General features: G+C 45.4%; 1 protein-coding gene and 1 pseudogene across 2 annotated transcripts; both read right to left on the bottom strand.

Annotated features, from left to right (window-relative positions):
- Nucleotides 1-8402: 8402 nt before the first annotated feature.
- On the bottom strand, nt 8403-17615 carry LOC135389911 (allergen Arg r 1-like; annotated as a pseudogene).
- Nucleotides 17616-20919: 3304 nt separating this feature from the next.
- LOC135378797 (uncharacterized) lies at nt 20920-31952 on the bottom strand. Of its 2 annotated transcripts, none has more exons than XR_010418577.1 (14): nt 31835-31952; nt 31703-31773; nt 31339-31538; nt 28742-28928; nt 28519-28686; nt 28414-28458; nt 28309-28353; nt 27877-27924; nt 27729-27812; nt 27537-27611; nt 27160-27362; nt 26073-26245; nt 22940-23062; nt 20920-21961 (listed from the first exon to the last, which is right to left on the bottom strand). XR_010418577.1 is itself a non-coding variant. In XM_064611893.1 (14 exons), the coding sequence occupies exons 4-13, from the start codon at nt 28926-28928 to the stop codon at nt 22947-22949; spliced, it is 1131 nt and encodes a 376-aa protein (XP_064467963.1). In that variant the 5' UTR covers nt 31339-31538; nt 31703-31773; nt 31835-31952; the 3' UTR covers nt 20920-21961; nt 22940-22946. The 2 variants fall into 2 exon arrangements, 1 of the variants encoding a protein (XP_064467963.1); XM_064611893.1 differs by having other exon boundaries at nt 26086-26245.
- Between the last annotated feature and the right edge of the window lie 21917 nt (nt 31953-53869).

Below are 53869 nucleotides of genomic sequence, written 5' to 3'. Positions count from 1 at the left end.
GATTTTCACGCGAAATGGCGTCTCCGAATTAAGGGTTTATCGAAGGGGTGGTTGGTCTATTTTTTTTAATCCTTGCTAAGTCTCGCTTTAACAATAGGAAACAGGGACAGGATAATTCACGCTGGATGCACAAGCGAATCAGCCACAAGATTGAACACCAGGCTCTCGCGTATTCTCTACAGCGTCAACCAACTAGCGCCACCGCAAAAAGCAGAGGTCACCCACACAAAGGTCGGTTTACAATGAAAAAACAACTAAAATAAGGAGATGCCAGTTGGATACCAGTCAAAGAGTATTCATAAGGCCAGGAGCCTGGAGAAAGCGGTGGAGGGCAGCGGTGACCACCCGCTGGGTACGCCGAGGGACGGTACCGAATAGGGTCGACAATGAGAGGGTGTTGTACCCAAATCAGGGTAACATACGACGGCAGAGGGCGTCACGGTTGAGAAGGTCTTGCCGGCAGTGTAGGGCGCAGTGGGGACTATCATCCACCAAGCCACAGGCAGTGCACACTCCTAGAAGAAACAAAGGTGTACTGCGAACACCTTTGGGGGTGTCTAGGCCCGTCACACATATAACTCCCTTAAGGGTGAAGAAGGTAGTATCCTGTTGAAGGTGCTCTCCCAGCACCTTCCACAGACGCGTTCCCTGGCACCTTTCACAGAGGCGTTCCCTCGTCACCCTTCACAGAGGTGTTGCCTTTGCACCATGCACAGAAGTGTTCTCTCGACACTCGTCCCAGAGGCGCTCCCTTTACAGCCTGCCACAGAGGTGTTCCCTCGCCACCCACCACAGGGCTGTTCCCTTTGCACCCCCCACAGAGGAGCTCTCTCGACACCTTCACAGTGGAATTCCACTCCTCAAACCCGCGAACGTGTTTCCGTGGTACCCCCATATCCGTATTCCCTGCAATATACTGTCTCAGTAAATTTCGCGGTTCTCTGCACTATGGTATCGGCTTGTATAGCCGTAAAACTGTTATCGACAAAACATTTAGGGTTATTCCAAGGCACAATTGAAAAACAGTTATGTTCGTATCACAGTGTAGCAGGTTCCCATGTCAAGCGAATGCATGTCCTAAATGATTAGGGCTGGTGGACACATGATTTAAATTAGTGAAATTAACTGTTTATTGCTCCTTTTCCGTTGTCATTACAGAGAGAGAAACAGGGGTCACGTTGTTGAATTTGAGTTTGAGTTTGATTATAGACAAAGAAAATAATAACGTCCGTTGTTCTTTTGCCCTGAAGGCAGCAATTCCCTGCGAATACAGCACACCATTCTGAGGGCTGGCTATTCCGACAAATCTCCAGCAATCAGAGCGTTCTCTTTGTTTGTGGGGTGTACTTCATGTTAAATATCCAGTATATGCTGAAGAGTATTGCTAGAACGTTTGTCACATCTGCCACATCAATCCTCAGGGACTCGATGTAGACGTGCACACAGTCACTAATGAAGATATCGGCTCCAGTGAAAGCGACTTGGGGGTTACTGTACTTGTGCAGCGTTCTGTAAATGAAACAAGCATAGAGATGCGGAATTAGGAGTACCGACAGAGATTAGCAAAAGTAATACCAGAGACCTATAATATCTATGCCATTGTGAAAATGCTGTGACGTGAATCCGGAGGTCACCCCATTGCTTCGTATGCCCAAACATTTCAGCTCTGATAAATGCAACTCGTCTGCTAAACCATATAAAGAAAATGAATTACATACCACTTCTGTGAACAGAACCCGAGCTCTTTACCTTACCAGCAGAGGCAAAAAGTACAGAACTCCCACGACCGTTACACCTGCCCAGAGGATGATGCAGTATGTCTTGCACTTCCTGATTCTGAACTACATTAAATTGCAATGTATCCTGTGTATAAAGGTGCCCACTCTCTTTACGTTACGTGTCACAACCTCACAAGCAAGCACAAACCGGTGCCGTAAAGAACGGAATATGTCTGACATTTCTTTGTTTTCTCCTTCTCGGCGGCCAACATCCTCCAGAAACCAGCAACAGGTCGCTTTCCACTACTGTTCTGTGCAGCCAATGTTACCACTTTTTCCCCGTACTGATCAATGAACCCAAGTAGACCCGTGTCAGCGTTGGTTCCTCTGTGTCTGAAAAACTCTTGCAGGACCTGCACAAATTTATCGCGCATGCATAATCAAAAACAAAAGCAGAGTGTCTTTGGCTGTGTGTAGCACACAAGTATATGGATGAAGTGTGGCACTACTATCCCTGAACAGCAGCTTCAGCCTTGTTGGGGAGGGTGTGGACAACTTCGTTAAAAAAATGGCGGAAAGGTTAGTCAGGCATAGGCCAACTATCAATAAGTAGGAAGCAACACTCGAAGGCAGTATGTAGTAAGTATAAAAACGTAAATCAAATCCAATCGGAATAACACCCTCAACAACTGAATGCCCCTGGAATCTAGAAGCAGAAGGTATTTGACTTTGTACATCACGCCTAAACCTACCAGAATGTCGAACCGGACCGGAAACCAAATGAAACCCGCCCTCCACCCCCAAAAAATAAAAAAACTCAGTTTTTGGAGGAACCTCAACGGAACAGAATTTTCAACAGAATTTTCGCCGACATCTTAGAGCTGAACCGGATATGAACCGCAAACAAAGTATGCACTTCCCGGTTCAAATAACAGTTCAGAGGTACACCGAACATGCAATTACGTAGATAGATAGAGATCCAGCGAACCGGTAGGGAAGTATGAAGAGGATTGACTCAGGACGAGAGCCGCCGATATTTCGAACAGAGACTATTCTTCTTCTGGGTACCGTCCTCATCATTGGCATGGTATTTAAAGGGTTAGGTATAACGTGTAAAGATTCATGCGAATTTTGGGTCAACAGCCGGGGGGGGGGGGGGGGGAGGCTGGACCGTTTCTTCCCCCCGGGCTGTTGGCCCACATATCGCATGAAGCTTTACCACGTCATACCTAACCCTAAGAAGAACAGTCTCTGTTCGAAATATCGGTGCCTCTCGTCATGAGGCAATTCCCTTCATGCAATTATGTAGGCTGCTGAATGCTGTTTGGAACTGCTGAGAAAGTGACCGATCTGTTTGAGGAATATTTAAGGAAACGATTAGACAGGGTATTAAGACCTGGGGAGGGATATGTTCATTAAGAAAATAGAAAGGAAAGGTTGCCAGGCAAAGGGCCGGGATCTTTTTTTTTTTAAAGTCGAACTTCAAAAGTCCTTTTATTCAAGAGTACGTATAAGGAAACGAGTAATAAACGGGACTGTGAGGGCAAGCCTTGTTATACAGTCCCCTACAATACACATTACACACACTATAAATAAACTGCAATATGAAATATACACAATACAGAGACTATCAAAACACACATAAACAAATACAATAATTGCCTGTGGGTCGCATGTCTAAAACAAGTAACATAGGAAATTGAGCACATTGGAAGTTAGGTACATAATACACATTACCGATCTAGAAAGATATATATGCACTTGCTGTTTGAACTGGGAACGGCTTAGTTAGTAATCTTACGTATAGTGGCAAATAATTCCACATTTTTTAGAAGAATTCCAGAATAAGACATTGAATGAATACCAAAGTTCGTTCTGGAAAGAGGCGGTTGTAACATCGCAGTTTGACAAAGTAGGGAGTAAGGTGTTTCAAAATGATTGATTGAGATCAAATTACCTGAGACTGTACCGTGATATTAAGTCTGAGGTACGTTGTCTCTAGAGCTCACTTCTTTGACCGCGTGAGATGAAGACTGGCCAGTGACTCTATACATCAAACTGGAAAAAATATGAAATAGAATAAATACAATTCTTTTTAAAAAGGTTATTCATAACTGCAGGATATCTTTTGATTTGGTATTCGCTCTGAACATTATTTTCCACACTGTGGTACACATCCTACTGTTTCCGGAACCGGATCAGCTGCAATCAAGTATCAATGCAGTATCAACCAGCAACGCAATGTATGTATGCTTTTTTTTCTGTTCAGTGCACAGGCGTTTGCCACAAACACGTTCCAGTCCATTAGCTCTAAGAGAACGTAGGCTATCACCTTGCCTATAAAGCATCTCGAGTTCATGACTTTATCAGTATAATAAAGCCTCAGGTGGGATCATGCCAATGGCATCAACAGAGGCTTCTCTTCAGAGGCATCCCTATTGTTGACAAAAATTTTGGACCTTTTCTGTGCACATCCATCTTTGCAACACTTTCTCAATTTGTTATTATAAATTTCCCATGTTTTCGCTCATATCAGTCCAATTGCAGCCATTCGTGCGGGATCAGGCCTTTTGCAGACCACTACTATTTCACTGTAGCTCACATCTTTGCAAGTTGTTGGTGTTTCACTCAGGAGGTGATCTACATCCTCTGCGAAGATAAGATTTGGTCTTAGCTAAATGTCTTCCCTATGCTCTTTATATCGAAACACGGTCCCTCATGGCTGTCATGGATGTTGAAAGCGTGCCAGGTCAAACATAGACGCATTATCTCGAAGCTTGTATTGTGTTTCCTGAATGACAGCTCATTTGTACACGTAAGGTCATACTTCTGCACATGCTAAGCAGAAGCCCTACACAGCAAGGACTTGACAGCAGCTTCAAGCTTTTCCTTAACCCTCTGTTACAAGATCCTCTTCTGGACTACATGGCGACTAAGCATTCCCGAGCATGGCACTTGCATATTGCAATTGTACAAGCTTGTTCTTTTTACCTTTTACTACATGTACCTTTTACGTCGTTGTTGCAGATAGAATTATTGTAACAGAAAATTCAACTATGCAAAGCCTCTGTGCCTTGTTTTGTAACAAGAATTTGGGTTTCCTCCTCCCACTACCTTCTTTGTTCCCTTTCTCTAATGTACATCAGTATAAATATATGTAACATGTGTGTCTGTATCATGCCTAATGAAGGACGGACTCTATTCGAAAGCTTGTGTTTCAGTAAGACTATATGAATGTTTCTGTCTCTTATGGCCGTGAGTTCTGATAATCCCACCTGTGTCGCGAAAGGGAGCCTGTGACCTTTCTGTTAGGTGTTCTAGGTGAGGTCTGTTGAGGTGACTTTAATGTTAGACAGCTGGTGTAACCAGGGAACCTGGTTAACAGCAAATACTACAAGGTGTCATTTGAATCTGTGAAAACACAAGGCACTGTGAATTCATACCTTGGCTGCACTGGTCCAATTGAAAAGGATTGTGCCAGACAACAGGATGTTCCCCGCAAACATCTTGTTCACCTCTGGCCGACGTTTCCAAGATAAATTGTGTTCACTTGGGCACTCTGCTTTTGTGGTGAGAAGTGTAATGCGAACATCTCTGGCCACTTTGTGATGATGCACATTTGATGTAGTTCTTCTGGTCTGGTGAAGCAGAGGGCACAACACTGCAAAGTAGAAGAGCTTTTAGTGTCTGCAAACTTGTGTCAGCAGGCCATTCAAAACTGTTGTCTTCAGATTTCCAGAATGATGCAACAGCTGGTTCCACCAGTGGTGCAGATATTGTCGTATCATGCACCTGTAAAGAACGCAGAAGTTAAAATGTTAAACAAAACAAGAGCTTGATCCACCTGTGAGCATGAGGGTGTATGGACAATAGGTGTTGAATTCATCACTGGATAAAAGGTGAGAGGTGTTGACGGTAAATCACCCGTTTGCACGCTTTTACTTCCGAGTTTCACATTCTTGTCAGCGACGATGGATGCCTTTGTCGCTGATATGAATGAAGAATACGGTCAGTATCTATAGCACATAATTTACTTGGCACTTATATTCTCCTGCGAGAGCTCAGGGCTTCCTAGGGGAAGGGGGATATTGCGTTTGGTACATTACGCAGCATAAGCATAACAAAAATCAGTTTGAGTTTGAAGTGAACCACATATATGTATTATTGCTGTGTATCGGTAAATACATACCTCGTGTGCACTGGTGTTCGCATCGTCAGACGTCACAATGTGAAACGCTGGTGTCGGGACTTGGGTCCGTGTGAGAAGTTTCCGACAATCCGCTGTTACCATTTCGTACGACTCGTCAGAGAAATGGTTTGAGCAAATACGGCGTGGCTCACGAATGTCTTGACCAAGCGCTTGCAACAACTTTCGTTTCCGTGCATTCTCCGTTGGAATCTTGTGGTATACATCGTCCCTTGTCGAAAGAGCACACTTGGTGTATCCCCGAACATTACTGTAGATACCTGGCATCGCTGTCAGGTGAAGCTTTGTTCAATTTCGGCAGGAAATGAACTTTTTTGCGTGCACAAACCTCGCAAGGCCGCAATAAACGCCGTCGCCGTGCGATATTGTTGCGAGGAGAACAAACAGAGGGCGCTAACCGCGCTGACAGTATTTTGGGATACTGTTTCTTCGATATTTTGAAGAATTGTCCCAGTAATTCTTGTGATTCTAAAAGTAGTGTTTATTGGAGATTAGTAGTCGGTCCTATGTTCATTGTGTATTACTTAGGTATCACGTGACGGGACTACTCCTATCATGACTTCTGTAGCTGTTGCAGGGCGCAACCTACCGTCCGATTTAATTTTTCTAATTTATGCTGTGTAATAATTAACGCGCTTTGAGTGCTTAGGCTCTATGTGAGGCATCACACAGGCAAACACTACCCGGTCGCACATAGAAACAGGGGCGTCAAATTTCACTTTACAGTTCCTTTAAGAAATGACATTATCTCCCTTTAGACATACGTTCTAAAGTCGGGCCTCTTCCTCAAAAACACGCTATGTACAACATGTAGAAACTTTTTTTTCTGGACAGATTCAATCTGTGACGAGTCAGTGTAGGAAAGAGTGTTCCACACTGGAGACTCGTATTCCGGTCGATTCACGCGAAGAAGTACAGAGGGTGTGGAAAAGATTTTGCATGTATTCGTGAGCAAGCCAGGAATTTCAACAATAATAATAATTATTATTTATTATATATATATATATATATATATATAATGTCTTATTTGTGTCCAGAGAACGGCCTCAGAGGCCGTAAGACTGGCCTGATGATGTGACCTGTAATCAGAAAGATGTGCCTACGAGTTCTCCAACCGACGCTTGCTGGCTTCTCGCCAAGTGTCGTCCTGAAACCATTGATCCCCGCATTGATCATTGATCATTGGCATCCCCGCGCTTGCCTCGGCTTGTCCGTCATTATGTAAACACGCGTGTGAACGAAAAAAAAAAACAAAAAAAAACAAGGAGAATGTGCCAGAGGGAATGTTTATCACTATATTTACGAGCGAGGCTTTGTTGTGTTGATGAGAGCGCGATGTCGACATAGCGTAATTAGTAGGACACCTTACCTGCAAAGTGAGTGGTGTGGGTTCGAGACCCACCACAAGTACTGGCTGACTGCCGTGTTTCAGCTCTTTGAAAAGGGGCGTTGGCGTCTCGTCAGAATGCAAAATTTCTAGAAGGGAAACTGCATTTCTTTTAATTTTCTTGAAGCATATTTTTTATTTACGTGTAGGTATCCGTGCTGCATTGCAAGGACGTCAGTTTTCAATGCACAAGTCACAAACTATTAGGCTTCTGTAGGGCGTCATTCGCCTAGAGTAGGCCGCGCGCTGAGCAGTGTAGACGGAAATAGACATGCCACGCTTCTGTGGCTTCCGTGTCGAAACGACGAATGCGCTAAGTGGCGCGCATCAGTGTCACAGCTGTGTATCCTGTTTGCTCGTACCATACTCTAATTACACATGCAGTGTTGTGCCTATGTTTCGAAATCTATCATTTCGCCGAATCAGATCAGGACTGCGAAGGTTTGCACATAGAGTAATGGGCACATAAAGGCGTATGTCCTCGTCTCAAATCAGGAGTGAAAAGGGGTACCGTTCTGCGCACTGCTCTGAGTCGAATCCGTTATGGGGTCGATTCGTTTTTTGTTTTGATTTGGGAGTGCGTAATACGTTCTTTTTTTTTTTTTTTTGTTCTAAGCTAGTCCAATAAAACGAAGATAAATAACTCTCGCATATAGCGCCTTCCTAGCAAGCCATCTTTGCAAATGATGATAATCTCACTTCTGTGGTCACGACTTTGTGTGACACTTCACAAGGTATTGTTCTCAGCAATGGCAGGACGAGACACCGGGGCCTTCACTGCCATCTTATTTGCCCGTCTTATATGCTCGCGAACGAATGTGTGTCCTCGGCCTGCTTGATAGAGAAATGTTCTGGCATTTGCCTTCCGCCAAAGCGTCTTGGGAATAGTTATATACGGCGTATAGGTAAAAGGACGTACGTCCTTGTCTCCCTCGAAGCAGGAGTAATACCATGCTGAGCAGCGGTTCCCTTGGGGATATCGTTCGGTGAAGTTAAGTTTTGAGATTGTAGACTAAACAAGGCATTCATACAGAGGCGTATTCAGAAATATTTATTTGGACTGTCGCTGCGGGGCGTTCTTACTTCAATCCTATGCAGGGTATCGGCAATTCTGGTTGACTCGCTTAACATCTGCTTCTGATTTGCCCTGTTTTTGGAGTTCCTTTTTGAAGTATTTGTTGCAGCACTGAACACCCTCGCTGCCCTTTTCTGTATCGCTGTGCCTCCAGAGTTCTACATCTGCAAAACATTCATATGATATATAATGGATAATTGTGGTGCGTGTAACCATGATGAGCCCAAAAAAAAAGCACAGCGCAGAGGCCTCCAGCGTCAGTGCTTCACTCGAGCGTCCGTTCGACGCTTTGTATCTCGCGAAGTACGACACGCAGAAGAGTAATTATTTTTCCTCGGTATACTGGAGTGCAGTGCAATGCGTGCATGATGTAATGAATTACATCTCTCAAAATGTCACAACACCTTTAGAACGGGTTCCAGGCATGCTGTGACCTTTGACTGACTGGTGGTGTTCATGTTATGGCGTACAATCATGGATTAAGAGGAGGCAGCCACATATTGAGTTCCTTGTTTTTTCATGTGTGTTAGTAAAAGAAAGGGAAGAAAATAGGGCAGGAGACAACTTCCCAACTAAGGGAGGTCTTGCAGTGATGTGTAGCGTATAACGTCCATATGTATAGAGTGTGGTCGAGCTTGGGACACCGGCTCCCGTGGCATAGTGGTGACCGCTTTCCACGCCGAGACTGGGAGGTGATACGGGTTCGAATCCTGTCACCGGCTGTGCTGTCTGAGGTTTTCCCTTGGTTTTCCGAAGACTTTCCAGACGAATGTCGGCACAGTTGCCCATGAAACCGGCCCAGGACGCAAAGTAACCCCCCTGTTCCCCACTCCTTCCTGCTGTCCTCTCTCCATCTGTCCACGTCTGTACGCCACTCATGCCGCGGCGCTAACACGGAATTAAAAAAAAGCTTGAAACAAAGGTTTGCGGAACACGGCACTGACATATTGTTCATCTGAATGTTCCCTTCTAGATATCAGTAAGAGATCGAATAAGAAACGGGTGACCGGCTATACTATCCATCCATAATATATCCATCCAGTATGTTTGCCTGCCCTTGTTTGCTGCTACGGTGCCGGTGCAATGGAGAAATGCGACACCCTCGTGTTCCGCAAACTTTTGTCGCCCAGACTACATCTTGATCTCCTCTATTTACACAAAGTTGAACAGCATAGACGCGATGCTAAGATATTGGTGCTAGTCACTCGCAACGTGATATTAAGCTTCCATGTTTAAGAAGGTCAATTCAGATGCAAATTTCGCTTTGAGCGTTATTGATACAAGCGTGAGCAAATAATGTCGTGAGGTGCAACGCTTTTTTCCCAGACTTACATTAGCCTTCTTAAACTTGTTGTTTTAGGAGCCATAAAGCCCTCTTCGACAACAGGACTTCATCATGTCAAGCCATCCCGAGGAAGTTTTTTTTTTCCTGATCCACTAATCGGTATAATATTGGATCGGAGAAACACGAAACATTTTGTCATCAAAACATTAATGATAATAATAATTCAGGGCTTTACGTCGCGAGACAACTCCGAACAGGAGCGACGCCACACTGGTCGGGTATGTGGTTTAATTTTGCCCACCGGATGGTTCTTCAGCGTGCGCTGAAATATCGACGGTGTCGATATTTCGAGACTTGTACAGCGTCGAGACTCGTACAGTGTCGAGATTTGTACACGTTATTAAAAAAAGTAATTGATTACCGTTATCGTTACCCTGTACGAAAAAGTATTTTGTACCGTAACAAATTACTCGCCGGAAAAAGTAATGAAGTATTGTCTAACACGTTCCTTTGCAAATTACTTTCGATGTCTGAGGGGAAAGGTACAAACAGAAGTGCCTGAACGCCGTTGTGCATTACCGCGAGCACTACAAGCTGCAAGGCACCGAGAGATTGTATGAGTTAATGCTCGAGGCTAACAGAAATTTTGCTTGAGGAAGGCACAGCAGGCATTTTAGCTTTTTTTTCTGACCTTTTTCTGCACCGCTCTGAACATGCCAGATGGCTAGGCCACGGCGACAAGTCATTGCAAATATATATATATATATCGTATATATATCGATATCGTTGTGACATTGGCAGTATCCTGCACAACACTGACAGGGGCTCTTCGTGAATGTACAAGAGCCGCAATACGTTATCGGGATCCAGAGTTCTGTGTTCTCTGTGCATCTCGCACAGTGAGAGAAGACATAAGAGTTCCAACTGTGACTCCCACAAATCCACATCAGGTTTAAGGTACAACCTGCAGTCCAACCCATTGTACGCAAGCCGGATTACGGAAAGGTAGTCCTCATCAATGGGGAGATGACAGTGTACTCAAAAATACCCAACAGGAGCGAAACACTGTGGCAATTGACTTCGGGTGACAAATTCTTGCAGAAAAAATCCTAGATGAAAGACGGCTGTCTTGGAATTTGCAGAACGCAGCTGGTATTGTTTTCCCGAACAATGTGGATCATTTTGTCTCAAAGTAACCGATTACCAATTACTGCAAAAATTGCTTGGCAAGAAAAGTAATCGGTTACGTTACAAATTACTCAAAAATGTAATTGATTACTAGTAACGCAATTACCCGTTCTGTCTGTTCGACACACGGAGCACAACATTTAACGCCCCTCGCGGAAGACGACGTGTCGGTGTAACTTGTACCCTTCCACCAAGATGCCACCATCCTCGGTCGGGTTTGAACCCGCGATTTTGGGATCAACAAGCGGACACGCTACCGACTGAGCCACCGAGGCCGGCTGTACAATTGAATTATACATTGTTTCTGTGTACAATGTGTCAGTTGAGTAAATCTGCATATGATTTCCAAGTGGTGCGCAATTTGAAAGTATCACAGCAATTTTTAATCGTTCCATCAATGTAGGACTGACTGAGAAGGTTACCAGAGTAAGGTGTCTTAAAAGTCGGTCAAGCTAGGGATTAGATGATTCTTTTGTGATTCGTGATGACTAATTTATTTTTAGTAACACCGACACGGTTTAGTCCACACCATACATACAATCCACAATCATGGATGATGTTACAAATCAATAATTTTTGGCAATTTGGCATTGTTGGGGGATTTTCGCTTTTCACAAAACCTATCACAACCATTTCTTGCGTACATCCCTTTTACAACCTCTTTCCTACGTATCTGAACGTCATGATCACGAAAATAAGGTTTCCGTTCATAAGTATAATACCCTTTACTGCTCCCAGTCGTTTATTCCCCGTTTGTCAAGACTCTGGAATGACCTTCCCCGCCATGTAGCACTTTTTACTGATCATCCCCGGTTTCAGGCGGCCATCACCAATAGACAATTTCAGAAATTGCATGGATGGCCCGCCAGAGAGCGCCGTGTTGCCAATGCCCCACTGCACCTTGGGATTTAGTTTTCATGAGTCAGACAGAAGAAGAAGAGCGCAAACGGTTTCGGTTTTCCCTCCTTCCTTCGAGCAACAGGCAGGCAAGCACGAATGCAAACAATTTCGCAGGACGCATTGCTCGATGCGCGTGACTTGGGCAACGGCGGGCCCCCGTGCGGAGCACAAAAGCAATCTGAAATCGCCTATTTGTTATCTCTCCCCTCACTCTCCTTTACGTTCTTTTTGTTTTTCAGCACTGTTGTTCACGGCATCTACGTATGCGTGAACATGCTTGCTGGTTTTTGCTTTATGTCTTGATGACTTTAGTGTTGTATTTCCTTTTTTAGTATATTTGACGTTTTTCTTGTTGTTTTCCCGAACATGTTAATTACTTTTTCATTTTCTATTGTCGCCCAACTTCTCCGTCATGTTGTACCCGTTTTGGGTCTTTTACTTATTATACATAAATAAATAAATAATAAAGCGACGAGAACACGAGAACTTATTGTTTTCCCCTTAAAAGTAATGTTCAAGAAAATCACTCATCTCGTGGAACATCATCCCAGGTGCCGCCAGGTAATTATCGGTCATATTTTGCTGGAGCATCATATTCTTATTTCATAGTTGCCAGGCGTGTTCACTTCACTAAAGAACATATACTGACCACATCTCTGTCGTCTAATCGTCGGCCGGCAAAGGAAGATGCGGATTTTAATCGGCTCAAAGACGAAAGAGGAAGATAAGTACTTACGTGGTCCCCCGACCTTGTCTCCATGGAAAAGTGTAACATCGCACTCCTTGTAGTCAGAGTAAACCAGTGTGGTGTTAGTCTTGCCAAATTCTGTTAATATATATGAACCATAAGACAACCTATGGGGCCGGTTGGCACCTGTGTAAGGATGGGATAGCGACGGGAAACAAAAGCGACTGTGTAGCGGCTGTTAGCGACTGTGACTGTGAAGAAAAATGAACCCGTGACAAGGAAGGAGGACAAACACGACACGTTTTGAGAAGAAGAAAGTGTGTCGTGTTAGTCCTTCTCCCTTGTGTATGGTTCCTTTTGCTTCACCATGTACGAGGCCTCTTGCGCCCTTGCTCTTCTACCGTTGACTGTCACATCGTGCGGCTTTTTGTTTCCCGTCGCTATTGTATGTTGATATAAGCAGACAAAACACAGTTCATAGTACAAAATGGTAACAGTACAACGTTAAAAAAGTCTCCTCGACAGTTATGACACCAGGAATCCGACGAGATTACGTAAGCGAACTGTTCTAGAGCGCCATTCGTGTCGCAACTCATCCGATTAAATTACGGTAGAGTTTACAACAACAGGTGTCGATATTTTCGACATCCATACTCCGACCATTACAGTCGTTAGCCCACGGAGGCTCGTGTGGGAGACTGATATTCTCACAGAGCGGCGAAATGAGTTTTTGGGTAAGCTGGTGGACGTAAAGTATATTTCCACACACAGATACACTCTTCGGATAAAACTTCACCGTACAACACGCTCCCACACAACCCCGAATGAATGAGTATCGTTGTTGAAAACGAGAGGCGTACACCTTTTTGTGATACTTATGGTGCTATAATAACCGTTACAAAAAGACCTGTGCCACGTGCTTTCAACCAATCAGGAGTGATAACAGTTCATTGTGAGGAATGGTTGGCCTGTGGTGAACTTCCGCTTTAAGAGAGCAGTTGAGTACTTATGTTTTACACTGAACAGGGGTGCTTCTTCAAAGCTGGGTAAAATTTTCTTAAATCCATGGTATATTCTTCATCGGAAAATTGTGCCGCATGCACTAATTTGCGATAAAATCTGCTTAGACGAAAGAACTGTTTGAAGAGCCAATGCCAGTTCTAATAAGCTTGTAAAGTGTATTTCCTTCACGAATAACAATGGGTTTGTGGGTTAAGTTGAAATGCTGTACGATGGTACACGGAGGACCGTAATTCGGACCATAATGCATACCGCAGCGAGCTTCCGTGTCGCAGTATGGAAGGGGCAAAATTGAAAAAAAAAAATCGCTCGTGTTTGGCGGAGACCAGGTTTAGACGTGGTGTCCAACTCGCTTATATGGCGAAGTTAGGTTAGGTCGATTGCCTGCCCCTGTTGTAGCTGTGTCATACGTATTTCCCTCCTCAATTGAATGACATCTGCCCTCGGTGGTTGCAAAGGGCGCCTTGCACAGTGCAGGGCGCTACAGTCCCATAAACGTTTCTTGGAATGAATTGACCACGCTTCGTATAAATAGCGACGTAGTCACTACATGATTCCTTGGAATCAAGACCTACTACATGTCGTAGCACTGGTTTATTAGTGCAGCAAAAATTTCGGCGTTACTACAGGACCAACCAAACAAAATATCTGACATCACGGCGCTAGTTAGTCGCGCACACACCTGTTCCCAAGCCCTCTTCCCGTTCAGTTCTTTTTGCCCCATGAGATTTGCCGCTGTACTGAAAAAGTGATGCCCCTTAGATCGAATGTTCTGCCTGTCTTCGTCCAAACGATGAAACCCTAAGTGTCTGACCCCGTCCTGCCAATGGAACAATTTTTGCACCTTCCCGGGGAGAAAATTGTTGAAGGGGCTCCGCCAACGGAATTCGCCGCAAGACTATTGCCTGTCTCTGGGCCGGCGTCTAATTTGCACCTCCTCCGTCATATTCCATTCTTTATTTTTTCTCTCTCTCCCTCTCTTCTGACGCAATCTTCTAGGGAAAATTATCCCCGAATTCAGGGAAAATTCATCCCGCTACTCGAGAGACACGCCGTCTGTTGCGTACAGCGTGTTTTTGCCTATCGTGTAAAAATGTTTTAAAATTGTTCTTGTCCGAAAATTTTGGGGTCAGCGGTATTTACCTTCAACGAACAATTGGCAGTACTTGTGAACACTTCCATCGATTTTCTAACGCAACCATTGAGTTTTGAATTTCGAATTCTCCAACTGAGCGACACCTTTTGTTATTTGTTGTGAGAAGCAGAAAACACATGTCAGATTTATTTATATTTAGGTAGATGAAAAATTGCGAAAACCGCAGTTTCAAGATGCAGATTTGCGGCCGTCGTCAGTTCAATACTGACGTTTTTTTTTTTTGTAACTCTTAACAAGATCCGCTGAATATAAATAGACTTTCTAATTTAGGGACACATAGAATAAAATTACATACATTACCTTTTCATACATCTTTAGCGGAAGACGACAGATTTAAAAATAAACGAGCCCGGACAGCAGCAGTGGACAAGACTAAGAAACACATTAGCGTTTATAAGAGCTTATATTTAGTTTATTAAGGGCCAAGATAGTTCAGGTAAAATCTAAACATCCACAGAATGCACTGTTTCTGCAGAGGCTAGACTTCCTTACGGACAAGCCTTCAATGGTTCAGAACTGCCTGACATTCTGTTGCCGTTATGCCATAATGAATAGTGGCTTCGCGGCACGGATTCATTTTGTTGCCCTTTCATTCAGTCAACATCGATGACAAGTACAACGGCAAACGCATTTTATCTAGAAATACTGTTCACTCACCAACCAACGGCCACTGTACCAGTGGTGAACGGAATATATGGTTGTTTTGGAAATTGGCGGACTCGAAACGTCAGGCGACGACAAGCAACGCCGCGTGACTGACGTAACGCGACGACACGGCACGTGACTATATCGGGGTCTACCCTGCCATATCGAGTTGTATTCATTGGCTCAACGACCTCCGAACATGAAGTCCTCTCGGGAGATGTACAACGTCTTACGTTTCTAGTCCCACGTGACATTAACACTTTGTTGGAACGGAAGCAACAAAGTACTGCTCGAGACACGGATGTCTGAAATCAGCACCACGTGGTTTATCCCTGCTCGAATCTCCTGGTGTTTCAAGACGATTTCTTTCGAGTAATAAACACGTGCAGTATATGGTCCACCTTCAAATATAACATTGGCAGACCACTTTCAAGCGCGACAAAAGTAATCTAGGCTGCGGAACTGCTGGTAGGCGATTTCAGACAACCGTGTCGCGAGCAGTGCATCGCAGAGTTCCAACAGATAATTTCTGATGCCCTGATTTGTGACTTCCGCTGTGAGCAATATCGCTTGGATATCTCTTTGCAAGATAAGTCAGTATCACACGTGTTACGCATCTTTCAGTTTTACGTTTCCATTCCATAGATATTTTTCGCCCACTGCGGTACTGAAGCCTCCGCCTTAGCTGCACAAGGTCACGTGCTCTCGCTAGATGGTCTTTGAATGACTTACCCTCATCTTTGTCAATTATGTTTGGTCCTTCACCATTAGCCGTCCCCACTTTTTGAACCCTGCAAAGCAAAAGCCGAAAAATCAGCAACATCCACAGTAGGAGCCTGAAACACAAACCGAGTCACAGGTCACGTCAATCTTAGACCACACCTTGGAAGGCAGCACAGAAAAGAAATGACCATTGAAATGGCCATGAAATACCATTCACATACCATCAAATGAAAAATACACAAAATACGAGAGCGACTAGTTCTACTTTTGGAGCTCGTGGCAGAAGCATACATGATTGATTGAGTGAACTAAGGATGAGAAGGATAACGTGGTCGAGTTGAAGAACCAGTCCCGCTACTGCTACAGAATAATAACGCGATGACACGGTTATCCCAGCATCTTTTCCGGTATTACGGATAGATGGTCCTGACAAAAAAGAAAAACTTCCCGGACACACCAGCTTGTGCAAGACGCCAAACCACAGTCTGTGAAACATCGCGTTGTGTTCTGCATTGCATGTATCAATAATTCGTACTTGTAAAGCTCGTATGTCTGTGGTACTCACTATTGCTTGCCTTCCTTGTACCCGAACGTATAGGATACAGGAAATGTTGAACCTTTAGGAGGAGGAACCACAAACAGGATTTTTCATCTTTGTACGTCGATTTCTGCAGATAGTACTTTCCGCCGCCGGGTCCAAGAATGCTCTGAAGTAATGAGTGAGGACAGAATTCAGGGAATGCGCCTGAAACACATTCCTTTACCAGGCTCAATTAACACAGTCGTAAAGAGTACTAGAGTAAGCAAACGGGTAGAACGACAACACGTCCACGTTGTTTTTAAACCAGGAAACAACGCGAACTGAAGAATGCTAACTTTCCAAGCGCTTAGGAATCACACTAACCGGTACAGTGTGACATGCACGGACGAGGATCGCGAGGGCCTCTTACCCGAACTAAATGCGCACTTCATTTCGCATGCCACTTAAGGCAGGCCGGATGACTCGGATTTGTATGCGGTGCATGGAATGCAATCGCAGAAAAACTCAGCTTTTTGTTGCCCAGATATTAACGCATTTGAGTCGGGCAGATGTTCAGCCGCTTCTGAATGAGAGCTTTCTCTGGTTTCGATCAAGCTTTCAAGATTTACTGGAGTATCTTCGAATAATTGACTGTATATGCGGGCGCCAAATATATTTTTGTGTGTGCGTGATTTATTTACAAAGTATACGCGAAGTTCTGAGGAACTACCGACAATCACTATCGTCCCTAAAGAACAGTCTTTGTTCACAATATGGGTTCCGGGACTGAGGCTTTTGCCCACTGTTACGCTCCGGTAGAAGAGCAATTTTCCACGACACAGATGGCTCTTCCAGAAATGGCAAGTCTGCATTGGCCTTTGTAATACCACCGGAAGGCGTAGTGCAAGGACGTCGCCTTTTGTATCCAACCTAATCAACGGCTACAGAACTATATACCATTCTATTCTTTCTGCGGCTTATAGTTCATTTTAGCATATGAGAGCGGACAGAGTTCACCGAAGCAAAATCTGCTGTGCAAGCTATTGACAATACATGCATACGAGGCTCGACCGCGCCTCTATTGACGGATGTGTTAATGTCATGCCAGCAAGTTTACGAAGGAGGACACAGGCTGACTCTCCAGTGGGTTCTAGCCCATTGTAGTGTCGTGGGGAATGAACAGCATGACAGCGCCGCAGAAGCAGCTATCTCATCTAGGAGACAGATGAGTATCTCCCCTCACTCTTAAAAAAAGGGTGTACTTTAACTCCTTTTTTGCCACATATATAACACCCTTTTGGAGAGTACAATTACGCTCAAAAGGGTGTCTCCTCACTCCCTCAAGGGGGTAGCACAACACCTTTCTCCCTACTGGAGAGTGTCACAGTGCGCCAAGTATGCTTGAGCATTATTTGTATTACGTATGTTTGAATTCATTTTTGAGTTTCATATCTGTGTTCAATGCCGAGATAATTTTTTGTGAAGACGCATCACCTGCGGGTTTTTGCGCGCAGACGAGAAGTCTGGACTAAACAAAGCGGCAAGGACGCCTGGCTTTCGACTTGGGCTAGTCGCGGAGACCACTTTTAAGATTAGCAATCACCGCCACCGCTCCCCAGTGTGTGAGGCGGCGGTTGGGAGTCCCAGGGGTAAAAGGGTAAGAGCTTTCGGGAGAGGTGCCGGCGCCAGAAGTCAACAGGTGTGACATATTAAGATCCATGTAGCAAGGGGGGATCGGAACATCAAACACATGCCAAAGTACGGAGAGCCAGGTGCCTTCAATTAAGATGTTTTTTCAAGGGTCGGCCTCGTTTGAGGTAAAGAGGTGATTTAAGGGAACCGCCGTGTTTTTGGCGGCAGTGTTGGTCGGGCTCGGAGCGAAGAAGGACACTCGGGCAACGTAGGGGGTTTGACGGCACACGGCCGTCGGGGAAAGTCGTACGGACGAGGGGACACCGGGACAGCTCTATTTGTGTGTTCGACGGTGTTGTGATGTTAGTGAGGTGCAGTGCCATAAATCCAACCACCGAGGACAACGAAGACAAGGAACCCCGGACACCAGCCCCAACTCGGAAGACTTCCCGCCTCAACAGATAAGACTCTCGATTAGTTTTTGAAATTTTGATTCTGGTTATGATCGGCTAGAGCGGCCAGTTGTGCGTTAGTTCAAGCGTTCAAGCCTGTATGTAGTAATCGAAGTCTCGTTTGTAGCCGTATAGGTAATTGGGGCACTGTAATGATATGAGTTGAATTTTGTGTGATCCTGGTTTTGTGCTACAGTAAATTTTGTTTTGTTGAGTAAACATGGCTCCTGTTTCGTGTCACTTGCACGTCTAGCTGTTATTACCCAACGCTTCGACTGTGTCGAAAATAACCTGGTCGCAGATGCACCCGATCTCCGGACTCTGTGACAATTATTGGCGTCCGCGACAGGACACAGTGTTGCCGTGGGGGAAAGCGGTGTGACGGGTAGGTGATCACGAGAGGAATACCGTGTGATTTGGAAGCTATGGAGCTACAAGAACTGTTGCTGGTCGGGAAAGAACTTTGCCTAGAAAGCACAGCCTTGAGGGAATGGATCGAGAAAGAGCAGGCTAGAGAAAGAGAGAAAAGGGCAGAAGAACGAGAGATAATGAAAGAACAACTACGGGTAAAAGAGGAGTCAGCTAGGCTAAGGACAGAAGAAGAAAAACGGAGTTTAGAACTAAAGATAAAGCTACAAGAACTTCAGAATGCGAGTTCGGGCCATGCCGCGACTCCAACGGGTCCTAGGGAGGCGCCCAGTACGTTGCCTATCACCCCGCATCGTTGGCTCGCACCGTTCGATGAGAAGAGAGACGATCTCGATGCCTACCTCCTTCGATTCGAACGGTTGGCTACGGGACAGCGTTGGCCGAAGGAACAGTGGGCAACCGCTCTGAGCGTATGCCTTGTTGGAGAATCATTGGCCGTGTTTGCGAGACTCACCCCCGAAGATTCTGCGGATTACGATCAAGTTAAACGGGCACTTCTGCAAAGGTTCAGGCTCACTGCTGAGGGGTTCCGGGAGAAGTTTAGGAGCGGAAGGACCGAAGATGGGGAGACAGGGACCCAGTTTGCCGCAAGATTAAGCAACCTGTTTGATCGATGGATCGATCTTTCTGAAACCAAGAAAGACTTCGACAGCGTGCGGCAGTTCACCGAGCAGTTCATCAAGGGATGCCCTACGAAGCTGGCCACCTTCCTGAAGGAACGGAAAGTGGGAAATCTGACAGAAATGGCCACAATGGCTGACCGATTCTTGGAAGCACAGAGCCACGCAAGTCGGAGTAGAGGAGAAGAGCCGAAATCATTAGAAGAGCCAAGACGTGCGGCAAGTGGGAAGAATGGTCGTGAAAAAGAGGACGTGCGGAAGCAGAAGAGATGCTTCTTGTGCAACAGGGCAGGACACGTAGCTTCGGAATGCAGAGCCAGGGTTGGAGCCTCACCGAGGAGCGTCACCTGCTACTCATGCGGAAGGGCGGGGCAAACAGCAAATATTTGCCAAGAGAGAGTTTCCAGGGCCCCACAAGCATCGTGTGTTGTCACCCCAAGACAGGAAGAAGGGAAGAGACGCGAATGGCCAGAAGATGGCTACGTTGAGTTGAAGAACGGAGAAAAGCTCCCAGTTGTAAATGCATTCATTGCCCGCGACACGAAATTTTTGGTCGACGGATTGCCAGTAGTGGCAGGAAAGATTGGGTCACGCGAGGTAACTGTTCTCCGTGACACCGGAAGTAACACTGCAATTGTGCGGAAGTCGCTGGTAGGACCCCAGTAAACCAAATACGTCCCAAGGATATCCTGGGGAAGAACTGAATCTGACATTTGGATATCCCAGGGAGGTCTCAGAACGTCCCGTTTACATCCATGGGACGTCCATGGGAATAGACTTTCTTCCTCATTTTGCAGTCCAGGGAACGTCCCAGGAACATCTATTCTGGACAACTGGACGTCAATGGGACGTTTACTGTTTCCCATAAAATTGGCTTGCATATGTAGTCATTATGCAATATTATTAAGTTTTTATGTTAACTGTTCACGCTTTCGCTAAAATAACAGTTGGCCGATTTAGTACAGAGCTGAGCATTGACGCAGCCACATAAAAGCTGACGAGTGGCGCACACTCTGGTCTGATACTGGCTATCAATAAATCTCAGCATACACTGAAATGATATATTGCGAACTGCACAGCTACACCACTGCCGTCGGAAAAGAACAGCCCTGCAAGTACACCCATGCAATATGTTTCACCATGCAGATAAATGTTACAGTTTTTGATGGGAGTGGTGTTGCTATGCTGTGGGATTACTACCAAATACAGGACTGCTCTGACAAGGCCTGCAGGCATGTCATATGCTCTCGTAAGAATCAGCATGGAAGAACTGCTAAAATGAACAGACAGCTTTATTATAGATAATGCAAAAATGAGTATCATATCATGACTAGGTAGGATAAAAAGCAGCGACAAAGCCACCAAATTAGATCATATTCGTGACCATATAACAGTTATACAATAAAATCTTATAAAATCCAAGGAATTAGTTATTGCAGTGCAAGAATTCACAGGAATGCAAACATGAGGTACACACGTCTAGAGTCACCAACACAATACAACCTAAAAAATTAAACTAAAGTTATGTATGTAACGTAGGGATTGACAGGAATGCAAACATGAGATACACAGGTCTAAAGTTGCCACCACAACATGACACATCTTTAAAAAATTACAAAGGCAGCGTGTCTTCTATATGAACTGTTCTTGTGACACCAAAATTAGCAGCTAAAAATGTTCCGCACATCAAAAAACATGGTAATGGTCTAAAGGATAAAGATCGGGGGCATGACATCTAATAACCCTGTTAAACAGCCAGCCTTCGATGGTCATCAATGCCAATGTCCAATGACTGTCCAATCTCCACTGCCCCCATGCGTGTAAAGGGGATGCTACACCAGCATTCAATGGACACTGGTTTTGGTGATCATCGAAGACTGACTATACCACAGGGGTATCACTCGAGGAAGCCGCACGAAAACACTTAACTTTCAACATATCATTCCTTGACACGCAAGGCAGCATGGCTTCATGAACGCACAGCTTAGGACCGCAATAGCTACTACAACTAGAACATAGAAAGGCACGTATGGTGTAAATGTTGCAGACTTGTGCCAAAGGATAACTTGCAAACTTCACACAGCATCTTCCAAAAAGTTTGTGACGAGTTTCAAACACCCGGTGCTAAGGAAAATGTTTGACGGTGCTCTACTTCTTTAAGCAGCTCGCTTAGTAAGAAAAACAGGTACACGTAGCAGTAAAAGTTCTCACAATGTAGAATACTTGACTAGGTAGACTCGACTAGGCTCTGGCAAGTCACCTTGTAACTCCAACAATGTAGCCTTTATAGGAGCCTTGGTTGGTCAGTCTGGGTGGCTGCAAAAGAAACAAGAACTGTATCGATCATACGGAACAGATTTTGGTCTGGGTTTGTTTGTAGAGGAGCTGAAGTGTGTAACAAAATGTGCTGTTCAACAGTGCTGGATAACAGTTTACGAAGCATGCTCTCCGCCTTGTTTCCTCACAGTGCCACGCTAGCAGCGAATGATACCGTATGGACTTGCAAACAGGTGACTTGGTTACCAACGCACATGTCTAAGTTTGTATGGTCCCATTCGCTGCTAGCCTGCCACTTTGAAAAGGGAATGTGCAATAAGATGGGTTATGCTTTGGGGGAATGGGCTATAATTTTCAGCAACAACAGGAGGCAAATGTCAGGTTAAAGTGAACCCTCAATTTGTGAACGGCTACCGTTCCCCAACAAAGGGACCTTTTTCACACACACGTCATATCCTGGTGACACACCAGCGAACCATGCTCGGCCCGTGTCAGAACAAATCCATGTGGGGAGCACAAAGAACGAAAACCAGTCTGGAGTTGGACTGACGACCTTGCGCAGTCTCCCCATTTCTGTCCCCATATACTGCGCCAAACAGTGAAGACTGAGATAAACCTCTCCAGCACCTCAAGGTCATACGCATGTACATGGGCCATTGTGAAAAAGGTCCACTGTCCACCAATTGAGGGAGTCATAAAACGGGGTTGCCTCGTGAACCCTGAGGTTCTCTGACACCCCATATTAGAATTGCTTTAGATGCAATATTTAATTACTCAAGCTAATGTAATTGTACAGTCAAAATGCATTAAGGTGAAGACCTTTTTAACAAATGCTACTACAGCAATTTTTCTGTCCCACCAGTGTCCCTAGAGCATGACACATCATCTTTAACAAAGTGACATTTACTACAAATTTATTTCGTGGTCAAGTTTTGTTGTAAAGAAATTTGACTTATGTCACCTAAATTATGCGAACAAGTGCCTCTCAGAGAACACCAAGCTCAGTAATGTAGGTACCTGTGTTTCACTCCTTCTGCGTTCGGGCCTGTCGCTCTTTCGCGTGGCGCAACCATGATTTGATTTCAGTTTCCACATCGAACTCAGTCGTCTTTTCCAACTTTTTTATCTGCCGCACACCACCTGTAAATAAAGCAGGATTGCATTACCGTACTAGAATTGCATTCTACTACCAATTGCATTGAACTAGAAAATGTCCTAGATGCCAACACGAGTGGACAATTGTAAACTCTGTAAAAGCACTGCCCATGCATCACTTTTTCCAAAGGATGTAGGTGATTCATAAGAGCGCACTGACGTGCTACTCCATATAACAAACATGTAAACCGAAACCGATTAATTACTTGAAAAACAAAATCACTAAACGTAGACTTTTTTTCCCTTGGAACATTTTTCGCTTAAGGTCCCAATACGAGTCATTCCAGCTCAAACGTTACAACGGTGTTGCTCGACCAACGTCGATTTTCGAGAAATATGATGTTGGTACATGCGTAAACGTGCACCAGAAAAAAAAAAAAAATTTCCAACGCAGTCTAGAATGGCCGTAGGGCGGGATCAAATGTGGGCTCTGGGCGAAAAACCAGAGCGCGCTGTGGCGCTTGTGGAGGGAATACGGCTGTAAAAAACAATCGAATAAGGTTGATTTAAGGAAAGATAGTGTCATCTCTGACAGCTTCCGCACCTCAAGGGATCAACCCATTAAAACATACTGGACAAGCAAAGTCAACGCAAATTGTGCCAAGTTCAGAATTTCTTCCCTTAGCAACGGTTGGCTAAAATCAGCTGTATATATTTTTCTCTGATAGCATAGTACCAATACATTGAACAGAAAAATATTTTAGGTCGTGTGACATATAGTTTATTTTCTAAAAAATTGTGAAGTTGACCTTTTGAGCAAATATCGGCAAATTCGGCGTGCAAAAAAGGAATTGGTGCACGAGTTCTCGATCCGAATTTACCACCGAAGTACTCATCATTATTCTGGCTACTAATACTGAAAGTATCTGCAGGGCATTTTTTGTTGATCCCGCGTGACGAATTTTTAAAGTTGCCATAGCATATGAAATGGCGCTGAGCAATGCTTTCGCGACTTGCAGTGGTCTTCACCACTGTCACAAGTGGTCTTCTAGAGCTCTTCTTTTTGTATGTCGAAAGAATGGAAGCACCAAACACAAGCTTTCACTTGCAGCTGGCAACATTTGCAGATTACTAGTCCTGTAGCATTGCATGCTGCAAGGCAATGGTTTGTGCCATGGAAATCCGTTTATGGTCCCAAGCATAAGTGGCATAGATCTTTTTCATGATGCTTGCGAGCGGTCAGCTGTGTCCTTCTGGTAATTGCACCCTAATGAAAAACGTAATAATAATGGCAATGGTGCCGTGAGGTTTCACGTAAGGTGTGTCAGCATATTTTTGTGGTGACATGTTGCACGTGCCGCAGAGTAGGACTGCGGATAATTTTGACCACCTGGGGTTCTTTTGACGTGCGTCAGAAATCTCCGACACATGGTGCTCGAAGCAAAATGTTTACCTCCCCCGCATCGCTACCGTCCTAGGCCAGAATCGAACTCGCAATCTTGGGCTCAGCAAGCCAACACGTTACCATTACAATGTTGCCGATTGGTTTTGTTTGGAACACAAGATAAGACAGGACATGTGGAGAACCCTGTTTAGGAGACCACACATGTGCGACTATCTCACATGAAAGTTCGTTGAATAATTTGGGGAAGAGCTTTCCAGGTCAGTGGCTAGCGTGCTCTCCTTTTGTACTTGGTGCCTAAGGCAAGCCTGTCCAGCGACATCATGGCACCATTACCATAATTATTACATTGTTCATTACAGTGCAATTACCAGAAGGATACAGCTGACTCCTCGCAAGCATCGCGAAAAAGATCTAGACCGCTTATGCTTGGGACCATAAACGGATTCCCTTGGCACAAACCATTGCCTTGCAGCATGCGATGTTACAAGACTAGCAATCTGCAAATGTTGCCAGCTACAAGTGAAAGCTTGTGTTTGGCGATTTCATTCTTTCGAGAAAAAAAAAAAAAAAGAACACACTCTAAGCAACCACTTGTGACGCCGCTGCCCTTGAGATACTTTCAGTAGTGTTAACCGGAATAATGATGACTACCTCGGATGGTAAATTCGGACCCGGAACTCGTCTACCGATTCCTTTTTTGCATGCTGAATTTACCGATATTTGCTCAAAAGGCCAACTTTGCCATTTTGCAGAAAATAAACCATATGTCACATGACCTAAAATAGTTTTCTGTGCAATGTATTGTTACTTAACTATCAGAGAAAAATATAGTCAGCTGATTTTTCACCAACCGTTGGCTAAGGGAAAAAATTCCGAACTTGGCACAATGTGCACTGACTTAGCTTTTCCAGTATGGTTTAATGCGTTGATTGCATGAGGTATGGAAGCTGTCAGAGATGACACTAACGTTCCTTAAAATGACCTAATTCGAACTTGTTTATTTATTTACAGCCGTATTCCCTCCAGAAGCGCGCCATGGTTTTTCGCCCAGAGCGAACATTCGATCCCGCCCTACGGCCATTCTAAACTGCATTGGAAAAAAATATTTTTTTTCTGGTGGGTGTTTACGCATGTCCCAACATCATATATTTTTTTCTCGGAAATCGACGTTCGTCGAGCAACACCACTGGGACGTTCGAGCTGGAATCACCCATGCGTAAAACAGGTTCTGCAAGTGTGCAACGTAAAATTTGAAAGTTATTTTTATTTAATAAGTGAACACTTTATCGGTCATGCGGGCCGCTGCTTTTCTGCATTCTGACACTTGGGACTGCGTGCCAAAAACCAAGCAGGTTTGAACATGACTAGTACAAAGAATCGAGCACGTCTTTGAGAAACTGTCTGAATTATTGGAACAGAAATCTGAAAAACTGGTAAAGTCTATACTTTGGAGTTCAAATTATTGACCGGCAGCAGTATATGTCTGTGGGAATGGTGCTGATGGTCACCAAACTGCGACTTTGTGTATGATACTGCTGCGGAGCAGTGTTTGCAGTGTGATAGACAATCTGACAAGTATATTGCGAGGAGCAAATTAGTAACGACACTGAAGTAACGTCACTATTGGAGGAAAGCGTTTGCAAATTTCACCTTGCAGACTTACGCAACATGATGCTGACGATCTTGAGGTGCTTGAAGCTATCCTTGCCTTTGTTGCCAAGCCAACTAAACAGCATGGCTAACTTGTTGGTTAGGAGATGACAAAGCATCCTCTTCACTGCGATTTTACAGGAGGTTCCTCCCAGACGTGCTAGCTCTAGAGCCTGCGCAAAAACAACAAAAATATATACAAGTTGATATTCATATATTTTTTTAGCTCAATGTCGCATCATGCTCACGGCTAGAGATAACTATAGAGACGGAATAAATGCAGAATTTCCCGAATCCAAAGGAAGATCTAAGAGTCCTATGAGTTTAAAAAGCCAGAGGAATAGACACTGCTTGTGAAAAGTGTTTGAAGCAGAAATTAAATAGCAGTGCACTTTCAGAGGAAAACATACACATATACTACTTATTAAATGTAATTTATGTAACTGTTGTTTATCGACTACAGAAAAGAGATACTCTCCATAAAGTTAAATATTGGGTGCAGGTCAGGCACTATTTTTTTTATTGCGTGTTAGCACCGTGAAGCAACTGTGGCTATGAGCGGTGTACAGACAGAGAGAGGACAGCAGGAAGGAGTGGGGGACAGGGGGATTAGTGTGCGTCCTGGGCCGACTTCAGGGGGAACCGTGCCGACATTCGCCTGGAAAGTCTTCGGAAAACCCAGGGAAAACCTCAGGCAGCACAGCCGGAGGAAGGATTCGAACCCACCACCTCCCAGTCTATAGCACGACCTTGGTGATCACCAACGAGCGGATGCCTTAGCCCACTCGGCCATGCTGCTGGTCAGGCATTATATGTAACACACTATGGGTGAGAGGCTTTGGCAATTCTCAATGCAGGAAACTGTGCTAGTGTTGCCCCTGTAGCAACTCATCCAGTATGCTGAAGCCTTGCTCTATCATTCCGAGATCGTGACCTCCTTGGTACCTTTCGTTTCCCTTTTCTTCCCATGCAGTGTGACTATGTACCCAGACCCCTGTGTACCCAGACTCAGGCCTTTATATTATGGAGTTTGTTCACGAGCTAGCCTGAATCTACTCCATGTCAGGCACTACGGCTGGTATCTTACCAGCTGCTTCTCGGTTTCCGGTGTTAGCTGCTTCTCGAACTGGTCCAGCTGCTCAATGGTGTCTAGTGGCTCTGGCACAATTATGGGCTGTTCAGGCATCACGGTACTAGACTTTAAAGATGTGAAGCCATATAGGAGGTCGCCCTGCTGTTGCTGGTTCAAGCGTATGATGTTCAGTAATCGAAGAACCTGACGCTGGAACTCTGAAAGTATAAAATGGGGATCTGACACATCGTTCTCACAGAAAACGTAGTTGCTGACTTTAATATATATATATAAAATGTTTAAATGAAGCATGAAGTTCCTTGTGCATCTCTGGACATAGCACTTTCCTAAACATGACTGTGGCCTTACTTTATATTGCACTATATACACACCATGTAGAGGCACGGGTCTGGTTTCTGCATTGACTGAAGAAGATTCATCTGCAGGTTTGTTTTGCACTGCTGTACCTACAAAGCAATTCCTACTTTAGTTACCATACCCAGTGAAGTGCAAAAGGCCACAAAATTATTCAAACGCTGATGACTACATTGTCAAGCATTCTGCAACATGATCTGTACGCTTACGTGTAGACATGTCACTGCTTCCTAGAATACTTTTTGTTGATGATGGAGGTACTGATGCAGATCCTGAGTCTGGTTCAGATATCACTGTGGAGGATTGCATATATCCAACTGCTACAAAACCTTCACATTAGAATATATTTTTGCTCACCAGAATCAGCATCTGACTCATCCCCTGGTTGCAGCAGATAGCTGGATCCTGAAGAATAATGGAAGACATTCTTAGTACTCAGCATGAACTGGTCACCTGATATAACAATCAACCCACACGCACGACAAAGTATAATATGCAATTATACACGCAGCAACGCCCCTAGATACATACAACCAATTAGGGTGGATTTCGTCTGAAATGTGCACCATGTGAACGAGCTTTAAAGGAGCACTGAGATGACCCCCATTTTTTTTATTTTTCACTGCAGTGTCCTACAACGAGTAAAATGAGCTCCTCAGAAAGAACAACAAGCACCGGAGAGCTACAAAGCGTGTAAGGCTTCTGTTCCGCACACATGCTCGAATTATCGAGTTGGGGGACCTTTGTGAAACGTCGGGAACATGTTGAGTTACATTCATGGATACAGACCTTGGCTGACACATTGGGTGTCATTCCTAGCATCAGGTCGTGCGGCTGTGAAGGTAATCAAAGGTTAAAAATAACAAACAGTTCATAATATGCCCATGAACTCACATAGTGCCTGTGCTTTACTGGAAGCCACTCGTATTGGAGTTGCACCTGCAAGGTATTAACATATGGATTGGCACAAGCATTAAAGCAAAACAATTGGACAGGTACCTTGAGTGCTTTTGACGAAGCTTTCGGGAAGAGGTGGGAAGCTTCCTTCTTCTTCTTCACTTTCAAACACTTTCGCCTTTCGCCTTCTCTTGGCAGGAACAACATCTGAACCAATGTCCGAAGTTAACTCAGACAGGGGCAGCTTTAGCCGAGCATCGTGGTATGATGCTGTAAGGAAGGGTGATTAACGTAACATGCTCAGCATTTTATACGTGTACCTTACCAAATATTCCTTTCACTTTGGCACTGTACTCCATTCGGTCTAGCCCAGGAGGCAAACCTTTCTTCACCATACGTTGAACCTTGCTTGATGGCCGATTTGGCCAAAGACATTTGTCGCCAGTGATCCATGAGCAAGGAACCACCTCGACCTCTTGTGTTTCGGTAAATTCAACAATTGCGTATTGCATCTGCAAAGCAGTCAACAACCAACATCTGTCTCTGTACAACATCCACAAAAAATAAAAAATACAGCATGATTCCTATAACGATTCATAACTTTGATCTACTTTGGAATGTCCGTAAAAAACTGGGACTTGGTTACGTAGGCGCCATGATTTTCATCAGCGATTCAAATGCACCAGTGGTATGATGACACCCCCTTTCTCGTGAGGCAACTGAACAACCTTTCGAATATTTTTCAAGTGGCCATGCTTTAAGCTCTGACAGTCCAGAAGCGATTACAATCCCAATTAGAGATGATGGAAATGGTCTCAGAAACATATCACATTTTGAAGTGAGCTCATGGCCGATCACACATGGCTGACCTGATGACTTCAGAACTGCAAAGTTTTTTATCTTCACAATCCGGTCATTTATCATACACCACCGGTCTGCGCCTGTGCACGTTAGCATAAAGTTCCTCAGCTTCAGAGCATCGTACTGCGGTGGCAAGCAGCCAAGCACGAGGGGACCACGATCGTGAGGGCGCTTGCATTCTATGTTGCAATTCCTGCTTTGCATAGTCTTTGACTCCACAAGCTGCCTTTCTTTTATCCTATTATAGAGCTGGCTCAGCGTTGCTCCCGGCTTCTTCAGCAATTGTTTAAACACCTGCATATTATTTTCGTAGGAGAAAGCGCTGAAGCAGTCTAGTGGGCCATACTCTCTTACGTCGTCTGCTAAGTGCAAAAGGCAGTGCACGTTAAAAGAGACGAACTGAGCACCATAAAGGTCAGCAAACGTCCGGACAAAGTGTCCCAACAGGGATGCAGCATAGTCACTCTGTGTGCGACAGAGGCTCTCATTAGCCAAGATAGAAATGGCACAGTGCAGTGTCAAAAAATTCAGGTACAGCGGCTTCGGGAGCACGGACTCCAGGATTACAGGGCCGGTGTACAGCAAAAATGTCCTGAATTCCGTCGCCTTCCACCTATCCACTTCGTCTATGCCCCTCGGCTTTCTAGCAAAGTCTCTCGGTATGTGGTCTGTCAGCGCAAGACTCACTTCAGTTATCATGGCTCTTTCTCTCGGACCGAGGCGGACTGATAACGGTCCACTAACCCAGAGCAAGAGCAGCTTTTTTGTGACACCCAAGCACACCAAGTGCATATAATCAAGTGGCACATTTTTTACAACATCAATAGGCAGCTCTGTCAATATCGATGTGCCACGATGATGGTCTGGGTCAGCCTGAGTTCGGAAGCTCTCGTCTGTCCTTAACGATGATATTGATGTAGAGAAGCTCATTCTGTTCATGGTATGCTCTCCCTCGTCTGTACACCTTGGACATCCAGAGTATCCCATGTGCCCCTTCGTGCAAAGAACATAAGAACGGGCAGGAGCATCACATACTAATGAATGAAATGTTACTGAAATGGATGAACCGTTAATCACAATGCCTTCCTCAAGTAGGTCTTTCACTTCGTCAATGAATTTCCTGAGGAAATCATTTGGTGAGCTTGGCTTGGAACGACCACAATAGGCACCGACGAGAAATGGTGGCATGTCAATATCCTTCACCTGGCACTGGATGGGCCACAGTTCGACTTTAGTGCTCTTGGACAGAGGGAGGCCATCAATATTAAATCCAAGCCGAATGTGTGAGGGAGGCTGACCAGCATACCGCAAGATATCTTGAAGCCCAGGAAGCAAACCAAAATGGCAATATTCACCAGGGGCCATGTCGATTATATGTTGGCTTGAATTTCTGGGCGTTTGCAAAAGTGTTCTGGCGTCCTTCGGGAGATCAGCATGATAGGGATACGCGCGAAGTATTCCCAACAGCAACGACAGTGACGACTGTTTTATTTTCTCGCGGAGTGCCCATGTTCGTAGCACAGTACTAAGATCAGGAAGATCACCAGGCGTAGCTTCATCATTGCTGCTGTCGGAAGAGCTGTCCGAAGTACTTTCATTAGCAACACATGACGTACGATGAAGCTCACCATCAAAGCTGATTTCAGAAGAAGAACCTTGCGAATCAGAACCTGATGCAGCAACATTCTCATTATCATTGTCGTTATTATTATCGCTGTTTGAATCGTCGGACGCCGCTTCGCTTGGCGCGGAACGAAGTGATGAATGCCCGCGGTCGGGAACAGCATGCAACGGTTGCGGAGCAGATGTCGAACGGCCCTCACTTAACAGTAACAACGTTTCACGAGCACGAGCAGTTGCTTTTTGAATGACGTACTTCTGTCTGTACTTCGGCATCGCTGTATACTTTCGTCGCTAAGCTGATCGGCACGTTGCGTTGACGATGCTCACTTCACTAGCTTCTAAGCCTACTTCTTGTCACTCGCAAAACGTACAATCCAACCTAGTGGAACGCACATCTCATAAAACATATATCATTAACACAGTCTTGGAAGTACTTACAATTATCGTAGTCGCAATAGGTCGCCAGTTTTTCCTTTTGATCGCCAAAGCAGAAGACAGTGAGCTGTTCGCAGTTTACACCGCCGGCAAGCGTGGGGAGTGACCTGTCTTGGATTGGATAGAATAGGGAGTCGAAGCCGCTTGTAGCGCCCCCTGCTATTCTGTTTGGTGGATTTGCTGGGCTTCAAAAGAAGTCTGCCCTGTGACAAAAGGAATGCCAATAAAACACGCAATGACCGTTTTACGCTGTCTATGACAGGAAATACGTGACAAATTTTAACCTCTTTCATAGGTTTTTGATGCACCTATTCTTTCTATCGCACGTCGCTGTTTTATAATGTTGGATGAACAAAAAAATACTCACCATATATATCGAAGGCGTCACCGAAATGCGGCTTTGTCATGGCTTAGCTGTTATGTGAATGTCCAATGTGCCTATATATATATTCGCGAATGAAGTCGCAGTGGAGAAAATCAGGATATCCCAGGGACGTACTTGGCAGGAGCAAATTTGCACGACCAAAAGCTGATGTCTGCTGGACATCCAGGCGACGTTCTTGATATCGGTGACGTCCATGACTATTTTGGGACATCCTTGGGATATTGGTGGTTTACTGGGACAAGAGGACATGACAGGGGAATCGAATCCTGTTGTTTTGGTGGATGGAACGGTGGGGTATTTGCCGGAGGCGCAAATACAAGTATTGACGCCCTTCTAGAATGGGCCATTGTCGGTCAAATGCATGGAGGACCCACTGTATGACCTGATTTTGGGGAATCTTCAGGACGTTCGAGCGCCAGATGATCCTGACCCTAAATGGGATGTGAAAGATGAGGAAAAACACTGCACAGAGGAAAACAGAAAGGATGAACGTGGAGCCAGATTTTCAGCAGCGGTGGAGACAAGGAGACAGGCCCAGAAGGCCCAAGGTACGAGGAGTTGCGGTCCACTACACGTGCCACAGATTGCGGGATGGCCGGAGAAGCCAGCGGAAATTGAGAAGGCTCAGCAAGAAGACGACACCTTGAGATGTTGTTTTGAGAAGATGGGGCAGAAACTGCAGTGTCGAAATCCAAACCACAGTTACGAATACGTGGTGAAGGGAGGAATACTGTACAGGATGTACAGAATGGATGCCGGCCGAGAGTTCCAGCAGATGGTTGTGCCAAAGAAGTTTCGGCAGATTGTTCTCCAGATGGCACACGACGGAATCATGTCCGGACACCAGGGCATTCAGAAGACGACGGACCGCGTTCTCACCGAGTTCTTCTGGCCTGGAGTACAAGCAGAGGTGCAGAGGTTCGTCAAGTCATGTGACCAGTGTCAAAGAACCACGCCGAAAGGACGGGTAACGAAAGTACCGCTGGGGAAGATGCCGACGATAGAAGAGCCTTTTCAGCGCGTGGCAGTGGACATCGTCGGGCCAATCACTCCGAAGACAGCGAGAGGAAACCAATACATCTTAACGATGGTTGACTATGCGACGCGGTATCCGGATGCCGTTGCGCTTCCTGGTATCACGACAGAGCACGTCGCTGAGGGTCTGGTAGAAATGTTCACCCGGACGGGTATCCCCAAAGAAGTGCTAAGCGATCGGGGACCTGCATTTGTCTCGGAAGCCATGCGCGAAGTGAGCCGCCTTCTATCGCTCAAACAGATCCATACTACGCCGTATCACCCGATGGGTAACGGGCTAGTAGAAAAGTTTAATAGCACCGTCAAGACCATGCTCAAGCGTATGTGTCAAGAGAAGCCCAGGGACTGGGACAGATACCTCGCCTCATTGTTGTTCGCGTACAGGGAGGTGCCACAAGCGAGCCTGGGCTTCTCTCCTTTTGAATTGTTATATGGCCGACACGTGAGGGGGCCATTGTCGGTGTTGAGAGAGCTGTGGACCAATGAAGAGATTGAGTCCGATGTCAAGACGACATATCAGCACGTTTTTGATCTCCGGAACAGGCTGGAGGAGACGTGCAAGGTAGCGCACGAGGAGTTGGAAAGAATGGGTGCACGATACCGCCAATACTATAACAAGAAGGCTCGTGCGAGGAAGATGCAAGTGGGTGACCGGGTACTTATACTGTTGCCGACAGATCACAACAAGTTGCTCATGCAGTGGAAAGGGCCGTTCCCAATTGTGCAGCAAAAAGGGGAAGTGGACTACGCAGTCGACTTGGGCCACGGAACGAAATTGTTCCACGCCAATATGCTAAAAAAGTACGAAGAGCGGGAGGCCCCAGAAAATACGGCGAAGCGTACCGAAGCTTGCGGCGTAGTCACCATCGACGGGAGTGAATGGGAAGACTCTGTGCCTATGCTGAATTTGGAGCAGAAAGAAGACAAGTAATGTTCGCTACTACCCTGACGCCACAACAACAGAGGCAAGCGGAATACCTGGTGGACGAGTTTCAGACGATCATGTCAGACGTACCGGGACAAACTAACCTAGTCGCGTGCCAACTGGAACTGTCTACCCCGAAACCTGTGTATACCAAACAGTATCCACTGCCATTCGCAGTCCGTAAGACCATAGAGGACGAAGTGCAGGCAATGCTACGCCTGGGGATTGTCAAGAAGTCCAGCTCTGCCTATAATTCGCCCGTCCTGGTTGTTCGGAAACCTGATAGCACACATCGCCTGTGCATCGATTTTAGAAGATTGAACGATGTGTTGAAACCGGATGCCGAGCCGATCCCCAGGGCGGATCATCTCTTCGCTGACATTGGGAAGAAGAAATTCTTCTCAAGGCTTGATTTTAGCAAGGGGTACTGGCAAATTCCTCTCGACGAACAGTCACGGCCAAAGACTGCGTTTTCAACATCATCAGGACTTTATCAGTTCCGATATATGCCATTTGGAGTGAAGACGGCACCAGCAGTTTTCACGAGGCTGATGCGCCAGCTATTCGGCGATCTGCCTGACGTCAGGTACTATTACGACGACGTCCTGGTTGCCAGCGACACTTGGGAGGAACACCTGGCAACCTTGAGAGAAGTTTTTGGAAGAATACGAGACGCTGGGCTTAAAGTACGGCCTACTAAATGCGCACTGGGCCTGGAGGAAGTCACGTTCGTGGGACATAACGTCGGACGAGGACAGGTGGCCCCATTGACGAAGCTTGTGGAGAAAATCCAGAACGCCGAACGACCAAGGACAAAGCGACAAGTCCGCGCTTTTCTGGGACTGACCGGATATTACCGGGATTTTATTCAACACTACGCGGAAGTGTCGGCACCATTGACAGATCTCACGAAAAAGGGGTGCAGCAACAATGTTGATTGGCGAGACGAACATGAAACTGCTTTCGACGAGCTGAAACGTCTGCTGACCCAGGCCCCGATTTTGCGCCTACCGGACCTGGAAAAAGAGTTCGTCCTTCGAACTGATGCGTCCGATAAAAGTTTAGGAGCTATACTCCTACAGGAACACGAAGGAACGTTGCGCCCTGTTGCGTACGCCAGTCGCAAGCTGCAACCAAGAGAAGTAGCGTATGCCACGAGTGAGAGAGAGGGACTTGCCCTCACCTGGGGCATACAAAAGTTTCACACATACCTGTACGGAAAGGAGTTCATCCTCCAGACGGATCACCAGCCCCTCGTGTATCTGAACCGTACGAGGCATATGAACGTGCGCATTATGCGCTGGAGTTTATTGTTGCAAGAATATCACTTCCGTATACAATATATTAAGGGTAGTGAGAATGCAGGAGCCGACTACCTCAGCAGAGTGTAATATGGGCATGAATAGTTTATTTGAACCTTGTTGTGCTGGTTTTACATAACCCATTTATTTTAATACCGCTGACGTTCTGTATGTGTTCTCGGGCTCAATAAGTGTTTGTCTCTTTCGTGGAGTGTAATAAGGTGTATGATGTCTGATTGTAACGGCTGTTATGTGTCCCGAAATATAGGGATGGACGTACATCTGCTTGTTTTACCGTAACAGTACATACTTGTGCGCACATGTGTCTTTTGCTTGTACATATTATTGCATAATATTCTGGAGTTGGGGGTCGTGTCACAGTGCGCCAAGTATGCTTGAGCATTATTTGTATTTCGTATGTTTGAATTCATTTTTGAGTTTCATATCTGTGTTCAATGCCGAGATAATTTTTTGTGAAGAGGCATCACCTGCGGGTTTTTGCGCGCAGACGAGAAGTCTGGACTAAACAAAGCGGCAAGGACGCCTGGCTTTCGACTTGGGCTAGTCGCGGAGACCACTTTTAAGATTAGCAATCACCGCCACCGCTCCCCAGTGTGTGAGGCGGCGGTTGGGAGTCCCAGGGGTAAAAGGGTAAGAGCTTTCGGGAGAAGTGCCGGCGCCAGAAGTCAACAGGTGTGACATATTAAGATCCATGTAGCAAGGGGGGATCGGAACATCAAGCACATGCCAAAGTACGGAGAGCCAGGTGCCTTCAATTAAGATGTTTTTTCAAGGGTCGGCCTCGTTTGAGGTAAAGAGGTGATTTAAGGGAACCGCCGTGTTTTTGGCGGCAGTGTTGGTCGGGCTCGGAGCGAAGAAGGACACTCGGGCAACGTAGGGGGTTTGACGGCACACGGCCGTCGGGGAAAGTCGTACGAACGAGGGGACACCGGGACAGCTCTATTTGTGTGTTCGACGGTGTTGTGATGTTAGTGAGGTGCAGTGCCATAAATCCAACCACCGAGGACAACGAAGACAAGGAACCCCGGACACCAGCCCCAACTCGCAAGACTTCCCGCCTCAACAGATAAAACTCTCGATTAGTTTTTGAAATTTTGATTCTGGTTATGATCGGCTAGAGCGGCCAGTTGTGCGTTAGTTCAAGCGTTCAAGCCTGTATGTAGTAATCGAAGTCTCGTTTGTAGCCGTATAGGTAATTGGGGCACTGTAATGATATGAGTTGAATTTTGTGTGATCCTGGTTTTGTGCTACAGTAAATTTTGTTTTGTTGAGTAAACATGGCTCCTGTTTCGTGTCACTTGCACGTCTAGCTGTTATTACCCAACGGTTCGACTGTGTCAAAAATAACCTGGTCGCAGAGGCACCCGATCTCCGGACTCTGTGACAGAGAGTAATATTACTCCCCGGCAGGGAGAAGATGTTATGCTACTCCCTTGAAGGAGTGAGGAGACACCCTTTTGAGCGTAATTGTACTCTCCAAAAGGGTGTTATATATGTGGCAAGGAAAGGAGTTAAACTACACCATTTTTTTTAAGAGTGCTGGCGATGGAACTCCTCATTCATAATCATTGTTAATAAGCTGTTACCCGTGGACAAAGTGTGGATGTCTCCTCAATAAATTATCCACGTTTAGCTGCTGCTCTTTGTGCAACAAGTAGACTATGCTCTCTCGCAAGAACAAAGACAGTGCCTTAGCTGTAGCGCCCCTGAGAAGACATTGATCTGCTTGCACTTTAGACACCCCTCTCCCAGCTTCAGAGACCGTGTAAGTGAATGAGTGATGCTGACGTCACTCCGTGACGTGCAGTGTCAGCCGTAACTAGTGCTGCGCCGGGTTCGTAGCAGGCGAATTTTGAGTTGGCTAATGAGACCACGTGGCTACGCTCTCTCAGTGTTGCTACGTCACACGGACCTGTATAAGTCAGGCGGTTGGAACGGGCAGCGAAGCTCAGGTCCCACCGAAGGTCAGGCCGCGCCGTTCTGTTAACTTAATTGAACGGTAACAATACACAATGCAACGACAAACCAAAAATGTTGTGCATGGTGTAGGCAAGTGCGAATACTAATTGTGAAGCCGAAGCGAATGAGAATCAATAACACACAATCGAAGCGAGTACATAGGGAATAGTTGGTGCCTAATAAACGTTACACAGACGCTACCAAATAAGATTCGACAGGTTTCAAGAAAACCAATAGGCTGCTTGCGCTCCTGGTTATGTACCTTGTTCTATGCTCTAGTATAATTATTGTGATTGATTCGTCACTGATGAATCTGGTATTATAATGCGGTCGACACAAGGGCATTCGTATTCAGATTGCATTTCGCAGTTGCTGAATGAAACAGAAAGGTAGGAACTGCGAACGACTAGATATGTCCGTGGTTTACATAACGCACGACTCCATACGTATTTTTGCCTTTCTACACTCCTACACTCTAAATCGTGGTCCAAATATCCCACTGAAAGCACGTTTCTTCCACTTTTGTGGTCAGCTGTATGGGTCCTTCGTACCAAATGAGATTCTATCACGTTTCTACTTCTTAGCTCACAGCTTCCGTTCTGCCTTTGTGTTACAATGTCACTTGAAAACAGTTTTCCTTCTGCAGTTTCCAGGAAGCCATTTCCTTGCACGCTTGCTATATGTAACAGCGATCATGTGGTCGATAGTGCCGTCAAGCACGTGCGTTATTCAAACGACTGAACTGATGTTCGCGTTTCGGTGTTTTATGTTTCTTGTACGTGGACACAGAGGGATAGCGATGGATGTTTGGTAAGGTAGGAAGTATTGCAAATATTATTATGAGCTTTCTTTCTTGGCTGCTTGGGATGTGCATCTACGAATATGGGTGACAACTCAGTCGTACCACGAATGAAGTTCATGCTCATATAACTTAACCGTAGTGGATCGTGGATCTGCACGTACTCCTATATAATTTTGTCTGTCTTGACTGCAATCTCGTTTACAAAGATGCGATAGTTGGACGAACGATAACATATTTTTTTACTAACGGATCACTGCTTTGAAGCATAGCATCGAGAGTTTCCATTGCTGATGCAGCTGTTCTGTTGATTATTCTCTGTGACGTGTTTAGACTAATTATAAAATATGAAAGTGGTATTCGTCTTACTGATTCATTACAACCGTTGACGAATAAGCCTGTGTTTACGACACATTTGCTTTCGAAGTTCTGCGAAATATATATTACGGATACGTTCTTCTTCAAATGAAAACCGCACGTGTACTGAGTAAACAGCTAAAAAAATATCATCCCAACGGAGGCTATGCGTATCAAAGGTACGGGGTCAATTGTAAGAATGCTTCTACTAACTCAAGAAAGAAGGAATAAGCCGACAATATCTCGTCATAACCAGTACTAAGAATTCATCACCAATCGGATAATATGTATGTTCCAGCAATAGAGACATGCGTGCACTTTGTGATAGTCCAGTTAAAGTCTACTCTTACGGCATGATGGATGTGTTAGCATGTGATTAGAATATCCCAAGGTTGAGATGAGTAACGGAAGGGTGACATTAGATGAATACCTACATCATAAGTTTCAACCAGTGAGTAATACGCAATGTTTCAGTTTTCAGTATGCAGTTACGTTTTGTTCGTCATTAGTATTTCTTAAACGCAAAACGCGCTTCGACATTGCAACGGGGAAAATATGCAATAATTTGAAAAATGAAAATTACGCATCTTATTGTAAACCCTAGTTTGTTTTAGCTGAAATTCGTACAAGATCCCAGAAAGATACATCGATCGCAGACTTACCTTCTGAGCGTCATAAGGACCTGGTTCACAATTGCCTTTCTTAGCATGGGCGATGCCGACCAAGCAGCAGCCAGTCAGGAACAGTACCAGTTGAAGCATCTTGAGCGCTCTTGTTAGTCGATGATTGCAAAACATGGAGTAGTCCCTATTTATTGCCACGAAATTAATTAGATCTGCTCTCCTTTCCCCCTTCGAGTTAATTCATTCGCAACATCATTAACTCGCACAATTATCAATTTCATTGGTGGTTGACCAGAATATCGAACCAAAAAGAAAACTGCATCACACTGTGCAGAATGGCTATTGTCTGCGAAAACGCAGGTGGGTTAACCCGGTTTTTATCTAGACGGTTTTACCCCAAAGCTTTCCCGAAGGTTGAATCTAGTTATAGGAGTAGTCGCACGTTCTTACATTTGGTTTCTTGTGTAAAAAAGTGACGTATATCCAACTTCTTCAACCTACAGTTTATTCTGTATATATCAAACATCATGGTGTATAAATCAAAGGTTAGGTAATTACACAAATATCTCTGTGGATACAAATGTATGTCCCACGTAAAACCCCTCCATTTTCCGCGAAAACCTCAGTTATACTCGGGAACCCGACACAAAAAAAAAAATGTCATTTTAGTATTATAATTATAAATGGGGGTTTCCATCGCGAGATAACTGATATCATGAGCGACGCTAGAGCGGGCGGTTCGGCCTTTGCAGCAAAACACTTGTCGTCCTGAATGCGCGCAATTGCACGAAACCGGCTTCTGTTTTCATTTACCCTGCTTTCAAACACCTCCTCTGATTCGTACTTCCCTTCACCTTGTTTCTCCTTCGTCCTTTAGCTGTGTGTCCTCAGCCTAATCACTCTCCCCTTTTCTTTCCCGCGTATCGTTTCGTATAAACTCTTTCATTGTTCACAAACAAACGGCCGAAGACTTACACTTCAACGACTTAAACCGAAGACATTTTTTTTTCTTTCACGGATTCCTTCCCAAAAACGCTGAGCACCGCAAAGTTCCCGTTTTTGCAGCTCAGTTGTACGACGATACGGACAACTTTTCGAACGGAGTATGTAACTGCAAGATGAATAATTGCCTAAGGTTGATGCAGTCCGAAAAGAGCGCATGCCGATGAACCGAAACCAAAACCACGCGCCTCAGAAGCAAATGGCCTCCGCCGAAGGAGTCTGACCAGGAACGCAAAGTCGTTCATCTGGCCAGCAGATCAGCACCTACTTTACTCTTATACATCGCTCCAGAGCACGTGTTTCTCTGTTGTCGATTGAGAGCCGTCCTCCTTGTACTCCTGATCCGCGTGGTTTCATTTCCTTATCAGAGTTCGGTGGTGGATATTTCGATGCATGTTCTCGCTGAAAAATAAAATAAAAAAGAATGGCTTTCAAAAAATTACTGTCTCACATTCTGCTACATCACTTCCTCGCGAAAGTCGCAAATTAAAGACTTAATTAATGATCTTTAGGTAATTGCCAGTGAAGCAGTTACATATTCATTTGGAGAGAATGTCCGTCTGACCGTATAACCCACGAACAAAAACGTTATCTATGCTGCCCTGGTAGACTTTCTAATTTTGAAACATAGCCGTAATGTTCCCAAAACACTAATCGTGATGAGATAGTGAGGGAAACGTCATGCTCACTGACCAGCGTCTCCTTACAGTCAGTCTGACATGACGGTCAAAAGTCTCACTACGCGCAATAATTCTAACTCATTACGCGGTCGAGATCGCAGTTCCTCAAAGGTTTAAAACGTTTAAAGGACATCGTTTCTTCATTGGTACAAGGGGAGTAGTAAAAAGTCAGCTGCATGCTATCTGCTGAAGCGTATGTGCTCACAATATGCCCATTGGTGTGTCACGCCGTAGGTTTAGTGAATCACGCAGGAAGCTGCTGGCACCTTGAATGGTTGCTACATCCTGAAAATGAATAATTTTCTCCTGATGTCTGCACCACAACCAAAAAGAAAAAGCCGCACAAGTGTAGTTCCCGGCTCGTTTAGTTTTGTTATATGCGGCACTAATCCAGGACACTTTGCCACGTGTATACCACATCGCGAGAAGTCACAATCCACAATAACGCGATGGAAAAAAATTTTGGACCATGCGCGTTTATTAGCATCGCTAGACACCAGGCATCTGGCGTAATAACAGCGTAATGCGAGATTGTGCATAGGAATGAAACAGTTGTCAACATAACAAAAAACCTCTTATTGCAAAATACAATTGTGTATTGCTATTCGTGTGTGCATGAAAAAATCTACTTTGAAAAAAAAATGACTTTGAAATTCGAATTCGAATCAAGCCTCGAACACCTTGACGCTTACGATCTCTCCTCGAGGCGTAGTATCCGCAAGAGGCGAGTTAAACATGATAGCATTTTCAAAACGTGGGAATGCCTTGCACCACAAATAAATAAGTATTTTTGGATGATACGCGAGAGATTGGAGTCGTTTTTCGTATTGGTATCTTGTTATCAATGGCTACTCTCGCTTCGGAACTAAGATATATAGGACGAATAGCACAACGCAGTGTAAAAAAAGTTTATGCCTACCAATCAGGAAGAGGTACATTGGAGTGTGGCAATGCACCTGCTCATGCTAAAGCGATTTGAAGAAAATATTCCTTCATATTTTCATGTATTGTTATATGCAGCTGCCCTTAATCACATTTCGTAGAATGTCTGCAGTTCTCATGCTACTTAATTAAACACCCGTAAAAGGAGTACGGAGTACCGGTGTCATTGCGTATTGTTAATCTTGTTGGAGTGAGCGCTCATATGACGGGGGTCAAAACACACAGATGTTACCTGCCGCTGTTCTGGTATTCCTTCCGCTAACTGCGTCGTGATTAGTTAATCAAGTTCGGAAATTGAGTGGCAGAGAAGCAGCTGTTTCAACCGAGTATCCATTATCACACAATGTTCGTTTGATAATGATTGTGTATTTTTTTTAAGTGGCTTGGCACCTGAAGACTCTGTCCCGCTATGACGTATTATCCTGCGGCAGCGTGACGTTACGTCTGCAATGGAGCTGCACGCTCAGAAGCGCGCCGCCTACAATGCAAGGAGTGTTCAAGCGGGAATGATGCGCACTTTGCGTTCTGGCTTCCTGCAGGACCTGCAGGACAGATTAAAGTGGAGTTGATGTGCTGGGCTATACGTGCTGAGTATGAGAAAGAAGCTAAGGAATAAAGTACATCACATTCGGACAAGGCTTTGAATGTGAAATTACGCTATTTACTAGCTGGTAAATTTGAACTGAGATATGTGTTTCATGCGCTGACGTTTAGCCGACGTGTACGTGTCCTGGCATTGTGAGTGGGCTACGAATCACTAAACATAATTCATGAAGGACCACGTTAACCAACAAAGAAAAGGAGACGAACGTTGACAGTCGCGAGTCCTGTTTTATCACTGACGGACCTTCCGCCAATTCGACCGCCATTTCCAAACATAGTCAACACTATCGCTTTCTAAGGAATCTCCTTGAGTGCGGCCTGTTCACTCATCTCTCTGTGCCTATGTCGGCGATAAGGAAATCCCCCAAGATTTCCTTTCCTAGCGTCAATCCATCAGATGAATCTGTCATTCCTTTCCATCAGATGAATCTAGCTGTCTTACTCTCATGCAGCCACTTGCACAAGACGTGGACGGCGTCTATTGCCTGACCGCAATGCTCGTGTGCAAACTCGTAATGTCTCGTATTGCGCAGTTTGTTATTTCACTTTGGTGATAAATGCCACGAAAGTTTGCACGGTCGACCTCCCCGTTTTCTATGTTTTCTTCAGTTGGTGACCTTGTTGCAAGATTCTTCGAAATTGGAAAGAGAAGATAGGCAGAACATTCAGGAATTTCAACACGAATATGACTGAAGTTGAGTGAAACCTTAATTTCCTTTTGCTCAAAAGCCCGTAAGATCTGAAGCAGCTACATAGGTCGCCGACTTACTTGCTAGGCGCTGTAAGGGCCCGCATGACAAGCGGCATGGACAAATACAGCGACAGAGCAACCAGTGGATAAAACTACCAGTTGAAGCGTTCTTGCTGATAGTACAACCTGGGAGTATCAGTATCTGCACGGTGACTACCCTAATTAACATAGCTCTTGTTGCCGTGTCACGATAAACAATTCGCTTACTATTTTGTTTGAAACGAAAATGTTTAAACAGTAACATCTCCTTGAGTCCGAGGAGCAACGTGAGGACGAAAACAGGACGAACCTGCGACGACGATTTACTCCTCTCATTCTCTCATTCTCATCAGACGCTGATCAGGACCAGAGTCGTGGTGTGGTGAGTTTCCCCCAGGCCAGCGTAAACATGAAGTGCCCTTACCCACCTCTCTCTCTCTCTCACTTCGTTGAAAGCTCTGTTAACGAAGAAAAAGCTCAGTGGCGTTGCCGAAATCGTAAATTCAACTTCTTTTTATTCCCGCTTTATACTGTACAAACAACGTGCGAGGGCTTCCGTTCGCCGCCCACTCTTGCGAGGGCGCCAGGGTCGGCTGCCCCTCTTGCCCCCCACCCATCGCTACGGCTCTGATCAGAATATTAAAGCGTAAAGAAAATTGATGATGTCGAGGATGGTATAACCATCCTCGACATCATCAATTTTCGTTAGGCTTTGATAGTCAGCGAAACTCCAGAAGGGTTTTACCTGATTTACTATTGTATTGTGCATAATCTGTTGTGTTTCGTCTTTGAAGACCACCTCTGGGGATACCTTGGCTTTTTGAAACTAACGATATTCTGGAAGTCCATATCGAACTGTGTCTGAAACCACTTTCATTTCCAGATTACGGTCGCATATTTTAAATATTTGTAAATTAACTATTCCGAACCTGACAAGGGGGCCGCCGGCATTTTTATGACGGTAGCGGTTCAAGCGGTCTATACCGATTGCGTAATTGATATCCCTGTTCTTTCAAGACATCCCTCTCACGCGACGCAGCATAAGGGAGTCTAGACTAGCGATGGTGACAGCGATCGTCTGCTCGATTGATGTAGGCTTCTTGGCTGCAGTGTGCTTTTTTTATTTGTGGTATGGTTTCCGGATGCCAAAACACGTTGTTGATTCCACCTGTGCAATTACGATTCGTGCAATTTTCCTTTTTCGTTGCTACCCTGCGATTAACTGGCGAAGAACACTATGAATGTCTTGTATTGTCAACTAAGCTGTGCCACGCCCACATACATAAAGATGATTGTGTTGGAATTCTAGCCATCTTTGATAATATAAGTTGATAGCTTGCTTAGTTGCAAGGCTTCACTCTAGTCGTCGTTACGGCTCATCACCGCTGCATCACTTTGTGCTTGCAAAGTCATGCACTGAGCACATATCCCCAACAATAACGAAATCCTCTTAATGTACCAATAACGCCCTAACGTCGGTGATCGGATTTGTACGTCCGATGGATATCCCTCAGATATCCAGCATGGTTTAATATTCAATATCTGTATAATGTCCAGCAATAATATCCCTGCCCAGGTAGCACGCAATATTGGGCCCATATTGGTTCGCTGACAGCGGTACGAGCCCAATATGAAACCCGTTTTGCCAGGATTTTCCCCATATTGGTTCAACCTTGTCAATATGGGGCCCATAGTGCCAAGTGCATAGTGGAAATAGAGAAAATGTCTGCAATGTGGGTCTCATATTGCCTGTCTGCACCCTATATCAGCTGAAAATGCGAAAAATGGGACGTACCCACATTGGTACTTGCACGACATGCTCAAGCAGCACGGCAATATTGGACGTTGAAGCGTGTGATATGCCTTGCAAACTCACTGTAACATGCAAAATAACTCAAACAGAAATTCAACTGCAACTCAAACTGCAAACAGCCGCCATCTTGCTTCGCCATACCAATCGGTTGAACCGACTCAGAGCGTGTGGCTGTTTTGAGCGAGATCACGCATCCTACAACTAATGCGCGTTCGTGACACACGGTAGGTCGTTTTTTTTTTTCTTTCGGACGAAATGCCGTCAGTTTCTCTAATGACAATGGAAGCAATAGGTCAAGTAGAAAACACAATGACACAATGTTTGATAGAATTTTATGTCTGTTCTGTAACTCTAGGTGTTTTCATGTTACTACACAGGCAGTGTGAGTCGCTGAGGGGTGTGGCCGTTACCGTCACGAAAGTGTTTCGCTCCGTTGTACTCTCGGGTTTTGCGAACACTTTCCAAACAAATGTCGGCACAGTTTCCCCTGAAGTCGGCCGAGGACGCATACTAACCCCTCTGCCCCCCACTCCTTCCTGCTGTCCTCTCTCCACCTGTCCACGTCTATACGCCGCTCATAGGCACACTTGCTTCGCGGCGCTAACACACACACAGTCCGTTGTACTATCCGAGCGGGTTGGAAATTTTTGTCTCATATAAGGTAACGCAATCCCATAGAAGGTTTGTGACGGATGTTTGGCATTGGCAGTTCCTGTCTGACTGGATCCTTGAGCAAGACGGCCACGCTGCCTGTTCTTTGTTTTTGGGACGAGTCACTGTTGCTTTTGTAACGCGATGCAACATGGATCAACTAAAAGATCTACAGGAAAAGAGAAAGACGACATAAATATTATTACTGTTGGTAGTGGCTATTATAGCGGATCATGCTTTGTTATTAGTCCAGCAATCATCAAGCATGCGTGTTACTGCAACAAGATTCTCCACACGACGACAAAGCAACGGAATTCAACGACAGGGGCCAAACAGACTTCTCGTTGTTACCGTTGTAATGGATACCACAATGCTCAGAACTGCCGATTTCGGAAGTCAGTTTGTAATCTCTGTAAGAAAATTGGACATAATGAAAAGGCTTGCATCAGTAGGAAGCAGCAGTCTGGTAAGACTACTGATCACGATCACGTTAACGCTCGCCAGTCTCAACAACACCGGCAAACAAACTGCATTGCGGCTACAGAGACTGAGGCGTGGGCAGACCTCTTCTCACTACAAGCCTCGAGACAAGCAACAAATCGTTACATCATAGAGGTGATGTTAGACAACCGCCCTTGCGTTTTCGAGGTGGACTCGGGACATCATTCTCCATCATAAGCGAAGAAACATTTCCCCACCTCTGGAATAATGACAGACTTACTCTGCACAGCGCAACTTTTGACCTAATGACGTGGACTGGTACTCCACTAGAGGTACGAGGCAAATCGAGAGTGCACGTCAAGCTACAGCACACACAGGCTGAACTGGATCTCTAGCTCTCGTAGCTGGTTGCGGCGTAAGCCTTCTTTGACGGGACTGGTTCGAACCTCTGGGAATTTCAGTGACGTGGAATAATACAGTCGCCGCAACAGAGTGTCAAGCCTTGCTGGACGAGTTCAAGGAAGTTTTCCAGGGCAAGATGACTGGACATGAAGGAAGTCCTATACATATTGACGTACAGCGCAACACTGCTCCGGAATTTGTCAAGAGTCGCACCGTGCCGTTAGCATTAAGACATGACGTCGACAAAGAGCTTAGCAAGCTTCAGGATCAAGTAATCATCGAACCTGTTTCATCTTCGCTTTGGGCTACGCCTCTTGTAACTGTGCGCAAACAGGACGGCACACCCCGATTGTGTGGTGATTACCGAAGTACTGTAAATATGGCTGTGGCAAAAGCTGCATACCCATTACCGGCAGTGGGCAGCATGCTCAGTATTGTCCAGGGCGGGGGGGGGGGGGGCAAGATATATTCGAAGCAAGATCTTCAACAGACCTACCAGCAGCTACGGATGGACAAACCCACATCAGAGCTGCTTACGTTGAACACACCCAAAGGACTCTTCCGGGTCAGTCGCTTACATTTTGATGTATCCGTGGCTATACGATCATCTTTCAAAGATACATGGACACGCTACTCTCTGGATTAGTGGGCGTCGGAGCCTACTTAGACGACAATTTAATAACGGGGTCCACTCAGGAAGAGCACAATGAACGTCTGCGTGCAGTACTCCAACGGTTGCGTAAAGCGGGACTAAAAGCACGTTTCGACAAATGCCTTTTTGCGGTTCCTGAACTGGAATACTTAGGATATCACATCCAATCTACAGGCATCACCCCGACCAGGAGAAAGGTGCAAGCCATCATCGACGCTCCTGCACCACGTAGCAGGAAGGAACATGAGTCATTTGTGGGCCTCTTAAGCTTCTACAATCGTTTCCTGAAGGATAGAGCGACATTGGCGGAGCCTCTGTACCGGCTGCTCGACAAAAAGACTTCCTGGATGTGGGGACATCAAGAACGAAGCACGTTCGAAGAACTAAAACAGCTTCTGCTGAAGGCACCTATTCTAGCACATTTTGATGAATCCCGGCCGGTCATCCTTTCCTGTGATGGCTCACCATACGGAGTTGGGGCCGTTCTCTCTCAACAAACACGACGGAGATGAGCTTCCAATAATGTTTGCTTCGCGCACACTGGATACTCACGAGAGGAACTACGCACACCTGGACAACGAGGGTCTCTCCATCGTTTTTGGAATGAAACACTTCCATCACTTTATTGCATGCAGACACATTGGGGTGTTCACGGACCACAAACCGTTATTGGGAATCTTGAGCCCTAACAAACAGATTCCTCAGATGTTGTCACCCCGAATGGTTCGCTCGTGCCTTTTACTAAGCGCATATGACTATACCTTGGTATATCGCCCTGGAAGTCGGCATCAAAACACAGACGCATTGAGCCGTCTCCCATTGCCCATATCCGTGGATGGTCAAGCATCACTGGGTGACGTACTACTGCTAGAGGCACTCCACCAGGCAAGCGGGCAGGCTTAGGGCACTCATCAGCCACCACCAGAACGAGGGCGTTTTGGGCGTGTCATCAAGATTGCGGCACATTTGAAAGACTTTGAAAGACCCTATGGTCATGGGCAGGGGAGAGAAATAGAGGAAGAAGTGTAGAACGGACTGTTTGGAACGAACTGCGCAGTTGGACTGACGTTGTGTGATTTTGGGGGATTCTTTGGCAAGTAGAATACATCTACATTCTAATATGATTCCTTCTTCGGGCAGTGTTCAGTATGCATGGGTTGAATAAACCAGTTAGTTCTTCGAGCACTCTGCCGGAGACCCCTGAACTTCCTTCGATCACCATATTTCTACAACGTAACATTTGGCGAGGACACGGTAGATACGACGCACACAGAAGAGGCAGGGTTCAGGGACGGCAAATGTAGGACATCTCAAGGAATTCAACCAACACACAACGGCGTTCGATGTCTACCTGGAACGCTTCGAACTGTACGTCGCTGCAAACGGAATAGTGAACGATAAGAAGAGAAGTCTTCCTAACAGCGACAGGAGATGAGGCGTATACGACATTGCGAAGCCTGCTTCTTAACATGCGCCAAGTGTGGCAAGTTACAACGACATCTTGAAACAGCTGTGCCAGAACTACGCACCTACGCGTTTGGTGGTGGCGGAACGATATCAGTTCCACCGCAGAAACGATCAGACACATGAATCAATGAACGACTTGGTAGTTGCTCTCAAGACCCTCGCACGGTCCTGCAACTTCAGAGCATCCCTGGAGGACGCTCTTCGAGATCAAGTCATCTCTGGTCTTTTCAATGACTACATTAGATGCCGTCTTTTGGCTATGCTTGAAAGGGATCAACACACATGCGGACTTTCCATTTGGAGATGCGCCATTGGTGCATGCTGCGGCACTAGTAGAAAACTTCGCGTCTACCAGAGAATAAAAATGGACGCGAAGAACTAGATGGGGATCTGATCTCTTCGTTCCAGGATGTCCGGAAGACGTATGAAGCGGGTTTGATTTGATTTGATTTGGGTTTTTGTGGCGCATGTATCAAACATCACAGCGTCGAAACCAAAACGCTCCGGGTTGAAACCCGCTCGAAGAACTTGGTTACAGGGTACAACTTGCTTCGACGCGCCGTCTCCCGCGAGGTGCATAACTACGGTGTGTCATTTGTTGAGAATGTAAAGAATCCTCACGAGGTAACAATTTATCTACAGACCGACCACTGTGGCATCGATCACGCATGATCATCGTTGTCTTGCGACGTTAAGCAAGGAATTATTAATCAGCTAACGCCCTGAGAGTATAATAAATAAATAAATAATTATTCATCAAAGCTTCCAAAAAAACATGACTCACAGAAATAATCTGGTTACAAATTTCTCTGTCCACCTAAAATTGTGTAAAGACTGCCAACCAATATGAGGCAACCAATGGGACCAACAAATATGTGGTTCTGGCAATATGGGCTGAAACTTCTGTTGTAGCTTGGGACCCTGACACACGAAAACGCATTCTTAAAGTAGCACCTGCCATTTGACAAGATGGCGTATATGCAGGCCAGCTGATGGATGAACTCCGTAATGTAAAAACCTGAGTCTGGGCCATAGGTCGGCGAATTCATTCATGATGGCCTTCACCGACTTCATTCACCATCACCTCATAGAGAATGATGTGATGTTGAATGAAGGGCATGATGTGATGTGAAGTTGAAGTTGAAGTTGAATGAACGGCATGATGTGAAGTGAAGTTGATGTTGAAGTTGAATGAAGGGCTATGATGGGGATTTGAAGTTGAAGTCCGCGTGATGGGTTTTGAAGTTGAAGTCCGCGTGATGGGTTTTGAAGTTGAAGTCTGTGTGATGGGATTTGAAGTTGAAGTCCGCGTGATGGGTTTTGAAGTTGAAGTCCGCGTGATGGGTTTTGAAGTTGAAATCAGTGTGGTGGGATTTGAAGTTGAAGTCCGCGTGATGGGTTTTGAAGTTGAAGTCAGTGTGGTGGGATTTGAAGTTGAAGTCAGCGTGATTGGTCTTGAAGTTGAAGTCAGCGTGTGTGGGTTTGGAAGTCGAAGTCCGTGTGTTGGGTTTTGAAGTCAGCGCGATGGTTTTTAAGGGGAAGTCAGCGGGATGGGTTTTGAAGCTGAAGTCTGCGCGATGGATTTTGAAGATGACGGATAGGTTTCGAAGTCCTCATAATAGGTTTTGAAGCCGACAATGTTTAGTCGATGTATGACGTTCACGTGTCGTGACTGTTACTTGTGCGAACGCGTGCGGAGTGAATGGCAAATGTGTATTGGAGTGCACCGAGCGAACATAAACGCTTCGCGTTTCGTGTCTGGTGTGGGCGTATGGGCCTGACACTGCAGATGCCTGGCGGACTTCCTCCCCCCCCCCCTTGTTGTGTATCGGCGGTCGCAGGGAGGGAAATTGTTTGGAACGCGTTACTCTCTGGCGTAGTGGGGCGCGGAGGGCAATGTCATGTAGCCGGAGGCAACTGTATGTTGCGAATGTGAACGGTGGATTAGATCGAGATGCGATTTGGCGTTCTGCGGTCGCGCGGTCTGCACGTTGCGGTTGTTCAGTTTGACTCATTTGCTCGCCTACAGCTATAATATGTGTGTATATGTATATTGGATGGGTTTGGATTTGAGCCTCAACCTTCGGTCGCGTACGCGCGTTTTACTGGACGACAGTAGATTGCTGCCGTGCTGACGAAGTGTGCTTTATTAGGCTTATTTTTCCTTTGTGCGAGTGAGATAAAAATAGGATAAGATCGGGCTGGCATTGTTTTTGTGGACGTCTTTTATTTTAAATGTAATAACACAGAGGTCACAATAGGTCTCTTATTTATCTGAGGTGCATAGGTCATGTTTTGGGGAATTATGTGTTCGGCATGCATGTAGCATCCATCGGACACAAGTGTTCCATCAGAGCACGCAGCTGCTATTTCTTAGATATTCATCGCCAATAAAGTACAGCAGAGGCGGGGAAGTTAATTACCACCCAAAAGTTGCTAGTTACGAGTTACGTCACTAAGCTAAATATTTAATGAAGTTACAACCTTCAAGTTATCAAAATGAAATTAAGTGAGAAATGAAAGTTCTTGCTACCATGCCGAAATTAAGTTGGGAGCGGAGTTCCGAATATACCTTGTCAATTGGGCACAAAGTGAGAATTGGAATTCCAAGTTCTGCGAGTTCCCATTTTCCGCGCACATTTCATAGAACCTTGCCAGTGGCCTTATCACCTTCCCCGTAAAAAAATGCACTCCACGCACTCCAAACGAACGCTCTGCTGCGACCTAACTCAGAAGCACGTCGGAATTGCGTTTGCGTACATGCAGTACATCGCGCTGCAACCAGTGGAGTGCAGCTGTAGCTTCCACAGTTTCGCCACGAAAACCACCGCCCCCCTTGACCACGTGATCATCCGTAACGAATCACGACAAAATAGCCGGAAAACGGCGCCAAAAAGCGCGCGCTGGCTGATCGAACTGCGCATGTGCGTTGCGTGCGCTCTCCACACCCTCTCACTCATCTTCTCTCTCCCCCCCTCTCCCTGTTACGAGCGCTTCTCCAGGCCATCTAGTAGTGATAGATATAGCACTTGGTAACAATGGGCCGCTCAGGTTACATGCGACACGCACACGCACGATAAGATATATCAGAAAACAATGGAAATCATGTATCGATAGTGTGAACAATGGGTTCCCAGGTTTCAATAACATGCGCCGCCAGGATAAGGTAACGGTTAACTCAGGTAAACAATGGGAACTCACGTGTCGATAGTGTTTGATGGGCACCTGGATGCACGTTTAATGACATTTAATAACACGCAATGACATGTAATAACGCACAATGGCATGTAATAACACGCAAATGACATGTAATAACACACAAATGACATTTAATAACAGGCAATAATATCTGATGACATTTAATAGTATTTTTCCGATCGGGTTGACGTCAGTCCGTCACCTAGTTTGGTTGCCGCGTCAGAGCGCCAGGTAGTTTCGGTTCCCACCAAGCGCCCTCTAGTTTTCAAGCTTTGGCCGTCTGTAGTTTCGGTTTCGGTTTTAAATGAATGGACGCCAAGCTTGGTTGCTCCACGTGTAGTTCTGGTTTCAGTTTCGAATTCCTAGGTGTTGCCAGATGCCCTCTGGTTTCAAGCTATTGACCGACTGTAATTTCGGTTTCAAACCGCAGCACGCTAGTTTCGCTGTGACAACGTCAACGCATTTTCTGGCGATATAAATTAAGCGTAAGCGTTGAAATTTCATCAGAAAAAGAAAAAAAAAACATGGTTGACCAGTTCTATGTGAACCTGCTCTCAAATGCATCTTTGGATGTGTTTCCCGACAACACAATGAGCAAGTTCCGAGTAAAGCTAGCCCATCCACAGACGTTGGAGGGTAGGTGGGAGGCCGCTTTAACAGAAATCAACATCCCTTGTGCGATTAAAAATGTAACTGACACAGTCAATAGTATATCGGAAACGACATTCCTTGGTTCTACGATTGAAGCAACAGAGAAGGTCAAGTTCAACGCTAATGAAAACATTCTCTTGCCTTTGAAACAATTTTTAGCAAAACATTTGCAGTAGAAGACAAGAATTATACGTGGTAGCGGTCATTATGAGACACAACTTCCTCTGAACTATGGTTTGGAAATTAGCGCAACTCTTGCCGCTAAGCTTGGCATGGCTGAAAAGATAATCGGCTGTGGAGAGTTGGACAGAGGGTCACCCGTGAAGCTACTCAAATACCAGGTGGATACGGAAGAAACGATTAACATAGTTACCTATCGTTCACGAACGGTAAAGTATGAAGTTCCAGAAGGCTACTACGAATCGGGGAAGGACCTCGTTAATTCCATTAACCATGCCTATCGAACAAAACTTCATTTGTCGCAAGATGCTCGTCTCCTCGCATGTAACCCATACAACGGAATTTGTCACCTGGAACGCATGAGCAATGGCTATGTGACCTTTCATCCTTATTTGGCTTTGATGTTGGGCTTCGGAAAGAGGACAACTTTCTCAAGTTATGCAGTCGCCGAACGAGACGTTTGTCTATTCCCTGCTCAAAACTATATTTTCATATACTGCGATGTCATCGAGAACGAATTTGTGGGTGACGTGACAACACCACTTCTTCGATCGATACCGTTCAGAGTCCAGGGTAGGAACGATGTGATGTCTTATTTATTCACAAACCTGTACTATAAATATGTATCTGCGAAGGAATTGACAACCATTCAAATCGAGTTGGCAAACGAGATAGGTGATTTCATTCCATTCATTTCTGGCTCTGGACGTGTCGGGTTGACGATCCACCTACGTAAATGTATATAACAAACCCACCATGTTGCATAGCACATTTTGGTGCAGGCAAGCGAGAGCATCTACCACACTATACTGCTCCCGAGCTTTATCAGATTGGAGGAGGCATATTTGGTGACGTATTGAGGGGTTTCTTGCCCATACTGACCAAGAAGGTAGCGCCATACGTTGGAAGAAAGCTCCTTGATACTGGAAGACATATAGCCGAGGAAGTCCAGCAAGGAGCATCTTTTCGAGAAGCCGTCAAGAAAGGAGTAGACCGCACAGTGCATAAAACTCGTGACGAGTTACTTCAGAGACTCACAGGGAAAGGAAGAAAACGCAAGGCCGTGAAAAAAGCTCGACCTGCGGAGAAGCGGAGGAAATCTGACTTCTTTACTTGACAGAAAAAAAAAGTCTATTGCAGTAGTGCATAAAGATTCCTGTCTGTGTACTACAAACCAGCTGGAACTCTTCTCTCTTCCACCTACAAACTTTGCTTTGGAGAAGTCTGAATACGTCGAGTTTTTCCCAGTATCTGCTCCGACATCAAGCGGAGTGATCGAGTACAATGTTCTGGGACTCGGTGGGGGCTTCTTTGATCTTCAATCCAGCTTTTGCATATTCAGTGCAAGATCATTCGAAAGAATGGAGATCCAGCGGTAACTACAACAAGCACTTCAACAACACCTGATGCAGTCATACCTGTCCAAGCGTTTGGTTCATCATTGTTTCAACACGTACATATCTACCTGAATTCAACCTTGGTTTCGAGTTTCGAACATTATGGCTACCGTTCCTACTTAGACATCATTACGAATGCCAACAATGTAACTCATACACACACCCTTTCAGCAATGTTATACGAGCCACACCCTTTAGGCACGAGTGAGGTATATGCTCCCACATCTGATTCAAAAGGAGTTTTCGCTCGTTACAAGCGAACCAAAGGATCGGCACTGTGTGACATGTGCAGCCCAATCTTCAGCGACATATGTCAACAA

Source organism: Ornithodoros turicata, chromosome 1 (assembly GCF_037126465.1).
Source record: "Ornithodoros turicata isolate Travis chromosome 1, ASM3712646v1, whole genome shotgun sequence".
Taxonomy (NCBI): domain Eukaryota; kingdom Metazoa; phylum Arthropoda; class Arachnida; order Ixodida; family Argasidae; genus Ornithodoros; species Ornithodoros turicata.
The sequence above is the reverse complement of the archived record's forward strand: the minus strand, read 5'-3'. Positions and strand labels throughout refer to the sequence as shown.

Coding starts and splice junctions, on each gene's coding strand:
- LOC135378797 (XM_064611893.1), bottom strand. CDS start 28,928: ATGCAATACGCAATTGTTGAATTTACCGAAACACAAGAGGTCGAGGTG. Junction 27,612..27,728: donor AAGCAGTGACATGTCTACAC/GTAAGCGTACAG, acceptor ATTGCTTTGTAG/GTACAGCAGTGCAAAACAAA. Junction 23,063..26,085: donor GATCGTCAGCATCATGTTGC/GTAAGTCTGCAA, acceptor CTTTATTTACAG/GTGGTGTGCGGCAGATAAAA.